The sequence below is a fragment of the Thrips palmi genome, unplaced genomic scaffold (assembly GCF_012932325.1).
Source record: "Thrips palmi isolate BJ-2018 unplaced genomic scaffold, TpBJ-2018v1 HiC_scaffold_10, whole genome shotgun sequence".
In the NCBI taxonomy this organism is placed as follows: Eukaryota; Metazoa; Arthropoda; class Insecta; order Thysanoptera; family Thripidae; genus Thrips; species Thrips palmi.
The window spans coordinates 1,710,989-1,771,002 of record NW_023144621.1 but is presented as its reverse complement, the minus strand read 5'-3'; the positions used below and the strand labels follow the sequence as shown (position 1 = coordinate 1,771,002).

Here is a 60,014-nt window from a genome sequence, read left to right as displayed (position 1 = left end):
CTACCGCAGGGGGCATCGTCCGGCACCGGTTTCTTCACTGCGACGTCTTCTTGGACACTGGAGGAATGCCCCCTAGAGTTTTGTTGCAGTTTGCTCAAACCGAAAGGCCCCGGACGGCCGGTGTTCGAAAGGGGGTGGGGCTTTCCGGGGGATGATTCACCCGGGGGTGGTCGGAACCTCGAAAAAACATGATTGCTTGGTACGGGGGACGCCCCAACGCTGTTTTGCGCGAAATTCGAACATGCTCGAAATCCACCCCCTCGAGGGGGTGGGGGTGAGTGCAGCGGGGGGTGGGTTGGTTCAAATTGAATTCCGCTTGTATCGTTGGAAAGAGGAGACTCATTTGACCTCGTAAACCAAAACTTTGGACTCTGCGATAAGGTAAAGTTGGTTTTTACGGCACGTTTTCATCGTTTTTTTCACCCTTGCGCACTTAGGGGTTGGTGCCGTCCGTTAGGGGAGGCGCGACGGGCCACGCGCTTCGCAGGCCTCGAGGGGAGTAGTTGGGGCACCAGTGTACAAAATTTCAGCTTCCCAGCTCGAAAGACTTGGAAAATATTACGATGACTAAAAGCGTTCCGCTAATTTTTGTCGGGAGTGTAGTAATTGATTGTGTTCGAAAACCAGCAATAAGAATGGTTTTTGACAACATGTCTTATGTCACACCTATGGCTAATGTGGGGGAGATTGATTAAATTGTTCAGACTGTTTCTAGTAATTGATTCTGTTCGAAAACCAGCAATAAAAATGGTTTTTGAGAACACGTCTTATGTCACACCTATGGCTAATGTGGGGGAGATTGATTAAATTGTTCATATGGTAATATGGTTGCTTTAGGACAATTTCTTCCATTATTATGAATAATATAATTTTTGTAGCAGGCTGCACATGGTTGATTGCAAAAAATAAAAAGGGAGAAAATATTTAAATAGTGTATATAATCCCCCCCCTAAATCCCATTTTGCAACACAAAAAACTCATACTATCTGAATTTCACCTCAATTTGTTGTCCAAATTTTAAGGTTACCTTAATATCTCAAAACCGAAAGGGGTCGAGACAAGCTGAAGATAAATTTGGTCAAATTGATAAAGACAAGATGCAGACTTGAAATAGACAACTTAACATAGACAAGCAAGAGACAAATTTGGACAAATTGATAAAGACAAGATATAGACTTGACAGAGACAAACTTATCCGAGACAAGCTAAAGACAAATTTGGACAAATTGATAAAGACAAGATACAGACTTGATTGAGACAACTTATCCGAGACAAGCTAAAGACAAATTTGGACAAATTGATAAAGACAAGATATAGACTTGACAGAGACAACTTATCCGAGACAAGCTAAAGACAAATTTGGACAAATTGATAAAGACAAGATATAGACTTGACAGAGACAACTTATCCGAGACAAGCTACAGACAAATTTAGACAAATTGATAAAGACAGGATAAAGACTTGACAGAGACAACTTCTCCGAGACAAGCTAAAGACCACTTGGGACATCGTTCTCGAGACAGTCTGGGGACACTTCAAAGACAAAATTTCCTTAGACAAAGTATGACAAATAAAGACAACGACTTTGGGACACTGTAGGACACTTCTAGGACCATATTCGGACATCATTTGTCTTAAGGACAGGCAAAGACACGGCCAGGACACTAAGACACGATAAAGACAACTTCAGGACAATTGGGGGCTTGTCTTTTGATGTCCCTCGGCTCGTCAGGGTAGAGCGTGCTTACAGGGATGCTCCAGTTAGAGCATACAATGTACGCTCTTCAATGTGTAGAGTAAACAGCGTCGACACAAAGAGGTGTTTGATACAAAGACACATTCTACACTGAGATTACAAACGCATTGCACGAATGGTGCGATATCTCAGTGCAATCGCGAAGAAAAGTACACTCACTGGGTTGTGTACTTGAAAATCACACTCTCCTGGAGTATGCTAACCCTACTGCACCTCAGGTCGTGGGTTCGACTCTGCCCTCTTGATTGGACTTTGAGTTTAATTTGATTTTTCATTTCTGGTCACAAGGAATTCCTTTAAACTGTAAAGTAAAGAGTGTGGCTGAAATATTTTTTGTGGGTGGGCAATAATGTCCAGGTGGCCAGCTACACGGACACATGATAACTAAGATGTGCATGACACTTGTTGTCATCTCATCCAAACATTGTCAAGGGAGAAGAAAACTTAGAAGAAAATAACATGCTACTTTCGTTCCAAATTATCGCAGAGGTGAAATGTTTTTGATAAACCAATATTGTTAACCGCCAAAAAAAAACAAAAAAAACCGCTCCCTGCATCCTTCCGCCCCGCTGGAGCAACTGTCACTGCTCGTCTGACTTCGAACGCACGAAGATTTCACGTACAAACTTTCACGAAAAAGAAATCGAAATTCGCCTTGCACTGAGAATCCAAACGCCATGAAAATAGCGTCAATGAGTCAATGCTTTTGCATTAAGTGCAATGCCTTCTTCCCATTCCCATGCATAAGCAGGGGAAGTTGCCAAAATTGTGGGTCCTTTTGGTTCCTAAAAAAGTAAAAAAAATATCTCGTTCTAAATTTTTTTAGCATTTTTCCTGTATTCTAGGGGTCATTCTAAACGCATTTCCGAAGGAGGCCAGTATTTTCTCGCACTTTGATTTTTCCCCTATACTTTACATGGGGGAATGGCACGGAAGTTACCGAAAATGTGCATGGCACGGAGTAGTATAGTGTATCCCACAGTATACGGGGGATACTCAAAGTATCCAGGATACAAATGTGGTGGGGGGGTAACTCCGCGAAAAAATCCCCCCCGGCCCCCCTCGCAGCGCAGCGCGGCCCGGCCGGGCCCGGCCCGGCGCGGTCCCGGCCCGGCCTAGCCCCGGCCCGGCCTGGCCCCGACCCGGCCCCGGCCTGGGCCCGACCCGCCTCGCACTGCGCCAGGCCACACCGCGAGCGGCCTAGGGAACTCTCCGGATAAAGATCACTCACCCTAGCTCATTTGGATGACGAGCGTTGGAAACAAGCTGCCGGGCGACCTCATCCAGCGGAAGAAGACGACGTTCAGCCCAAGTGACCGATACTCTGCCATCTCCACACTGACGAACGCACTCACGGCATCGCCACTCTGCAGCTCCGCGTGCCGCGTCACGACAACCTGCGGCTGGTCTGCCTCAACGCGCCGCGTCGTCACCGAGCCCTCAAAGGAACTGCGCGACACCTCACGCACCTCGAGCTCCACGGTCAGCGGCATCTCGAGCGCAACTGAGGGCCCGCTGGAAGGGCCCGCACCCGCCGCCGCCTTACGGCCGCGAGCGGCCTGCCGCTAACTGCCAAATAAAAGAGTGCGAACATTGACAGCCCATCGGGCCCCACTGACACCGCGACCTGCTGCGGCATGTTAACAACACCGGCACCGTCTTTTGCCGACAGCCACATCCGCCGACAGTTACTGCCGTCAGCCAAGCCTGTCGAGAGCACGCTTCATCGCGGGCTGTCAAATAAAACAGCGCGATCGCATGGACGGGCCTCTATTTCCTACTTAAGAATGGCGACATTTGGGCAGTGGTGGCGGGGTGTGCGGGTGCTGCGAAAAGCAATGCGAAGAGAAAGTAGAAAAGCAATGCCGCCGTGTTAACAACAGCGCCAAAGCCTCTTGCCGACCGCTGCAGTCGTGGAATTGCAAACGCCGTTCGCCAAACCTATCGAGAGCATGGCCCCATCGCAAGCCGTCAAATAAAACACCGCGATCGCCCTCTATTTCCTACTTAAGAATGTCGACATTTGGACAGCTGCAGTCGTGGAATTGCAAACGCCGCTCGTCAAACCTATCGAGAGCATGGCCCCATCGCGAGCTGTCAAATAAAACAGCGCGATCGCATGGACGGGCCTCTATTTCCTACTTAAGAAAGCCGACATTTGGGCAGTGGTGGCGGGGTGTGCGGGTGTTGCGAAAAGCAATGCAAAAAGAAAGTAGAAAAGCAATGCCGCCGTGTTAACAACACCGCCAAAGCCTCTTGCCGATCGCTGCAGTCGCGGAATTGCCAATACCGTTCGCCAAACCTATCGAGAGCATGGCACCATCGCGAGCCGTCAAATAAAACACCGCGATCGCATGGACGGCCCTCTATTTCCTACTTAAGAATGTCGAAATTTGGACAGTTGCAGTCGTGGAATTGCAAATGCCGTTCGTCAAACCTATCGAAAGCATACCTCATCGCGAAATGTCAAATAAAACATCCCACTGACGTGACACGTGAAATCGGCACGACGGAGGTGGGGGTTCTCTATTCTCTATTTTCTACTTAAGACTGGCGAGGCAAAGTCGCAGTCGGGTCCACCGCCTCGAGCAGTGCGAACCTCAGCAGCCTCACCGCCGGCCAGTCTTGCCCCGCGCCGCGTAGTGTAGCCCAATGCGAGCCAGTGTGACCAAGTGTGACTTCGACGTTCCCCAGTGTGACTAGCGCCGCCCAGTGTGACGAATAGTGACGAGTGAAATGGTGTGCGCGACAGAAACAACTCTCGGAATCAGTGCGCGAGCACAGAAAGGAGACCTTCGGATCGCGCTCCGCCCGGTCTGGTTCTCGGCGGGCAGCCTCGCTATTTGAGCTCAGGCGGCCTCGGCTAGGCCCGCCGCACCACCCACGCTCACATCATCTGCAAATTAAAGCGCCTCGTGGTAAGCCATTGATTCCCATTTTGCAAGGTATGGATATAAAACAGGTTGGACAATGTCACCAATGGCAATAAGTTCTCAGCATGGCTCGATATGAGCTTGTTACAGATAGTAGGCTCAGAACACTTCTTGACCAAAAACTAGATTTTCTTAACTCTTATGAAAGACTGAAGGCAGGCCGAGACGAATTGCATAAGTTATACCACTGGGCAAAGTCCGCCCCACCCGCCACACCCCCAGCCCACCCGCAGGTACGCAGTGGTGGGGAATTCCCCGCGGCTGAACCCCCCGCAGCCACGCCTAGAGTGTGGAAGCGCCCTCGAAGGGCGCCTCAACCTCCACCACAGCCCCCACCCCTTCCACCCCCCTGGCAGCCAGCCCCTCTCCGCATCAAGCGCGCGCGTAAAAAACCCACTTGGTCAATGTACTATTCGGACTCGCTAGCTAGTGTGGACGATAGTGAGAAGCCGCCACCACCCAAAACTGAGTATGAGGGTCACGGTGTTGGTGATACATCATTGCCCCCTAAACACCCCGGCTGGTTTGCCGACCCCATCTGGCGTGCATATCGTGGAAAAGACATACTGGACCGGCCCCTAGCCCCCGCGGGCTATAAAAGGCGGAATCCTTCAAGCCCGGCGCGACGATGGCAAACCCTCTAGGCCTTCTCCACCCAAGCCTGCTTTTAGCCGTGGGGAGTTCTCAGGCTGGCAAAAGCACGTGGTGCGTGCGTCTAGCCCGCTCAGCGCGTGAACTGTACGGCCACAACTTTTCAAAAATTATCTGGTGCTACAATGCCGGTGAGGCCTCAGCCCCCCGCGCAGAGCTGGCCGACGTTCCGGGCATTCAGTTTCACGCGGGAGTGCCCGACGATTTTGACCGCTTTCCCAAGGACTCGCTAATTTTTATCGACGACTGCTCGGAAGAATGTTCTGAAAGTGAGGCCGTTTTGAAGCTTGCTACGCGCGGCGTTCATCACGATCGAAAATCGGTGGTCCTCTGCTTACATAACCTATATTACAAAGGCAAGAACTTTCGAACGCTCTCTCTCAATTCCAATTATTTTGCCCTTTTTCGCGCGCTTCGCGACCGCACCCAAATTGGCGTGTTCCTGCGGCAGTTCAGCCCGACAAACTGGCGGCAGTATCAGGAGGTATATAACAGGGAGGTGGCCGACAAACCCTACCGCTATCTTTTTGTGGATTGCCACCCCGCCTCCAGCGTGCCAGACGCCTTCCGCATTCGGACGCAAATTTTCCCAGACGATCCAGCCGTGACAGTCTTTTGTTCCGACGCACAGATTCAGCATGCCCTGTCCGACGAAACGACGTCTTAAGCGACACATCCCGTTACTGCGCGCTCTCCAGGCGGGACCTCCCCCCTTACGAAGGGCTATTATAAAAACGGCAGATGCTAGCTTTATGAAGACACTGTCCGAGTGCAGCTTAAACGTGCTGCACGGAAACCAGCCGATTTCGCCGCGCTGTAAAGCCAATTTGCGCAGGTACAAGGCCGAGCTGCACGGTTAGCGCGACTCCTTGAAAAACAAGGACGGTTTTTGAAAAACAAGGAAATATGGAACACTTCAAGGAAGTTCCTTGGAAGTGTGCTCCCATTCCAAGGAGGCTCTCTTGTTTTCCAAGGGCAGTCCCTTGTTTTCTTGGACTCCAGACAAATTCCAAGGGCCCGCCTTGTTTTTGGGGCTCACTTCCAAGGGGACGCCTTGGTTGGTCTTTGCCGATTCAAGGAACCGCCTTGTTTGTCCGCAGAAGCTTGAGTTACGTCGTCGAGCACGTCATGAGGTCCCCGATGACGTCCCCCTGGGGTTCACCATGACGACCCCCATGTTTCACTGTGCCGTTGAGGCGGCCGGGTCTCACAGTGGCCAACGCCGAAGTCCGTTTTCTTCTACGTCCAGTACTTTCGGAGATACGAGGACGTACCACGAGGCCGCCGTCCAGGCGGAGGAGGAAGTGGTGATTTTTTCGAGGCCAAAGTAGCTCTGGCCACGAGCCTACTTGGTGTCCGGGACTTTTGACTTCGGAATCGGGTTAGGGGGTGCCGGCCCACCTCGAAACCAAATTTGGTCAAGTTCCGGTCAGCCGTTTGTCCAGGATGGCGTCAAACATCATCCAATCAGCAAAAGAAGTCCAAAAATCCAGCTGTTTGACGCCATCCTGGACAAACGGCTGGCCGGAACTTGACCAAATTTGGTTTCGAGGTGGGCCGGCACCCCCCTAACCCGATTCCGAAGTCAAAAGTCCCGGACACCAAGTAGGCTCGTGGCCAGAGCTACTTTGGCCTCGAAAAAATCACCACTTCCTCCTCCGCCTGGACGGCGGCCTCGTGGTACGTCCTCGTATCTCCGAAAGTACTGGACGTAGAAGAAAACGGACTTCGGCGTTGGCCACTGTGAGACCCGGCCGCCTCAACAGCACAGCGAAACATGGGGGTCGTCATGGTGAACCCCAGGGGGACGTCATCGGGGACCTCATGACGTGCTCGACGACGTAACTCAAGCTTCTGCGGACAAACAAGGCGGTTCCTTGAATCGGCAAAGACCAACCAAGGCGTCCCCTTGGAAGTGAGCCCCAAAAACAAGGCGGGCCCTTGGAATTTGTCTGGAGTCCAAGAAAACAAGGGACTGCCCTTGGAAAACAAGAGAGCCTCCTTGGAATGGGAGCACACTTCCAAGGAACTTCCTTGAAGTGTTCCATATTTCCTTGTTTTTCAAAAACCGTCCTTGTTTTTCAAGGAGTCGCGCTAACCGTGTGCGGCTTTTGGCGGCGCCCCACAGCCGGGTGCCCATTGCTCGAAAAAAGCGCATTCTTTCGCAGCGTGGCGGATTTTTGGGCGTGTTGCTCGGCTCTCTTCTGAGTGGACTCCTGTCTAAACTCGTAGCAACATGAAGCGCTATCACATTATGAGTGACGCCCAGTTAGAGCGCCTTTTGGAAAAACAACCCGAGCAGGTGGGAGGGGCGATAGATATCGATGCGGAGCTGCGTCTGCCGCGAGTCCACCAGCTCACAAAGGACATGGCAAACGTCCTAAAGTCCAATGATGCGGACTTGCTCGCCAAGTTTAGGGCCATGCAGGACGAGCTACATGCCCTCTACGAGTGGTTTAAGCAGCGTGAGGATAAAAAGGAGGGGGACAAGGTGGCAGAGACGCAGGCCGCTCCTCAGGTGCGACTTCGACCCCCACACTCACCGCCGCCGCCGCCCCCGAAAGTAATTAGAGATCGGGCCCAGACTAACGCCGCCAAAAAAGTTAAAGAAAAGTACCGCCGCGTTCAAAAGCGCCCGCCGGTAGTGGTGGACGAACCGCTAGATTACACACCCCGCCGGGCGCGCTCCAAGGGCGCGCCGCTCCGATGGCGAAACATAGACGAGGCTCGAGTGAGGATCCCGCGGCTAAAACGACTTTAGGCGATCTGTACTACGATTTCGACCAGCCAGCGAGCTTTGCCTCGATAGAGAAGCTTCGCCGGGCTGCCCCAGCCGGTCTAAAGACCGACGTATTACCATGGCTACGCACGCAGCCCCTGTACACGAGCACCGTCCCCCGCCGGCGAAAGTTCCCAATGAACCCGTATTTGCCCACGAGACGAAACCAGACTTGGGAGATTGACTTAATGATTATGGACAATGTCAGGACATGGAACGCCCCATATAGGTACATTATGGTAGTTGTCGACATTTTTGATAAGTACTGTTGGGCCGAGGCCATGAAACAAAAAACAATGGTGGCCGCCGCAGAGGCATTTACTGCCATTCTCGATCGGGCTTACCCCCGAGTGTGCAGCGTGCTTCGTAGTGACTCCGATGGGGCCTTTCTTGGTGGGGCTTTTCGTACTTTGCTAAAGTCAAGGGGAATAGTCTTGCAGCCGGCGGGCGGCTTAGTAAAAGCTAGCCAGGTTGAGAGGCTGATAAGATCTTTAAAATCAAAATTGTTTAAAATCTTTTATTTTAGGGGGGTGTTTAAATATACCGATATCTTGCAGCGTGTGGTCGACACGTATAACCGCACGCGGCACTCTGCCACCCACTTCGCACCCGCCGAAGTTACGGAAAATGACGTCTTTGACATTTGGTTCCGAAACTATTTGGACCATGCGCGGCGGCCGCCACGCCAGCCTCGCTTTAGGGTGGGCGACTATGTGCGTCTGCTTATAGACCGGGGCAGTGGTTTGACGGATCGGGGCTACTATCAGGGATACACCAGTGAAATATTCCGAATTTATCGGGTGCAGACAAAGCATTCTACCGGCTATTTACCACAACCGCTGTACCACCTCAAAGATCTGTCAGGCGAACATATAAAAACCGGCTGTTACGAGCACGAGCTGTCTCTTGTGTCATTCAATCCAAGCCCGTCCGGGCAGAAGGTTGAAAAGGTGGTGTCGTATCGCGAGGTACCTCGTAGTAAAGAGTTGGAGTACGAAGTGAAATATCGAGGCTCCACGAAAACGGAGTTTGTGTCCGAGGCTAGTTTGCGTAATTTGATGTAACATGGCCTACGAAAAAAATTCCTTTTTTCTGTTTTTAAGTAGTGACAGCTCGGAGGACATTTTTCCCGACAATGTAAAGTCTAGCTTCTCTACGCGACTTGCCAAACCCATTTCGCTCGATCCTCAAAGACGATGGGGCGTCGGCTTGGCCGAATTACTCATTGCTCCAGGCATACCAACAATGGGGCGGTCTGCAAGCGGGTCTGGCGCCAGCCGCCCTGGAGCCGCCCCTGGTAGCAGCCAGCCTGCCCAGTCTGGGACTGTCCAGTCTGGGACTCCCCGCCCGGGGACTGGCCATCGGGGAAAGGGGTCTGGGACTGGCCAGTCTGGGACGGGCCAGTCTGGGACGGGCCAGTCTGGGACGGGCCCCAGTCGGGGACGGGCCGTCTGGGACTCCCCATCTGGGACTGCCCAGTCGGGGACTGCCCCTGGGACTCCCCAGTCGGGGACTCCCCAGTCTGGGGGCCCATTCGGGGACTGCCCAGTCTGGGACTGCCCAGTCTGGGACCGCCCAGTCTGGGACTGTCCAGTCTGGGACCGCCCAGTCTGGGACTGCCCAGTCTGGGACTGCCCAGTCTGGGACTGCCCAGTCTGGGACTGCCCAGTCTGGGACTACCCAGTCGGGGACTCCCCGTCGGGGATACCCGTCTGGGACTACCCAGTCTGGGACTACCCAGTCTGGGACTGTCCAGTCTGGGACTGGCCAGTCTGGGACTGTCCAGTCTGGGACTGGCCAGTCTGGGACTACCCAGTCTGGGACTACCCAGTCTGGGACTACCCAGTCTGGGACTACCCAGTCTGGGACTACCCAGTCTGGGACTGCCCAGTCTGGGACTGCGCAGTCTACGACTGGCCAGTCTGGGACTGGCCAGTCTGGGGCTGGCTCTGGCAGCAGCCAGCCTGGGGCTGCTCCTGCCGCCGGCCAGGCCGGCTTCAGCCAGTCTAGATCCGCCTCTGGCAGCAGCCAGCCTGGAAGTTTGCCACCCCCGGCTAACGCCCCTTTGGTCTTTGAATGGTCTAGGACTTTGCCTACAGCCAACAGTGTGCGTGTCACGGTCGACGACTCTGATGTCCTTGTCCTAGTGCCGCGCATGGATTACACCATAGACACATTTTATGAGTCCAATATTGGCGCTCAGGTCAGGCACGGGCGTTTTCTTCTTCGAAGGGGCTTTTTGGCCGCCATAAACAAAGAGCTGTACCGCAAAAGTTTAGGAAAACCAACCCCTGGGCCGGCGTCAACACTAGCTTTTGTGTTTAAAAACAAGACCTATGCGGTGGTGGGCAAAGTATTCTCCACAGTCGAAGACTTTTTGCTTAATTTGGGCCAACATATAGGCGATCTCGCGATTTACAAGGAGTTTCTTATCGAACTGGCCGGTAAGCTGCGGAGAGAGGAGACCGATGATAATGCAAATCCAACGCGCGCTAGGCGGCAGGCCCCGTCTCTTGGTGGGCCCATCTTTTGCTATCTCGACATCGTGCAGCCTGTGCGTGTGGGGGATTCGTTTTCAAAATTGATTCGCATAGTTCCGGGTGGGGAGGACCACTACACCTTTACAGACAAGTACTACATGCCCGTTCAGACATGTTCCTTCGCCAACATTTCTGTCATGTTGGCAAATAGATTAGGAGAACGGTATCCATTCACAAACGGCTCCAGTCCCACCATTTTGGCACTGCACTTTGTCGACATGGACCAGGAACGTATATAAGGCAGCAGTTTGTCTACACAAGCTGGAAGCATGGATGAGTTTACAAAGCACTACCTCCAGCAGGCTGGTGGGGCTGCGGGAGGGCTTGGAGGTGGCGATTTATCAATAGGACCAGTATACCGCGCGGGCTTCGTCAAGGGGCAGCGGGGGCGCGGTCTTGTTGGGGACTTTTTTAGAGGGGTTTGGTCGTTTGTATCCCCCCTGTTTACGTCGGGGGCTAGCGCGTTGGGTAAGCAGGCCTTGAACACGGGTGCGAGTATACTCAGTGAGGCCGCTGCGGCAGGGCCGGGCTCTGACATGCGGGACATTGCAAAGAAGCGACTCGTCGAGGCGCGCGATAGTCTGGCAGCGAAGATGAAGGGTGGGGGCAGGCGGGGGGTAAAAAGACGAAAAACGCAAAGCGAGAAGAAAGTTGGTAAACGCCGCAAGCAAACGCGGACACCTAGGTCGAAATTGGACATATTTAGCACCCTTTCCCCCACGCCTAGGCGCGGTTTGTATAAAAGGAAGTAGCGCATAGGCTCGGCGCATTCAACGCTGCATAATGGCGACCACTGCCCAGTTCCAGCCCGTGGCCAAGAGCGAGTTCGACTTTTTTAGACCGCGAAACGTGCAGGTCTCCCAGGTCGGCTGTGAGACTATCCCTCTCAAGCCCATCAACAGCGTTAATGCGTTTTCGAAGCGTTTAGAATTCTTTCATCCAGGAAAAAATACAGATTTTTACCGTAACTTAGCAAACACCTTTCTGTATTTGAAGTTTAAGGTTGCCAAGCCAGATGGTACTGCTATAGACACCGCTAAAAAGACGGCCGTCGTCAATTACATAGGGCAGACTATTATCAGCAGTCTGCAGCTTGCCCTTAACGGCATCGTCGTGACCAGAAACACAGATTTTTATCCATATCGAGCCTACATTGAGGCCCTTCTTACTGGCAATGATTCGGATGCCTCTTGCCATCTTGCCGCGGGTGGATTTCAGCTAGACACGGGAACGGGGGATGAAATCGCAAAATTTGACGATTCAGCTAACAAGGGATGCAAGGCTCGCTATAACTGGGTAAAGAACGGCGACGCGGTCGAGGTCATATCGCGGCTGCATACGGACATTGGAAAAAGCCATCTTTATCTTCCTAACGGTCTAGATTTGACCATTAACCTTGACTTGGCGTCCGATGCCTTTATTTTGGTGGGTGCGGATGGTGTTACCGCGTCAGACGTAGCATTTCATTTACTGGACTCGACACTGTACACGGAAATCGTGCACGCGAACCCGGCCGTCCAGACCGCAATAGAAAGAGTGTTTTTGGACCGAAACGCGATCATTCCCATCCAGAGCACGGAAGTGCATGCCATCAATGTGCCTGCCGGTCAGAAACACATTTCGGTGGACAACCTCTTCACGGGGAAGCTGCCGTCGGTTTTGCTCGTTGGCATTGTTGAAAACTCTGTGCAGGGGAGGCACTCTGACCAAAAACAGTTTCGTTTTCAAGCACTTTGATTTGACAAATTTGAATGTGTATGTAAATGGCTCACAGCATGCCTTGGGACCGTTCGACTTTACAAAGAAGAATTGCGCCCTCGGATATCATTCTTTGCTGAAGGCCTCAGGCCTTTTGTCTCACGGCGAGTCCCCGATGATTACCCAGGAACGATACCAAAACGGTTATGCTTTGTGGGGCTTTGACCTTTCGCCCGAGGGGAGCGCCGCTAGCCATGGTACACACTCCTCCGTCCAGCGTGTGGGCAGCATCCGTCTAGAGGCTTTGTTTTCCACCGCACCCACCGTCACGACCACTTTCCTCATTTACAGCATTCGCGAGGGCTCGTCCATCGAAATTGATAAAATGAGGAATGTTTATTTGTCCCTCTAACAGATTGAACTGTTGGTGAGACGGCTTCGTGGTTGGTCAAACTGCGCCGTTTGATCTGGTGTAGGGTGAATGATCCAAGGCTGGGGTTAGATAAATAGGGCTCCCTACCTCGCGTCCGAAAGATGCCTAAAAACGTCCGTCGTCGGAGCGGGGTGGGTTTGAGCACTGGGGACATTGCCAGGGCCCTTCTGGGGCGCTGTGAGACGAGGGAACATTTTAAAGGGGTGTATTCATTAGACACTCTTCCCCACACCCCTTTTGAATACCGCCCGGCTTTAGTGGTGTGCAACACTGCCTACCAGCATAGCGCGGGCGAACATTGGGTGGCTCTGTATTTAGACACAGCGTGGTGGGCTTAGTTATTTCGATTCATACGGGCTGCCACCCAGTGGAATACACCTTATGACTTTTATTTATAAAAATAGCATTAATGGCTCGTGGGATAGTAACCACACACAACTCCAATCGCTGGATAGCGCTGTGTGTGGGAAATATGTGTGTTTGTATTTGTATTATCGGGTGTTGGGATACAGTGAAACAGAGTTTGTACAAATGTTTATAAAATGTAAAAATAAAAAACCTGACGCTACTGCTAATCTGTTATTTAAAAAAATATTTGGCAGTGTGGGAGCTCGTGGGGGATGTGTTGGTGCCGCTGGGGCTCAGTGGTCTTATAAATATACCATCTAGTGGCGGTTTCAACACATTTCCTCCCTAGTGGAAGTGGCGGCGGCAATGGACTCCACTCCTCCCTTTGGGGGGTGTGCAAATAAGTCTATATGGAGCGATGTGCTTCGAGACTTTCTCGAGCTCCCGAACGAGGCACGCAGCGGGGTGTTTGCCGAGTGGTACGCCTTCTGTGAGTCCATTGCTGGCGAAACACCTAAAAACGTGTCGGAATTGTCGGATTGCTGGCGGCGGTTTACAACTCACGCCCCACTCGGCAGCCACTGTGATAGCTTTGGCGCGGTCATGTTGACCATCGCCCTGACATCGGCGGCTTTTTTTGTAATTGCCGGTGTGGGTGGGCAGAGGCTACGCAATGCTCTACGAGAGCGAACAAATTCTGGATCGGTCTGATGCCCACCCAACACCTCGCGACCAAGGCCTGGATTCGCCTGGATTGTTGTGTGAATTGTGAGGAGTGACTTCATTTTGTGTGTACATTGTTTTGTTCCTTGTTTATCATTTGTTGCATTGTTTATTTATTATGCATTATTACACTGAATGTGTTATATTTCCGATGTATACTGCACTTCTGTCTGTACCCCATGCTTCAAATAAAGAAAAAACAAAAAAACCCAAAAAATATTGTGGCATCCTCACAGCAGGTGTTGAGTTGGAAACCTCTTGTTGTGAGGATGACACGGTAGATTTTCGGTTGGCATCTGTCTGCCCACGATGAAAATGAGACATCCCACCTTTTGCCAAGAAGCACACGACTTCCACAACTCCCCGTGGAGCGGCCCTCCAGGAGGGTAAGACTAACATGGCATCATTGGTGGTGGCTGGATGTGAAACGCGCACATATTGGCCCTATTGCTAGAAGGGAATTCTAAGGTATTTTTTAAGCTTTTTGAGCTTTTTTCTGTATTTTTCTAGGCTTTGGGGCTCATTTGATGTCCGAATCATGCGCGGCTTGGTTTCTGACCTTTGGGGTCCCAAGGAGTAGATTTCCACCGTCAAATATTTTTTTCCCAATTTTGACCGTTCTGACCCACTGTGCATCGCTAGTAGGGAATTCGGCGGGGCTGGGCCAGGCCGGGCCGCCCGCGGACAAACTTATGGATTTCCCTGTCGCATTGCTTTCCCACTATCGCAGCAGCTCCTGGGTCAGTGGGGCCAGTGGGACTGGCGATGATCGCATTGTTTTAGGCAGTTCAGGACAGGCCGCTCGCGGGCGGGTGGGTGTAAGGCGGTAGCGCGGCTTGGCGTGGCGCGAGGTGGGCCGAGCCAGGGCCGGGGCCCAGTCGGGGGCCGGGGGCCGGGGGGGCCCCGGGGCCGGGGGCCGGGGGCCGGGGCCCGGGGCCGGGCCCGGGCCCGGGGCCGGCCCCCCGGGCCGCGCTGCGCTGCGAGGGGGGCCGGGGGCGATTTTTTTGCGGAGTTACCCCCCCACCACATTTGTATCCTGGATACTTTGAGTATCCCCCCTATACTGTGGGATACACTATACTACTCACGGAAGTTACATCATCAAAAAAACCGTGAAAACGGACCCAAACCCCTTCACCAAATCGAACGGGGGTCTCGCCTTAAAATTTAAAAAACGTTTAAAAACGCAAAATGGCCAGGGGGACCGAAATCGATAGGCCGAGTAGCAAGCTCGCAATTGATGACACGGAAGGTTACACATAAACCTGACACATGCCGGATTTTTACCTTTGGTGGTCAAGCTAGCCGGAATGGAGCCCCCCAGCGAAAATCCGCCTACCGCGCTGGAAAGAGGAAAACCGTGCTGCTGATTTGGACGTTGAGCCGAATTTTTCCCGCTACAGGTTCGGCGCTGAGGCGCGAAACAAAAGTTGACGATGTTGGAAAACCGTACACGGTGGACATTTTTTCATCCAAAAAAGCAGGATGAGAGTCACTGGAATAAATTGCTATCCAAGAATGTCATAAAGGGTTGCCAACAGAACAAAAGGCTGTTCGCGGATTTGCTCTCCGACAAATAGTTCAGGAGATTTTCGCCTTGAAACACGGACTTTTGGCCCATGGACAGCACGGAAGTTCTTTTTCCCCAGTTTTAGCCTTTTTTGACAGGGAAATGCTTGAACTGCATGCTCGGTTAGTGTGTGGGATAGTAGGGAGATGAAGTTGAGAGAAGCTCCAGACAAAAAAAACCACTTGGTCGGCGACATCCTAGGAGCGGGCGCTTGTGGTGTTTTATCGGTTCATTGTATGTATACGAACTGCCGAAAAGACACTTGGACGAAATCCGACACCCCCTGTGGCTTTGGTACGGGTCTAAACACCCCAAAAACAGCTGTTTTCGAGGGTTTGGGACTAGATGGGTTCTCGAAAACCGAGATCCAAAAAAGTACCCAATGGGTCTCAGATACTAAAAAAAAATGCGCTCTTTCGAATGCCGTGTCGAACGAGGCTCTACGACGTCGGGTTTGGATGCTCGGGCTCTCAAAGTTGCTCAATTTCACTTTTTTTACTAAAGATTTGGGCATATCAGGGCCGTTTGAAGTAACCATCGGCGATTTCGCTCCTCTTTGTCTAAAATGGTGCCTACCCATAGGTAAACCCCCACAAAATTTCAGCCATGTCAGGCAATTATTAGAGGAACTGTGAAAAATTTAAGTTTTGGGTCATTTTACCACGGGGTTGGGTTTTTTTTTGGGGTCCAGAAAAAAAAATTTTTTTAGCTATCTACTTTTGATCAGCACCTCTTGAAACGCCTTTTTAACATGGTGCCTCAAACTTTTTTCGAGGACAAACTTGTCTTTTTCAAAGCTGTAATTGACATAACTGGAGAAAAGACAAGTTTGTCCTCGAAAAAAGTTTTGAGGCACCATGTTAAAAGGCGTTTCAAGAGGTTAAAAAAATAAAGCTGACACATGCATTTTTTTTTGGCCCCAACCCCTAGCCGGGAAAAGGGACCCCAGCTTAAATCCGCTACCGCCTGGAAAATTGCCTGCGGGCTAAAATTTTGGGGGGTTTTCCCCCTATGGGTTCGGCCCCTTTGACGCGAAAACTAAATTGCCGATGGTTACTCAAACGGTGAACCCAATTCTTCATAAAAAGCGGGAAAGGTGGAGAAACTTTGAAAAAAGCATCCAAAATGTCGAAAGAGCCGTTCCGAACGGCATCAAAAGGCTTTTGGTTCGGCCCGGGATTTGGATCTCCGAGAACCTTTAGTCCAAACCCTCGAAACACGGCTTTTTTGGGTTTTTGGAAAAACCCACGGAGGTTCATTTTGCCAAAGTTTTTTCGGCAGTTCTTACAGGAAATGCCGAAAAAACCAAAATGCTCCCGTTAGGTGTGCCGACAAGTGGTTTTGTCTGGATTTTTGAGTCATAGGAATCAAACCGCAGGTGTCGATACGTCGAAAAATAAGGAAACTGTGGCCCAAAGACACAAAAGGACCCATAATTTTGGCAACCTCCCATAGGGCCTTTTCGGGACGCATTGCACGTAGGTGCAATATGGCTATGGCATTGCACGTGGTGCTATATCTCAGTGCATTGCACCATACGTGCCATATTCATAGCGTTTGGAATCTCAGTGTGCCCTCATGGGCGAGGACTTGTATTTTGATGTTCAAAGCGTCCCTGACGCAGATGTTGATATTGTTTCCCATTAGGATGGGCTGTCAATCGTGATTTATCGATGTTGCAAACGCAATAACCCGCAAAAATAACTTCATGGCAGGCGCGGCTCGAGGGGGGGGGGGGGGTTCGAGGGTCGCCCGCAGGGCGTCGAAATCGCGCTTCGGCTTGGCTCAGCGAGGGTTTTGACATCAGGAGCGACCAGCGAACCCCCCGTCAGGTTTAGTCTGGAGCCGCGCCTGACTTCATGGCATTACAAACGCTACGCGACCTGGGCCTAGTCTGTTAACTTAAGGCTTGGCCCTCGCGCATCGACGTCGAAAATTCGAAATTTTGGCTTTTACTCAGTTTTGGTAGAAACGTACCAAAAATGCGCCGGTTGTCCGACCGAATGATGCGCTGGGACGTTCTAGAGTGGCCAATCGTCCACGACTCCGATTAGCGGAGCCAAGCCCGGGCTGATTGAGGGGGTATTGATTTGGGTGATAAAATGATTCTCACCCAAGTTTGGGCGAGGCATTCGGGAAAATATTGGCTGGCTATACGGGCAGCTGATATTCCCTTCATCACCTAAAATTGGGTGAGGAAGTATACCTCGCCCAAAATTGGGTATTGGTCAAGACTTTATTCTGAGAGAAGTGTTTCCTCACCGACGTAATGGACGTGGAGGGGTCGCAGCCAGTACCTGATCCGCAGCAAGCGTTGGTCGGGCTCCACCGGCACGGTCGCCACGTGTTCCGGCTTGCCCCACGGCCACACGGCCATCTCACCGCGCTCTCACCGTAAACGCCACTTGACCCTCCGGTAGATACTTGGCTCCGCTTGGTGATGACTGGTGCAGGGGAGGATACGTCCCAACCGTAGCTGCACAAAAGATAGTCGATCAGCGGGAGCGGCAGTTTGGGCTTCAAATTGGGGAGGGGATGGATAAGAGTGCCTTGCGTTACTGTAACGATACTTAAACATGTGATTTTCTCAAAGTAAGTACTATTTTTGGAAGGTGCGAACTCAAATGTAGGCGAAGCACGCACCTCAAGGAGTAACCACGAGGCACACACTTCTTCGATGCATGGCCGTCATTGGTGCTCGCAATCAACAAACAAGTGTGTGCCTGAGGCATTCAGGAAAGAAGCGTGCCCTTGTGGTTGCGTCTTGACTGCCGGCGGACTGAAGGCCGTTCTTCGCTGACACACGAGTTTGCAGAGTGGTTTGAGGAAACCCGAAACTGCACTCGGATTCACTATTATATATTGTCCAATGTATTGGACAAGCTGTATGTTAATTGAAATCCATGCCCTATTTTAAGATCAGTCACCTTGCCTACTGCGACCCATGGGGCTGTTGCGGAGGGAGGTCTCGTACTGCAGCGCGCCGCTCGGAGCACCGCCTATCACTGTGAGCCTGCTGCAGAAGGAGGGGCTGCACATTAAAATGAGGATGCGCTCGCCTCGCTTCGTGTGGTCCAGCACAGCCGTGACTCGCTCCCCAGGGGCCAAGCTCCCCAAGTTGGTGAAGCCTGTGACAACAACATCAGATTAGACCCTCACTGTGAGAGAAAAGTGCGGAAAAAGTACGGAACATGTCTGGTCAAAAATTTGCCTGCAGCGTCCTTACTTGCCATCTACGGAACTTCCGTACTTTTTTTTTCCGTACCCATTTACATAGGTTCATATGGAGCAAGTACGGAACGTTCCGTTCCGTACTTTTCTCCGTGCCTCCGTATTATATTTTTCTGTACCATTTCCGTACAAAAGTACGGAATTTTTTCCTGGGCACCTTGGACGGCGTTCCCCTCCCCCTCCCCCCCCGGTCCATCATCGGTTTAACCTAACCTTCCCATGTATTTAAGATAGGACCGTCATCAGAGGCCGTACCCCCTCCCCCCTAAAAAGTGATGACGCCTTGGCCCGGCCACCATATGACATACTGACGCTTTTCTACGGCGCTTCACAGATGCCAGGCAAGAACCACGTTCACGTTCGGAGACTTGGCGTTCGCTCCGGAACGAGAACGCCGTTCTCGCTTGAAAGTTGCGCTTTAAAGTCAAATGTGTAGCCGAAAGTCGATAAGTCGATTAGTAAGTAATCTGGTCGCAAATAATGTGCCCCCCCCCTTGCCGCCGAATCTGCGGTGAAAAAACGTAACTCATTTGGAGAGAACGATGTTCTTGTGTCGGAGCGAACGGCTTCGTGTTAATTACACTTGGCTAGGCTACTTCCGGGCAATCTTTACCGTCCGCCTCTGTCCCTTGGTTGACGGCAGATTAGATTCTCCTGCTCTGCCGGCCGAGCGCCTGATAGCCAGGCAACTCATCCACCAGCCCTGCCGGCATGCTGGCGTTTACGCGGGGCCAGCTCTAGCTTACACTCTCTCAAAAACTTCTTTCTTTGCATTGGGGAGTACTACTCTGCAACTTGAAAAGAAAATGCTTTCCAACGTTACTAGCCAATGCTTCGCAACGGTACAAACTTTTTTCTTCGCAACTTACGAACTATTTCTTTGCAATGCGAAGAAGAAAGTTCGCAAGGGAGTTTGTAATACAATGCTGGAGAATGTTTTGTGCTGCAAAGACTCGTCACGATAAGCCCCAAAGAGGGTTACGAGGCCCACGTCACATTCCTTAGAAAGGAGTTCTTACCGTCGCAAAATGCCGGACTTTCGTCTGAGCCGTCAGCACAGTCCCTGGACCCGTCACACACGTATATTGTAGAGCCTCTGCCATCCTTGCAATCGAAGGCACCTGCAACACAGAGCATTGCCACATTGCAGTTCGTTGCGCCTCAGCGAGTGTGGAAGGAATTGGACTAGCGGTGTGTCAGGACAACACTTTCATTCCAGGAACGTGACATCACGATGAAACCCAACGTGACAAATCGTTTGAGCATTGTGTCACATTCGTTAGAGTGTGAATTGTCCAAAAAACAGCTTGTTCACATTCAAACGAACGTGACACAATGCTCAAACGAACGTGACATTTTGTCACGTTCGTTTCAACGTGATGTCACGTTCCTGGAATGAGAGTGAACCTAACAGACCAGATTCACAGGGTTCGCGATGGGATTGTCGCCTTCCCCTGGAGGCGGCAGCGGCCTGAAAAGTAGGCATTCAATCTCCTCTTCCCTGATGGGTAGGCTACTTTAGCGGCATATAACCCCGTCGCCCTTGCCTCCCTCGAACCCGTCTCTGGATCCGGCCTCAAATGAACTGGACAGTAGTTCACTGACAATGAAAGAGTTTCGATCGATTCAAAATTTTCGGCGATGCATACTACTTTATCACCCCTTACTTCGGAAAGAATCATTTTACCAGAGTTGAGAAACTTTTTCACCCACATTTTAGCGAAAAATGGTGTATCATCTGCTAGTAAGTCAGCCAGATGTTACCATCTTGACCAAATTGTTACCAAACTGTTACCAAATTGACTGATAAAGAATACCTGACCCAAAATTAAGTCCTTACCGTGACTCCTCAATGTACGCATACGCAGACTCACCGGCGTGGGAGGCCCCCAGAAGCAGAGCAGGCAGCACCAGCACAGATGAGATCTTGACAAACTCCATATTGGCTCTGACTGACATTCTCTTCCCGCGCTACGGATCTTGGTGGCAAGGCGTGGCGTGGCAGCCGCGCGGCGGTATCGTGATAACCTGCGACCTGCTGACTGACTCTGCGAGTCGTTTCCGTCGCTCTGTGTTTCTCGCACTCATGGGGTGCTTCTTGCTGGTGCGAGAGGACGGAGCGACGAAAACGACTCTCGAAATCAATCTACAGCAGTGCAGACTATAACATAACAAGGCGCTACGCCTGCGTAGACCATCGGGGGAAACCAAACTCAATAACTAAAACAAACCCGGCGGGGCAAGGATGAGAGCATTACTACACACTAAATGTAATGAACAATTTTGTACGAGACATTACAGTTTTTTGAGGACGCGAACTTTTCGTACAATTTTTGAGCGGAAAACTGCACAAAATTCCCCATTTGGTGCAAAATCTTGCACAAATTTATACGAGAAGATCGTGTGCCCCAAAAACTGGGATGTCTCGTGCAAAATTTGTACAAAAACATTGAGTGTGTACAACGGGAAGGTGATCATCGCAGTGTTATCATTTAAATAAAGGAAGACAACTAATCACTCTTTGTCCTGGTAGGCATCGACTCTCATAACAGGAACGTGGCATCGCGTTGAAACGAATGTGAAAAAATGTCACGTTTCTTTGAGTTTATCACATTCGTTTGAATGTGAAAAAGCTTATTTATGTACGATTCATATCCCAACAAATGTGACACAATGCTCAAAGAAAGGTGACATTTCATCACATTCGTTTCAACGTGATGTCTCGTTCCTCCAATTAGTGAGAATGATCTTGTGCGACATCACGCTCCCTTGAACCCTCTAGGAGTAGGCAGCTGGCCATCCAAACCAGCATAGTAAATAGCTCCGCGCGGAAATTATGATGACAGTCTCAGTCTCGCTGCCAGCGACTGCAAAGCAGTTGCTTGTTCGAAACGGCGAAGAACTCGGGAAGATTCATAGAGACATTGACTACGGGTCGTCGATATGCACGCTTTCACGATTTTGGCTTCAGGGCAACATAAAGTTTCGTCTAGGGTAGGCTATTTGCGCTGATTCCAGAAATGATCTTTATTTTTCGATTGCACCTAAGTTTGGTGCTCTCAAATGGTGATCGAGTGTTCGGATGCGGGGTTTGGCGGCGGGATGGTCTTCCTGGTCCACAGGGGGGGGCAGTCTGACACACAGGGAGGAATGCAATCTCACTCAGTAGTCCTCAGACCTCTATTTGTATGATTTTACATCAAAAATCATAGGAAAAAACAACTCATTTTTCACTATTTTGGCACCGTTCTCACCTGTTTATTTGACCATTGGGGCTTGCATTGGGGAGGCATTATTGAACTTAAATTCAAATGAAGGAGAGGAAGTACGCATTTGGATACTCTACAAATTAAAGAGCGTACATTGTACGCTTTCCCTGCAAGCACGCTCTAGCTAGCGCATGCATGCCAAGCATGCACTTACGACTGCATACATGACATGTTCACGCTAAATGAAGCATGCAATGTACGCTTTTCGATTTGTAGAGTAATTGGGCCCGATAATGACTACCAGCGCCCAAATATATTGCTGACGAACAACTTGAGCCATTAGCAAACAGGTTCGGTTTTCAAATAACAGCAAGATAGGTAGTTACTGCTAAATTACATCAATTTAGGGGAGAAGATGGTATTTATTGGCTTAGTGCAAAAACATCATCTTCAGTATGATGGTTCGAGGTCCTCCACGTCATCGTCATCCGAGTATTGGGGTGGCACTCGCGGGACAGCGGGAGAGGAAGCCGGCAGATTGGCGGAAGACGACTTGACGTCCGACTCCACCGAGGACTCCACGGTAGAGCTGGAAAGTAAATGAGCAAAGAACTTGAAGTCAAACGACGGAAAATACACATGTTCACTCACAAAGGACATTTGGTGGTGTTCTGTTCTGGCTCGACCGGGAGCAGGCATATCAAGCACAAAGAGAAAGGTTGTGAAGAACGGTGGTTTGCGAACCTGTGCCCTGTACCTATCCGCAGTACACGTGACTCTTTAGTCAATCCTCCTTCACGAAGGGCCAATGGTTATACTAGTTTCCGAAACTGTTCGGAGTAAACCTAGAGTTTGCTTCTATGGTAAACTCCATCACAGTTCAGAAAATTTCTATTATTTTTTTTCACTTTTTTAAAGAGATTTTGGTCAGTGTTCAATTATTGTAGGGGTATCAGGACGGTTCACCCAATTCCTTTCACCCGAAACAGTAATGCCCACAAGTGTCTTGTCCACTAGTTACACATCCATCCCATTTAGCCCATCATCAGTATAGCCCGCCAGCGTTTGGCCCTTTGTACTTCCTCTTTCCTCCCGTTGCACCCTCAGATCCTTACGGTCCTTACGTCCGTACTACGAAAAAATTCACCGTGCCTTTCGATGAATCATACGTGATGCGATGGCCTTTACTTATTGCATGGGCGTGGCAACTATGTGATAAAACGTGTTGATGACATCCTTGTAAAGAAAATTTGCCTTGGAATTGTCATCAACTGACAACCAGAATTTGCACAGTGTGCATACCTGAATACCTTACATCGGCAACTGTGCAAATCACGTACGTGCACGTTGGACCGTACCTCACGATGACAAATCATCGTAATACGCATCAAGAAGGTATGCAGAAAAAGCAGAACAGTGAGAGGCCCATGGCTGGACTGGAACTGGGAAAGGTGCAGACAACTAATATTCATTGAAGAGACATCGAAAAAATTTGGATCGCAACTAACAGTGCCTTAGACAGGGCCTGTGAGAATAGCGTCACTCTAGTGGGTTTCGGGGTAAAAGGGTCAAATGATGGTCGGGTCTCCTTATTCTGGAATAAAGGGAGTGGGTCTAAAATTGAAGGATGAAATTGAAGTGTGCATTTCTGGAGGAAGAGAGACTTTGGGTGAATCGTGGATCCGTGTGAGACTGCCAGAAGGAAGTCAAAGTCCCCTTCACCAAGCAAGTTCGATGACAAGCCAGGCACCAGTGTGCCCTCTTATTCTAACTCTAGGTGTAAGACTGCCAGAAGCAAGGTCCCCCTTCACCAAGCAAGTTTGACAATCCAGGCACCAGTCGCCCCTGGTATTCTAACTGGAGGAGTGAGACTGCCAGGAGGAAGTCTAGATCACTTTCACCAAGCAAGTTTGATGATGACAAGCCAGGCACCAGCCAATCGAGATCCGCTAACTGGAAGAGTGAGAGTTCCAGGAAGAAATCCAGGTCGCCTACATCAAGCAAGTTTGATGATGAGAAGCCTTGCAATAGTCGAGCTAGGTCCTCTAACTCGAGGTGTGAGACTGCTAGAAGGAGATCCAGGTCACCTTCTCCTTTCTTCAATGATTACGAATCTGAGTCCCGCTCTCGGTCACCTCTCTCATTCCTGACTCAACGAAGTTCTCCTGCTACTGCCACATTACGCTCCAAAAAGAAGGCTGAGAAAGAAAGATCCCTTGCACCAGACTTCGCCCCTTGCAGCCAGAAGAAGACTGACCCTGATTTTGTACCCACAGGCAAGGCCACTCCTCAGCCACCACCTAAGAAGAGGGGAAGGCCACCAAAGAGTAAGAATGGAACTTCTAAGCTGGAAGGAGTTAAGTGCCCCATATGTCATGAAAATGTTCCTGGTAAACTGTGGCTGGTGACAAAGTGCGGCCCCATGTCTTCAGACTTGGGTTTCGACTCCGGGGCAGTCTGCCCGAGAACTCAAAATGTGCCCAGTCTATGGGCAGGACTTCAACATGACTGAGGTCAACCCCATTTATTTTGGCTTCTAGTTTTTGCTCTTGAATCTAAGATTTTTTATTCTTTTTTCCACTTTGATGTTGGTATTTGACTAGTCACAAGAAAGTACAGTGGATCCTGCTTATAACATTACCCGCATATTTTGCTGCTAAACTTTCCAGAGTCAAAAATCGCGTTGAACCTTTTACTGCTCATAATATTTCCATTTTTTAATCGTGCAAGTTGATCTGACGTCACAAACCTTGTATCTGTTTCGGCCAATCTGGCAGCCAGCACATGGGTGGCCACAAGGAGCAGCGCACACAGCACAGCTTTACAGTTGACCATCTTGAACGAGCAGCTTCGCTGTGAGAGTTGCTTGGAAGACCAGCTCGTGGGTCACAGTAATGAGCACAGCTGCCTCTCGGAGTTTTAAAGACAGGCGCTGATAACGGAATTGGTAGCAAGTCACGTGCGTTTTGTTTTCTGCTTTCTCATTCCAGGAGGAACGTGAGTGATATCTAGTTGACACGAACGTGACCAAATATCGCGTTCCTTTGGGCATTGCGTCACATTCGTTTAAATGTGAATAAGCTAACTGTGCGATAGCAACGCCCGCTTGAACAAGGGTTCTTATCAGAGGAAAACAAAACAGGTAGAAAAGTATCATTTTTCACAAATTTTCCATGGAATTAGTTTTTCTTGTCCGATAATGATTATAAAGTAGTATTTTTCGACCGATATAAACCCTCGAGGTTCGTTTTGAGGGCAATTTTATGCTCTTCTGCACTTTGCCGATTGCAAAAAAGTTGAAAACTTTGGCTCAAATCGTGCACGCAGTGACACCATGTATAATTTTGCAGACCTCTTTTTACGTGCTTCATGCCTCACTTGATGCAAAAACAAAATATTTTTTTGACATTGTTGTAAAAAGTTTGATTTTTCACATGGTCACCGCCGTTTGTCTCTAGCATTCATGCAAGCCGTTTTCAGTGTGGTCCTAACAGAAAAATCGAAAAAAAAAACAAAAATTGGAAAAGGGTGCACAAAGTACTACTGCCCCCTTACAAACACAATTTCACCAAAACAGCAAAGAAAGTTGAGAGAAATCTTAAGATCGTCACCCTACTCTACGAACTGAAATGTGTACTCAGTATGCATCTAGATATGCATCTACAGATGCATGTAAGGGAGGGTGGGGCACCTAGTGACACTTTTTTTGGATCTTGGCACCCACTCCGATACTGTGCGAGAAATGAATCTGCTTTCACCTCAGAAGGTTGCTTTGATCCTTCCTTGATCGCAAAAACATGTTGTGGCGTTTCGACAACACCTGTTTCTATTATTTACATAGCTTCCCGCAGACCTCTGCACTTGTCACTTGGTGCCCCAGCCCGGGGCACCTAGTGACAGGTCATATAACTCACATACCAGCATAGAGCGACGCTCCAGATAATTGGAAATTATCTGTTTTGGACTCTTTAAGCTTTTTAAATTTTAAACCATTCTGAACGGCAACATTTTTCCTCAAGAAACTGCATTTTACTACATTGCCAATCAAATTCAATGTTCTACGAAATTGTCGTACAAATTAGTCTCATTTATGTTTCGTTGTGTGACAATCGGTGACAATTTACTTCGCGGTTGCCAAATCGATGTTTTGAAACGTTTAAATCGTTGAAATACGGTAAATAGAGTGTGTCTGTCACTACCTGCCCCGGGGGCTCATTTCCGTTCATATTGTGATATTAAAGAAATGAAATCATATGTTTGAGCTGGTTCAGCGAAAACAAGTTACTAGAGGTCCTTATTATTGATTAAAAGTGCCAGAACGATCGGCAGTGCCGTGTACTGGAAGAATGGCGAGAAAACATTTTGTAAAAATGTCGTAAAATCTGTGATTTTGGGTAATTATTTTTTTGCTTTTATTCTAGGGGCTAAAATATTTTGTTCAAAGTCTCACGTTCACTTGAACATGATTCCACAGCACAAGACCTTTAGATAAGCCACCTCAAGGTGTCTGAAAGTGCCATAGGGTGGCCAGTGCACCCCTGTGTCACTAGGTGCCCCACCCTCCCTTACAGATGCGCACTTCCCAGTAAACAGCTACAGATAAATTCTTGGCCGAGTGAGGGAGAGTGGGGCGATTTGTAACAGATTTCAATATTCCCATACAAAATAAAGAACATTCTGCATATCGGTTCCAAACTTGTGCCAGTTGAGCAGTCTGGCCCTTTGTCTAGACTGTACAGTGTACAGCTCCATTGGGTCAATCTGGAATCCGCAATCTTGGAAATCTAAGACGCTTTCCAAACCCTTGCATGCTGTTACGAATCGCCCCAGCATGGGGTGATTTTTAACAGCCATGGGGCTTTTCATAACATCCTACACATTAAATGAAACATCGTCGGGAATGTTATCTCCTCCAGCAGTTGTTCTTAGGATGTCCTGCAGACGCCTTAAAAGCTACATTACAAGCTGCCGTTGACCGCCTCAGCATAAATTGACCGGCTATGTCAACGCTAACCTCACTTTTTTCAATTTTGGAGGAAAGAATAGAATAACTCGCTTTAAAATGCATTTCGAGCTGTGTAAAGTATTGGAATTAGGCAGCAGTGATTCAGATGAATTCAAGCACTTAATCGAAAACTACCCTTTAAATTCTGTTATACGGGTCTGTCACGAATCACCCCAAATGCCTGTTACGCAAGAAATCCGTCCCAACTATCACTGGACAAAGTAAAAGCAACTTATGCCACGTGGTTACATTGTAAAGGGGCCATACTCAGATTTTCCTGTGCTCCCTCCACTTAAATTTATGAACGCATTTGTTACGAATCGTCCCACTCTCCCTAATACAGTATACACCTCGGTATACACGTAAGGGAGAGTAGTGATCCATGACCACTTCTCTATTGAACCTCTCTCTACCCTGAGGTTCGAAAAGTTGATTTTCCAGCATGAGGGAACCCTGGGCCTCCAAGAACCTATTCTACCCATTGGAACTTGTCTGCAATGCACAGAGGGGTCACAGTGCACTTCAGAAAATAAAATGTAAAATGGTCATTGTACCCCATCTCCCATCTATGGCGTACCATGACCACCCCGTGGGGCACCATAATGGCCATACTAATTTTTTTGCCCGAGAAGTGTAATTTTTTCTGAAATAGTTTCTTACGCTAATCTCTACAATCAGGCAAGTCACCCCAGCCTTAAAAACATTCCAAAAACGATTAAAGCTTCATCCGTTCTAAGAGGCTTTAAAATGAGCGGTTTAGAACGGCCTCCAAGGCTTTCACACTTAACATCCAATTAGCTCTGACATGAGTTTATCATTTGGTGAAGAGTTACTCCCGATCACGAGAGAAATTCGACTGTGAGGTATTATGCATTTTCAGAGGTAACTTTGAGGGCCATCACTGAATTATGAAGAACCTTCATCACGTAACGGAGAAAATTCAGAAGGAGACTTTAAAAGTGTAGGACGTGCTCGGCCCTCCCTGCTCTGCGCTCCAGGTGGCCTGTGTTGCGTCAGAACAAGGGTATTTAAAGATCCCTGCTGCGCGAGGTCCAGCCACTTGAGTCATGGCGGTGACCGTGGCGGCACTAGCAGCGGTGGCGTGCTTCTGCATGGGCGCCAGCGCGTCGACGCCAGTCGACATCAGGGACGTGCCTTATCATGTACGTATACTTTCGTTCATTCCCACTGCACTGGTAAAATAAAGGCATAAAAATTGCGCCCTTAAAGGCAGAAATACTCTTTTACCCCCATTAAGGGCGTAAATCGTGTTATGCCCTTGGGAAGGGCGTGAATGCTATAGGAATTTTTAAGCAAAATTTTAATGCCCTTTAATATTAATATTATTGGAATCTCAGTGTATGTTTCGTTCACGTGCATCCCATTTCCAGGTGCGAGTACGGTCCCTCCTGCCAAATGGCACGCACATCCTCTGCGGTGGCTCGATTTTGTCAGACAGAATAGTACTCACGGCCGCGCACTGCACTGACGGGTAAGATTCTAGCCCGACCTTGGGAACTTAATTTACCGTAAAAGGTGGACAACGTGCGTGGTGTGCACCGTATCTTAGCGGGCTCTTACCACTGGGGCTGCCGTGTTCCACGGGGGCTGAGAATCCTTTCTTACTTTCATATCAGTACGTCGTCAGACTCCTCTTTTTGTCCACCTACCTGGGAGTAGCTGCGGACAAAACGCCTGAGGCTTCACTTGTTCTTGTGGAAACTGCGTTTCTCGGAAAAAGAGCAGTGTTGCTTATAGCATGAGAAACTGAGTTCAAATTTGTATCTCGAGGGTTTCGAGTCGGGGTTTTGTTTTTGACCGCGAGTTTTGTCCTAGGAAGGACGTGTCCAGTCTGACGGTTCGCGCCGGCAGTGCCGACCGCGCGAGGGGCGGCCAGGAGCTTCCTGTGGCCCGCGTCTTCCAGGACCCCCGGTGGACCGAGGCCACCAAGGATTTCGACGTGAGCGTCCTGCAGCTTGAGGGCCGCATCACATTCGGAGACACAGCCAGACCCATCGCGCTGGTGGCCCCCTTGACTGAACAGCCCACGGGTTCGCGGGGGCTGGTGGCCGGCTGGGGCAGAAGCAGCGTAAGTTTGTTGCAGAGTGAGACAAACCGAGGGGGCAACCACTCTAGAAATCTTGTGTCCCCTTAGCGCTAGAAATCTCTGGGAAATCCGAAATCTTGCCCCCCAAAAGGCCAAAAACAAGCTGATTTTGAGCGGAATATCGGTTAAAATCTTGAGAAATCCGACGAAATCTTTGGCGCGAAGAAATCTAGTGTCCCCAAACATCCAATGTGGTTGCCCCCTCGGAGACAACCCCAACACGTGTAGAGGCCTGGGACACTTTGGTCCACATGTAGGAGTGGGGACCACGCTTCCAAGTGTGGGACAGCGATGTCTCGCATTTGGAAGTGTAGGACTCGGTCTGTCCCTCACCTCGAATCTTTGGCCTGTAGCCGCTGATCCACGGAGCCAGCACGAGCAGGAAGTGTTGGGCAGACAAATGCCCCACGCCTACAAGTGCACTCTGAATGTCTTACGAAGAAATTTCCCTTAATACGAAGGAAATGGCGCAAGCATATTACGAAGGTGGTTTTTCTTCGTATTACGAAGGTTTTTCTTTGTATCTTACGATGAAAAGGCTAAAAAGATTCGTATTACGAAGGGATATTGCTTCGTATTATGCTTGCGCCGAATTTACTGTAACATACAAATAACATAGGTCAAATTTCATTGGAAGACATTTAGAGTGTTGTATTTGCAGTGTATGTATCGTCGTCAATGTCTGCTGTGTTAATATTATTTTATTTCCAGGGAGACGGCATTCCCAGTGAGACCTTGGGTTCAGCTCTACTGCAATACATCGACCGGCTGCCGTGCAGACGTGCCTTCGTGAAGGGCAGAATAACTCCTCGCATGGTGTGTTACGGCGGCGTTGTTGGCCCAGCTTGCGATGTAAGTACGAATCTCATGGCCTTCTTTAATACTAAAAAGAAAACTCCGAGGGATTTACGAAGGAGGGAACAAAGGGTTTCCGACGGATCTTTTGTAAATTTCGTGGGCAAGCCGTTTTGAATGCCAAAATTTTTTAAGCTTTGGGGCGGAAATTTTTAAGCTTGACAAATTTTGGCAGCTGGGTTTGGGATTTCCAAACCAAGCTTTGCCAATTTTTGGCATTCAAAACGGCTTGCCAAATTTGTGGCAAGCAAACTTACCGCCGGCTTTGCAGTTTATTAAAGGTAAAAGGGGTAAAAGCCTGCTTGGGCTTTCAATTGGATGTTCCCCTTTGCCATAAAAAATGATTTAAATTACCTTTGAGCCCAAAAATGTGGGAAGGTTTTAGGCAAGGCCCCAAGTGGGGTTTTTCCCCCCAAAAAAAAATTTGGGCTTCCCAACCAATGGGGAAAAATTTCGGATCGGGGCCCCCCCCGGGTTTAACGGCTCAGCAGGCCCAAAAAAGCGTTTTACCAAAAAAGGAAAAACCAAAAAGCCGGGCGGAAGGTTTTTTTTCTTTTCGAAAAGGAAGAAAACCATTTTTTTGGGGACCGGTCCAATCCCTGGTTCAGGGCCAAACGGGCCCCCGGGCCCTTTTTGGGGGGCCCAAACCCCCCGGCAAAGGGGGGCGAATTAATTTTTCAAATAAACGGGTTTAGCTTAAATTTATTTGGTGGCAAAAGGAATTTTCCCAAGGGGGAAAATTTTTTTTCGGGGTCACCTCTTAAAGGTGGGATCTGGCAAAATTTTGAGGGTTTTGGGATGCCCTTTATTGACCCTTTTAGCCCCCCTAAACCTTTTGCCAATTCCCAAAAATCCCGGTCGGCCAAAACCCGGTTTTAAAACCTTTTTCAAATCGTTCTAATTTTTTCGAAGAAAATTTAACCCCTTGTTTAAAAACTTCCCCAAAGGGGGGAAAGCCCGAATTTTGGGGAAAATTTTTCCCGGGTTGTTTAGACGCCCCAAAAACTTCGTAATTTCCGAACTTTTTCATTTAATACCAAAAGAATTTACAATTTTTGTTTTCAGGGGTTTTAACAAATGTTTAAATTTTTGAGTGAGCCAAAAACGTAACAACCGTTTTAAGAGCAGCATTTTAGCCGGCCCGGCCCCGGGCCCGCGCCCCAACCCCCCCAAAATTTCGGGAGGTTGGGGCCCCCCCTTTGGTTTAAGGGGGAGCGGCTAAGGCCACCGGAAACCTTCCCGGGGCCCGGGGGGTTTGCCTCAAGGCCCCGTCCGTGGGGGGCCAACCCTTTTGGGGCAGGGCCCAGCCCGGCCGCGGCCCGGGAAATCCGGAAAGGGGGGCTTTTTAAAGGCCAAAAAAACCGGATGAAAGGCTTTTTTCCCCTGAAACCCTGCCGCCCCAAAAACGAAATGGAAGGACCTGACATGTGAACCCCTCAATGGGGATTTCGGCCAACCAAACGAACTTAATTTTAAAAATTTTAAACCGTTGTTTCCAAATACCTTTAATTTAATGGCCAAAAAAAAGGGAAAAAATATTTCCCCTTTGCCGAGGGGCCAAAAACTTTACAAAAAATTTTTCCCCCGGGAACAAATTAGTTTTTTCCCCCGTTTTTCCGGGGAATTTAAACCGGTTTTTTTCCCCTTTAAATTTAGGGTTTTTCCCCGTTTTTTTCAAATTTAAAATTTTTAAAAAAATTAACACCCGGGGTTCAAAAAAGTTTGGGGGGCCCCGGCCTTTGGTGAATTTTGAAATTTCATTTAACAACCCGGATCACCCACTTAAGAATTTGGAAAGTTCGGGTTTTAGGCCGGGGGGCGCCCCTCGTTTGGGGCCTTCCCCAAAACTGGCCTCCGGCCCTCAATAAGGGCCTTTTAAGACGTCCAGGAACCGTCCGGGGCGGCCCCCACCAGGGGTCCCCCAGGGGCCCACCTTCCCGAGCGGGAAGGGGGCGGCGCACGGGGGTTTCCCTTGGGTGGGGGGTTTGCCGGCACGGCCGCGTCCGTGAGGGCGAACTTGTCGTGCAGCCCCGCCGCGCGCCAGCGGCCCAGGAACGTCCGGAAGACGCTCTCCAGAGGCCAGTCCGGCATGACGGCGTAGGGCGTGACGGCCTCGCCGCCCGGCAGCGCGAACATGCGCACGGAGGACCTGCACAGTGTGCACATCAATGCATTTCGGATCCAATCCAAATCGAATCTCACACTCTTCAAGACAAGATTTTTCAGTAAGGCCGCTTGTCGACAGTACTGAATTGTATCGCCAAAAAAAGGAACACAAGTATCGCCCGAGGGGGTAAACACTTGCGTAATACCCTGTACACAAAAGTCGGGTATTACGCCGTAATACGCGTAATAGTAATACATTTTGGGACCAAAAGTATCAAAAAATTGCATTTTTTAAATGAAATCGAGGCGTAATACATGCGTAATACAAGTGTAATACCCCGTAATAGGGAGTAGTCTGTAAAAGCTTCAACGGAGTGTTTACCCCCTCGGTATCGCCTTTGCCGAGGGGCAAACAACTTCGACAAAATTTGTACACCGTTATTTCAAATTCACGTTATTTCACGTTATTTCATTGTTATTTCGTGGGTATTTCAACGTTATTTCGCGCTATTTCACGCTATTTCCCGTTATTTCACCGTTATTTCACGTTATTTCAAGGAAAATGTACACCGAAGTTCAAGTTGTTTGCCCCTCGGCCTTTGAAGTGAAGTTCCTTTAAAGTGGACGATTCAACACCCGGACTACGAATGAACCTGTCGGTGAGCGCCGGCGGGGCGCCCCTCGTGGAGCCCTGCACCGCGAACGTGGCGGCGTCACGCGCCTCGATGATGTGGCTCACGACGTCCAGGAGCGTCATGCCGCGCGGCCCCGTGTACTGCAGCCGGTCCGCCAGGCCCCACTCCCGCAGCGGGAAGCTGGCGGCGTACACGGGGTTGTCCATGAGGATGGCCAGGTCGCTGGCCGCCAGCTGCTGCAGCGAGTTGATGTCCCCGACCAGGTCGCGCTCGTTGGCCTCGCGAGTCAGGTCCCCCTGGTACGACACCGAGAGGACCACGCCGACGAGCAGCCAGCAGCCCAGCACGGGCCGCTGCAGTCGGTGCAGCCCGCCTGGGGAAGGAGGCCGGCACTCGTACCGGTTACTCTACAAACTGAACTGTCGACATAGTACACTCCACACGGAGTCAACCATGCATGTACACTGGTAAAACTAAAGCGCAACTCTATGCTTGAGTCAAGCATAAAGTTACGCTTGAAGACGTTACGCTTGAAATCAAGCATAGGCTAGAAATTCCCCCATGCATTTAGATAGGGGAAATCTTGGCGGATGAGCCTGTTGCGCTTGATTTCAAGCGTCAACTGATTACGCTTGAAAACAGTGGGTAATACTACGCTTTAGTTTTACCAGTGTACACTCCAGGCAATTGCCAAGTACACGCCAGGTGGCGTTTATACCTGCAAGTACACGGTTGCTCTGCTTTACGTACTATGTAACCATGTACAATATTGTTCACTATTAAGACTTACTCTGCAAACTCAAGTGTGTGCCAGGCGCACACTTCCTGGTGCATGCCTGGCAGGCACACACTTCCTGGTACATGCCTGGCAGGCACACACTTCCTGGTGCATGCCTCAGGCACACACTTGCCGTATGCATGCATACAAGCAAGTGTGTGCCTGAGGCATGCACCAGGAAGTGTGTGCCTGCCAGGCATGCAGGAAAGAAGTGTGTGCCTGCCAGGCATGCACCAGGAAGTGTGTGCCTGCCAGGCATGCACCAGGAAGTGTGTGCCTGCAGGCATGCACCAAGAAGTGCATGCCTGGCACACACTTGAGTTTGCAGAGTAATTGTCATCTGATTATTTTTTAAGTCAATTGCGTATTTACTTTGTCACTAGCAGATTTGACTTTAAGTCAATATGACGAACAAAATTTTACATGGATATTGAGGAAATAGTACTCTTTAGTGCTGTGTGAAATACTCTTTAACAAAGGACAAAAAGTCAATAGCAGCCTGAGAGTGCGCCAGTCACCGGCACATAAACTACCCGTAATTTTCCACCCCTACCTGGGAGGGGCCGGATGAACTTGTCCAAGGGATGGGCGCTCAGCGGGCCCCGGTTCCGAAGCAGGAACATGCCCGCGGCCACCGCAAGGATGGCCGCCGTCATGGTGCACCACGTCGTCAGGCTGAACTGGTCCTCCAACGCGGACAGAGGACCCCGGCGCGTCCGCCGCGGCGCGGGCACCACTGCGTACCCGTGGACCATGCTCCACGGGAAGGTCCGGAACTGCAGGGCGGGTTTGAGCGCGAAGATGGAGGCGAGGATGTCCATCCGGCACGTCAGTGCACCGGACCACCGGAAGTCGCTCTCGTTTTTCGTCAGCCGGCGGACCCGCAGCGGCACGGCGTGGTACTTGGCGAAGTCCCGCAGCTCTCGCTCGACGTTCACGGCCCACGATCGGAACAGGTTGGAAGCGATGTAAGGATTCACCCAGGCCTCGAAGACTCCCCCCGGGGGCGGTCGCCAGCGGCGGCACGGCGCGGGAAAGAGGCCTCCCTCCACTGGTACACAGTAAATGTCTTACGGTGAAAGGCTGCACCAACATATTATGGTGGAGATTTTCTCCATAATACCAACGAAATTCATCGAAATATCTATAAGGGAAGGTGGGGTACCATGTGACGGTTTTTGTTAAGTGCCCGTCAACCCAATACTACCAGTCACATTACATCCATAAGTAGTCACGTGAACAACATGATTCTTCACCTTAAAATTTCTGTTGAGATTTCTAATTTATCTGTTTTGGTTGCTGAGTTATCCCGAGTTGAATGGGCCAAGTCAAAGTGTCACTTCGTACCCCACGTAGTACACTATGTGACAGCCTTAGTGTACCATGTGACAGTGGCCTTTTGTCAGGGTTTAAATCCTATTCAGCGTACCTATACACAAAGAATGAATGAAGAAGTCTTCCAGCTTTTTATTTCCGTTGAGTTTATCAATTTATCATCTTTGGTTCCCGAGCAATGAAGGTTTTAGTTATTAGTGTACAAATGTCATGGGCTGAACACATTCAACTGAGTGAATCGTGGAATCCCATAGCGAATGACAGTAGTGTCACATGGTGCGCAGTCAGCAGTTTTAGGGGAAACAGCAATAACGCTCAAAGTTTATGCCGTAGAGAATCGAGCCAAAGCTTATTTAGCGCTTAAAACATCAAAGAAGAACATCTTGCAGAGCATATGTCCTTAAAATGTATTTTAAAGGTAAAAAGCGGACGCGGCGGGAAATAAAAAAAGTTTCCAATGACCTATTTTAAGACGGTTTCCAATTCTGATCGCTACCATTCCCGTCCTTTTCGAAGGAGAGTCACGACCTATTGCACGTCGATTCTCCTTCATGATACCTTCCTTTGAGTCTTCTTATTGCTGTTGGATAGCAAGCCGTTTGGGAGAAAAAGCCAAAGTCACATGGTGGCCGTGTCACATGGTACCCCACCTTCCCTTAAGGTACAGTGAATTCTCAATGGTATGTTACGAAGTCAGCTGCACCACCATAATATGGAACATTTTCACCATAATATGGAGAATCTTCACCGTAGAACATTTAGAGTGTAGCCAAGGAATGTGACGTCATATTCGTTGCAGTGTGAATTTTGTCACGTTCGTTTGGATGTCACATTCGTTCGGACGTGACTCGGCTGTTGAAGTAGGGTGTCACATTCGTTTGAACGTGGATCAACATTCAAACGAACGTGACAAAATTCACATTCGAATGAATATGACGTCACATTCGTTGCCTACCAGTGTCGCGCTGCCAGCCGCGCCCGCGGTCCCAGCGGTTGGCCTCCACAGTGTGCGGACGGCCGTTGCCGCAGCTGCTCGGGTTGCGGTACAGGACGGTGGTGCCGTTGGCGGCCGTGAGCGCGAGCGCCGCGTTGTACAGGCACAGGTCGCGCACTGGCTCCGTGGACGAGCTCAGGGGCCCCGGGGACAGGGCTGCCCACAGGATGGTGCGCGTCACGTAGGGCACGGATAGCTTCGGCAAGGACGCCGCCAGGGAGGCAGAGGTCGGTGCCACCACCTGAAACAGAGTGCCAGAGGGTTATCTTTATTTCACCTTGAGCCCCGGCCTACATGACACAGCCCAGGGCAGGGCAGCTGCTAAGTTTTGAGAACTGACTGACGAGGGGTCACCCACTCCGGTGTTGTTACTCTCGGTCCAGGAATCATTCGAAATTTTGCCTAAAATCCTGCAAAATGAATTGTCATGGTAATACTGTGATAGTGACACAAAACACTTAAAAAAAAAAAAACTTCCAAACTCCTCACTATTTTTGTGGGAATCCGGAATCGCTTGTCTATCCAAACCGCTAAAGGCCTAACGGAGGTTGGGTTCTTTTGGCCAGTACAGATGACACAGTTGTCACACCCAGGAGCTATGAAGAAAACGTCATTATTTGCCAATGATGAAAATGTCATCCACGACTTAGACACAAAAAGACAAGGAATTTGTACAGTGCATCCGGAGTTTCTCGTTCTGAACTGCTCCAAGCGAATATGCGACATTGGAAGTCACTCACCATGACGAGAGCGTCTTCTCGGGTCATGCGTGGCGACAACGCATGGTCGAAGTGCGTGAGCAGAGTGACCTCCGCCGTGGCAGGCAGTCGGCCAAGGAACGCAGCGAGCCAAGGGACGTCCCCGATGACGAACAGGCGGGGGCGTGCACTGTGGCCCAGCAGGGCCGGCACCAACGAACTCAGGGCCTCTGCGGCCGGATCCAGAAGGGGGGCCGGCAGCAGGGACGGCCTGGCGCCGCATGCTAGCAGCAAGGCGCCAAGCATCGTCTGCCACGCCCATGTCATAAGACACGCAGGGCACCCTGCCGAAAAACGATTGGTCTCCTCCACTGGTAGAACTTTTATTATGAGCTTTCGAGCGGCTATTATGAGCTTTCGGGCGGCTATTCACGAGAAACATCCTCTGTAACATCAAGTTGTTTGATTTTAATAGGTTAGGAGCGTATAATGCAAGATGATCGACAATAACTTACAGTGATTCAGACTTCATCGAACTGGAACACGATGCCTTAGAGATAGATAACAATAAAGATTGTACTCCCAAGAAAAAAAAAGAAGACGCCGTCATGAAGAAAGTAAAGAAGAGAAAGAAAAGGACACTGAAAATTTAAGTCGTCACTTGATGACAATGTCCAAGGCTAATTTTCCTTACAAGGATGTCATCAAATCAATTGATGACATTGTTGTCATGCCCATGCAATAAGTATAGGAGCTTTGATGAAAATGTCATCAATTTGTAATGAGATTGTCATCATTTGAAAGTGATGAAAATATCATCCACGTTTTTGTCAAAAAGTGACAACAAATTTTCACAGTGTACAGTGGCAGGAGCTGTCGCTGTTCAAAGGCTGGCTAAAGCCTGTGACAGGCAACCCTTTCAAAGCACAGTGTATTGCATGCGGTACTGTTCTTTGTTGTGGTAAAAGTGAGCTTGAGAAGCATGCGGGTGGCACGAGACACAAGAAAAAGGCCGCGGAGCTTAAGTCGATACCAAACATTATTGATGTGTTTGCAGCGCGATCCACTAGCACTCAAATGTGGGAGACGTCAAGAGGGCCGAGATAATGATTTCAGCTGCTTTCGCTGAACACAATATCGCGATTCATATCGTGGACCATCTACTGTAATATGCTGGTACAGTTGGTACCACCACAAGACACTAAGGGAGAGTGGGGTAATTCAGGACACGGGGTAACTCCGATCACTTTGATTTTCACTGGGTTTGAGTGAAGATAGCTCAAAAGCCCGGCTAACAGAGAGGAGGTAAAGCCGTTTGGCTGTGGTCGTTTCACGAAATTTGAGTACCATTAAAAATAGGCCTCTTTGGCGCCCTCTTATATTAAGCACTTCACTGGTACGGGCGGCCAAAGCAGGTGTCATCTAGACATAGACTGACGGTTATTATTGGATCCACCTGGATGGTTCTACCTCAAGCTCCCAAAATTCGGCGAACCCGCCTGTCCTGCTGACGCCTCACAAGTGGTGCTTGAGATAAAAGTGGGTTCAAACGCATTGCACCCATTCACGCCACAGCCGGCCACTGGCTTGCCGATCGACTCACCAGGTGACGGTTAGAGTCAGGCTGAAAGGGTGAAGCTCCCAGTGTGGGCGTCAGAACAGGTGCCGCGCAGACGCAGGGCCCAATGACTCGTGACGGCCGTCACAGACCATTGCGCTGATACGACATACGCTCCCCTCCACTCTCTTAAGGCGTTAGGGTGGCAAAAAAATAAGTGACCGATGATCAGTTTTCCGGAGCTCTCCAATTTTTATTGACAACTTGTCACATCTCATATTATTCGCTTGACACGTTTCGTGGATGTCGTCACTTTTCCACCGTGCCTTAACCTCTTGGAGTCATACGGTCATACCCGTCCGGTGCGCTACACTGTTAAAAAAGTGCGCACCGGACGGGTATGACCGTATGACTCCAAGAGGTTAACTGTATTCGGCTCCTGGAAGCCCTGTTCTGCCTGCGCACTGCGTCTAAGTGCAGCAACCTGTCGATGACACCGCCGTTTTGCAGACGATGAATGGTGTCATCCACACTGTGAGAAAAAAGTACGGAAAAAGTACGGACCATGTCTGGTCAATAATTTGCCTGGACCGTCTGTACTTGCCAACTACGGAACGTTCCGTACCTTTTTTCCGTACCCATTTACATGGGTTCATATGGAGCAAGTACGGAACGTTCCGTACTTTTCTCCGTACCTCCGTACTATATTTTTCTGTACCATTTCCGTACGAAAGTACGGAATTTTTTACAGTGCAGCCAGCACATCCCCTGTACAAAGTTAGAACAGAGCAGGAGAAGGCCCCATCATTTGAATGGTACATTGGATGGTAAGTTTCTGTTCCACAGAAGTTTTAAAACAAAGCCAATGCTTGAATTAATTTCTTGATAAATTGTTTTGCAGCTGCAGAATGCAAGGAAGTCTGGCAAACAGTGAGAAGAATGAAACGAAACTATGTGTTAACGAAACAAAAAAGAAGTGGTATGCCTGCAAAAAGGAAGCCGCGGGACTTCAAATATGCTAAGGAGACAGACTTTCTTGATGGGGTCATGATTGTAGATGAATCCCAAGAAGGGAACCTTGGTACATCTAGTTTTCGCTATTCTGAAAATCAAGATGAAGATTTAATGGACATGGGGTCTGTAAAGTTAAACCGTGCGCATGGATGCTTGCTTGCATGCATGCATGGGTTGCGGATCGCTATGGAATCCACTCAGAAGGCTATTGTTTCCATCTGGCATGGCCCAAGAAGAAGTTATTAGCCTTTAGAAGTGTGTCAGCATTAATATAAGTCCTTTTAAAGAGGTATTTTCAGCGCGACGCACTGACGCTTGCGTGCATGCATGCATGCACGCACTCCCGCGCTGTCGCTAGTTCTCTTCCAAACTGTCCTTTATCTTGTATGCCAATATGTTTGGAGCATCATTATGTGACAAAATGTCATTCTAACTCCAGTCGGATGACAACAGCACCTTTCTATATGGATTCCGTGGCGATCCGCAACCCATGCATGCATGCATGCAAGCATCCATGCGCATGGATTAACTTTACAGACCCATGGCTGACGAGCAAAATGTTGATGATTTAGATGATGTCTACTCGCAAGCCACTCAAAATGCAACTTCTGAGTCTAGTGACAGTGACACAGATTGTGAAAGTGATTTGGGACATGTACGAATGACAGCCATGGATTTTACCATGGCAGAAGAAAGTGAAAATGCCTTCAAACGAGAAGAGTTAGCTATGAACTTCATGCTTAAGGATCCCTTGCGGAAACCTCTTCAGTCAATTATGGTTAACTCTGCCTTTTCTTCACCAGTCAGTACAAAAAACAATTGCCCTTCAAAATTTGTGATTTTGTGGCCATTAAGTGAGAAAAATTGTTTTCCAGACTGTTGATATGAACCTGATTAAGCAACCAAAGTTCCAATCTGATTTCAAAGCAGAGATCCAATCTGAGCTGAAACCTCTGTTGAAACAAGGGAACAAACTGAAATTCAAACCCGGAGCAGAAAAAGAAAACGAAGTGCAGTTCAAGCAGGTACTGTTTTGGCAGTTTTTTTGTGACTGAATATATGCACCAGTTATATTTTTCTTCTTCTTATTATTTAGGCCATTAAGGGGGCTCATACATGTTAAACACACTTTGTAAAAAAATTTTTTTGATGTAGATGGATTAAGATTTTACAATTTCTGTGTTAAAACCCTTTCAGATAATTGAGTAAGCTTCATTTTGGCTTAAAGGAAAGTGACTTTGGACATTTTTTGGAGATTTAGTTGAAACGTTTAAAATTTTGGTTCTCGTAAGATTTTGTTCGCATACTTGCTCAGATCTGTGGGGAAAAAATCAGGGAGACTCATCCCTAGGAGTGTCATAGAATTGACTACAATGGGCTTTATATCTACAATGGTTTTCAAGAAAAAAAATAAAAACAATTTTTTTAACAATTTTATAAACAAATTTTTTAACAAAAAATTGTTTTTATTTTTTTTCTTGAAAACTATTGCAGATATAAAGCCCATTGTAGTCAATTCTATGACACTACTAGGGATGAGTCTCCCTGATTTTTTCCCCACAGATCTGAGCAAGTATGCGAACAAAATCTTACGAGAACCAAAATTTTAAACGTTTCGACTAAATCTCCAAAAAATGTCCAAAGTCACTTTCCTTTAAGCCAAAATGAAGCTTACTCAATTATCTGAAAGGGTTTTAACACAGAAATTGTAAAATCTTGATCTGTCTACATCAAAAGAAAATTTTTACAAAGTGCTTTAAACATGTATGAGCCCCCTTAAACTTCCCCCTGGACAGAAAATAAAAACTAAAACAAAATATCAATTAAAACTGGAAGCTAAAGAAGCTAAAGAGAAAGCCAGAGATCAGATGCGGCGTAGAATTGAGGAACAGGTGAAGGCTGCCAAGATGGAGGAAAACATACCAATACGACAGCAACGTCCGCTTCCAAAGGTTCCGGAGCAATCCATGGAGACTTTAGCCTCCAGGATTATACAAGAACTTACGCCCAGAGACGAGGAAGACTCTACCAGTCTTTTCCTCCTTTCCTTGGCTCCCAAGATCCGACGACTGCCATTACCAATTTCCAACAGTCTTTCTATTGAGATTCATCAAATGGTGGCCAAAGCAGAGGAGAGGTAATTACCCAGCCATGAGGAACACTGGTAAAACTAAAGCGTAGTATTACCCACTGCTTTCAAGCGTAATCAGGTTACGCTTGAAATCAAGCGTAATAGGCTCATCCGCCAAGATTCCCCCTATCTAAATGCATGGGGGAATTTCTAGTCTATGCTTGATTTCAAGCGTAACGTCTTCAAGCATGATGTTCAGGCTACCAATGTTCAGGCTGCAGCAGAAGATAGTGGTGGTGGACAAGCCAGCACTAGCGCTGTACAAAATATTTTGTAGAGCCAACTAGTGTTGTGGCATGCATAATCAATAGGACATAACGAGGCCTGCTGAGGTCAATTTAAACAAGATAAAAATAAAATCAACGATGGATTGAAAACTTATTTAATGCCAAGACAATTTAAACGTTGAATTCCAGAAAAGACATTTGATCATAATATTTGAAAGCTCTTGAGCCACATTTAAAAGAGTTGGCAAACGCTCTCTTCAGGCGGCACCAGTTTTGCCTTGCTTCCGATGCTGAAAGGGTAATATAGTCTCGTTATAAACGTTGGTCTTAATGTTGACAAGAAATTCGGAATCTCATACAGAAAAAATACTAACGAGAACAACCGACAACAAAGGCAACCTCCTCCCAGAGAAGGGGCTTGATTGCCTGGTTTGTGAACTGATGACAGTTCACGTCCCACAGACTTGGGCTCCTAGAAACCTCATTGATTAGCAGAAGCTCGATGTCCATGATGATCCTACAAAGAAATAAAGCATCCAAAAAGTACTCGACGCTTCAGACAAGAGATATGCCGACATCCTCAGTGTGAAATGTTGGGGGTGAGGGACAGTAGTTCTGTTTAAACACAACCAAACCAGTACTCATCTAGTAATGTAGTTGACAGCAAAGGCCTATGGACGTGTAGTGGTGCAGTGGTAAATGGTTGCTACTACAACTACTGGAGACTTTTGAGCAGTGCATAGTTGAGTGATTGTGTGTTGCAATGTAATACTGTAGTACACCAGTGCAGATCGGTCGACAACTACGAACCCTTGAAACGGACTAAGCTAGCAGACGACGGGTGGCGGGTGGTGGGAAGCATCGCACGGAGGGGGCTCTGGTGGTGCTACGGGACCTGTGGCAACTAGCAAAGGCGCGCTCCACTCGAAATTTCCCTTGCTCCTAAGTTTGTCTCTCTCGCACCTAGACGATTGATCAGATGGTTGGCCGATGAGGTTTCATTTAGACTATGAGGGATTTGAGCGCGGCGGAGTCACGAATGGGAGAGATTAGAGGGTTAAACGTGCCGCGATCAATCTCAAACACAGCCCGCAGGTTAGGTTAAGTAGTCAGGATACTGTCGTTACCCACATGAATCACGATATCAGAAATTTCAACCCTTGTAAACTAGGGGTACGCGCCGTTTAGTCTGGGCGCGTAGTGTGGCTGAGCGATGCGAATCGACATAGTTTGTGCACTTTGGACTTTGCTTGAGTAGACGAAATGTCCATCTTAAGGGCTCATATTCAGTGAACTTTAGACCAGGGGTTCAAATGGAAGTGATTTTCGTTATCAGAACACCAAAAACTGCAGGGATCAGTGTCAAACTCCATTTAAAAATTTTGGTCCAAAATTGGTCAAAATTCGGTTAAATGTGAGTCTGGGAAAAGTTTGAAGGTCATTTTTGAGTTCAGCACACCAAAAACTGCAGGAAACAATATAAAACTCGACATGAAATTTTTGGTCCAAAATGACCTAATATGGGATGAAAATATAGGTCTGGTGATAAAATGGGAGTGATTTTCGTTATCAGCACACAAAAAACTGCTGGGATCAATGTCAAACTCGATTTAAAAATTTTGGTCCAAAATTGGTCAAAATTCGGTTCAATGTGAGTCTGGGAAAATTTTGGAAGTCATTTTTGAGTTCAGCACACCAAAAACTGCAGGAAACAACATAAAACATGACTTGAAATTTTTGGTCCAAAATGACCTAATATGGGATGAAAATATAGGTCTGGTGTTAAAATGGGAGTGATTTTCGTTATCAGCACTCAAAAAACTGCAAGAATCACTGTACAATTAATTTTAAAAAATTTAACCAAAAATCGGTTAAATTTTGGGTCAGGGGACAATTTAGAGGTCAATATTGAGGTCAGCGCACTGAAAAATACAGGGAAACACATAAATCTCATCTTGGAAAGTTTGGCCCCAAATTGCGTAGCTCTAGATGAAAATGTAGGATTGGCGTCGAAATAAATGTAGTTTTTGTGACCGGTACACTGAAAACTACACACAATATTTTAGACTCAATTTCTGTATATTGTTTCTATTTGTCTTCATGAAGCACCCTCTGTCGTCACCAATTCCCTGATGGCACACCAAAGCGAATCCCTCAGTCGAGTAAAATTCAATTGCCAGCATTCAATCGCTTTATTGGCTACTCGTATGCTTGGGTCACTATTCGATAACTATTGTTTCTTAACTTATGAACTCTCAATTTTATAAGTAATATTTATGAAACATTTTGTCATTCTTTCATTGTGAACCAGTGAATAAAACAATATTGAATGGAATATGTTATCACAGTTAATATTGAGAGAGTCAGTTTTGGGTAGGCTGATCTGAACCAGTTAGCGGGGACCAATTATTGTCAAATCCAGTGTTTCGTCACATAGAGTCCAATGCCAAGGCTACCCAAGGCTTAATGAACCGACATAATTTATCTTACTCATGTAATCAATACTAAGAAGTACCAGTTATATTAACTTTGGTGAAGTGAAAGGAATCGTCTCATTAAATCCCATCACTTATCATATATATAGTTGGTTGTCTATGCACTAATTGACTAGGGTGTTTCACTTTTGCAAAAAGTTTCGAAATCTCATGACCGCCGGGTGAAAATTGATTCTTTATCAAAAAAAAAAGTTTACGTGTTTCGGGGTTTTCCAAATTTCGCAAAATTAGAGGTCGCTCAACGCCTTTGAAAAATTTAGGCTGTATTTACTTAAGTCCAAAATGCTGAAATCGCCAATTATTGACCGATTTGGACCATTCTGGGCTTATTTGAAAGGTTTTGAGCTGTACTTTAAGAATCTGCGGCCAGAAATTGGATTGGAGTCGTTTGTTGGGCTACAGAGCCACGTTTGTGTTTTTCAAGGCCCTAATTGCAACTTTGCGCGACTGTATCTTCGGCAGTTATAAACCGATTTTCCCCCGCGATATCTCAAAATGACCGGCAGAGTCTCTTCTTTCCAACGGTGTGCTTGGATTGTCATTTGAAGCATTTGCCTAGTTTCTATGAGGCTCGAAGTAAAGATATGCGACAAATTTTCATGTTTACCGTACACTTCTTGGACGAAAAGTGTACTGACGAGAGCCGATCTTCGCTTTCACCCCTATTTTCAGTCGCGCATGATGCTTTTACCACCTCAAAGCCGGCTGGTGCTGCTACAATGGCTCCAGGGACATATAAATAGCGTTCGATGTTGAAATCTCATGTTAAGATCAGTGCTTCTACACCTTCTATGGTTTAACGTCTCCCCGCGACATTCCAAAACAGACTTCAAATTCACATCTTTCCGAAACTGTGGTTAATCTTTAGTTTAAGTCTATTTTGTATCAAAAGGTGGTCAACGCCTTTGTGGGTAGGGGTCTATTTGACCGGTTTCTACCGATTAGAGCTAGATAGCAAGCAACACTCTTTATGGTTATAAAGATACATTTTCAGGGGATTTCACTGTGCACCACTGTCTGTGGACCAATGCATTTTGCTGAGCTAAAAGTCAACCTGCCCATAATGATTTTCGCCAACACTTCACTGTAAAGATAAATATTCGGAATATACGAAGAAGCCTCTGGTGAAGATTTTAGCCAGAGCACTTTCGTGAATTCACGAATACTTGGTAATTTAGAAATGTTCTTTGTAAATCGACGAACATTCATCGTGAATTATTCAGATTATTCGATTGAATTTTGTTGATTTTCCTGTCTCACTGACCCGAAGTCCTATAGACCCGAAAAGTCGTGTAAGAGGGGTGGAGCACGGAGTCTGGACGATGGAGAGGCTGTGGCGAGTTCTCCAAATCCAAATTCAAGCATTCATTTAGAACAATCTGTAAGAAATAAATTGGGAATAAACGAAGCTGCCTCGGGCAAAACTGTAGTCAAAGGTTTCTTTGTAAATTCGCAAATATTATTCGTAAAAACTGAATCTTCGTGTATATACGAATAATCTGAATAATTCACGATGAATGTTCGTGGATTTACGAAGAACATTTCTAAATTACCAAGTATTCGTGAATTCACGAAAGTGCTCTGGCTCAAATCTTCACCAGAGGCTTCTTCGTATATTCCGAATACTTATCTTTACAGTGAAGTGTTGGTGAAAATCATTATGGGCAGGTTGACTTTTAGCTCAGCAAAATGCATTGGTCCACAGACAGTGGTGCACAGTGAAATCCCCTGAAAATGTATCTTTATAACCATAAAGAGTGTTGCTTGCTATCTAGCTCTAATCGGTAGAAACCGGTCAAATAGACCCCTACCCACAAAGGCGTTGACCACCTTTTGATACAAAATAGACTTAAACTAAAGATTAACCACAGTTTCGGAAAGATGTGAATTTGAAGTCTGTTTTGGAATGTCGCGGGGAGACGTTAAACCATAGAAGGTGTAGAAGCACTGACCTTAACATGAGATTTCAACATCGAACGCTATTTATATGTCCCTGGAGCCATTGTAGCAGCACCAGCCGGCTTTGAGGTGGTAAAAGCATCATGCGCGACTGAAAATAGGGGTGAAAGCGAAGACCGGCTCTCGTCAGTACACTTTTCGTCCAAGAAGTGTACGGTAAACATGAAAATTTGTCGCATATCTTTACTTCGAGCCTCATAGAAACTAGGCAAATGCTTCAAATGACAATCCAAGCACACCGTTGGAAAGAAGAGACTCTGCCGGTCATTTTGAGATATCGCGGGGGAAAATCGGTTTATAACTGCCGAAGATACAGTCGCGCAAAGTTGCAATTAGGGCCTTGAAAAACACAAACGTGGCTCTGTAGCCCAACAAACGACTCCAATCCAATTTCTGGCCGCAGATTCTTAAAGTACAGCTCAAAACCTTTCAAATAAGCCCAGAATGGTCCAAATCGGTCAATAATTGGCGATTTCAGCATTTTGGACTTAAGTAAATACAGCCTAAATTTTTCAAAGGCGTTGAGCGACCTCTAATTTTGCGAAATTTGGAAAACCCCGAAACACGTAAACTTTTTTTTTTGATAAAGAATCAATTTTCACCCGGCGGTCATGAGATTTCGAAACTTTTTGCAAAAGTGAAACACCCTACTAATTGACTCACCGCTCAAAACCTGAGTCCTCTCTTTGAACCCAATATCAATTCAAACTCTATTAGGATTAAATATACACAACCATACATTGATTCTATTAAGGGCGTAGGAGCGGGTGGCTACTCTGAGAATGGTAGCATCCGAGAGCGTTTTCGGGTGCATCCGCAGTCGTCTGAGGCCGGGCCCCCGATGCCCCGTAGACCTGGTTCGCAGACAATGCACCCTCGGCCGGCTGTTTATGGCCGGTCTGCCGGAGTGCGGGTGAATGACACCCCCGGCACGGGGCTCGGCCTGGGCCGCACGGAGCAGATCGCAAGCTTTTCGTGAGCTCGGGGCCAGTCTTCAACTCCTAAGTCCAAGTTTCAGGTCAAAATCAAAAGTTTTGACCAAATTTGACAAAATATTTTTTGCGAAGTACTGATTATTTCTATGTAGCTAAAAAAGCTGTTCTCGTTGCTCTGTTAAAAGTGGCCGCAGAAACTTAATTTTTAGATGGAAAGATCAAAAATTTCATCCCGAGTACAATGGTGAACATCCCATGAGTGTCAAACGACGCGTTAGAAAAATTTTAGCTTTCAGGTAGCGAAGGGACCGCCTCCCTTTTGTGTGGAGAGGCCTGCTTCACAATGGGCTGCGCCGAGGCGACGATGATGACAGGCTGATTTATTACCCCCAGGCCCAAAATACAAATTTTCAAACGAGCCTTTTCGCATGTTTGGAACATGCGGCAATGGATTCTTCGTTGAAATCTGGGTTTAATGGTGTTTGAATTTTTGTTCTACGATAATTTCTACCAAAATCGCGACGAAAATCGGCCAAAACTGGTCGGGGCCCGGTGCCGCCTGCTCGCGCCTGCCTTGCAGACGGATCCTCGACGGCTCCCCTATTGTCCGCCCGGCGCGTCACCCCGGACCCCGACTACCTGCCCCGAGCTCCGCTGTGCGACAGAAACAACACATCGGCCGAAGCAGCCTGTCTCTCTCTACTGGTGCAGGACCTTCAAATCTGAGTGATTTTCTGGACCACACGACGCGAGTACCACACCTTCTAGCGGAATGGAAAAAACTTGCCCGTGCTGACAAAGGCATGGCCTAGGGGATGTGATGGTCCATTTTTTCGCCATTTCATTAGATTCCGCTCGGTAGCTTCCTGAAAATCACTCATTTTCAAGGCGTTCCAGTTACGTTACTAGAAGTTTGAGCGCAAATTGGAATAGACCATCCCCTGCATACAGTCCCTGCCAACAAGTGTTTAAAGTTTCAAGACGCTGCGACCTTTGATTTCCCCGTCGTGTGGTCTGGAAAATGTCAAAAACAGCCAAAATTTCGAACTTTGGGGCGTCGCGACGCCGAAACTATGCGTCGCCGGGCAAAACGGTTTGACATGGTGCCTTACCACATCGATCACTATCAATTAATGAAAAAAAAAATTTGCGCTCCTACGCCCTTAATAAACACATGTTAGTGCTTTTGCACTCTTGTCAGCTTGCAGCATTGCAAAAGAATGCATTTCTCGAGTCCAAACTAAAGTATGCCTGACAATTTCAACACAAGTTATTTATGCATTTCCCTGATTTCCTCTAGTTTGAAAATTTTAAAAAGAGGATGACACTAAAATGAAATAAGAAGATGCACACAATACAAAAGGTCAAAATAAAAACATTCTTTTTACAATGCTTTGTCAAAGTGCACTGACCTGAAGATGATTCCCCTCTGACAGTGGAGGGGGGAGAGGGGAACGAAACACGTAAATCATTCTCAAATCCATTCTCCACATTTCGCTGTGTTGGTGTTCCAAAAGGGTTTTAAACATTCTAGAATGTTGAAAAACTAAGGCCGATCTCATTTCCAAACCCTTCTGCTCTTTAATTCGTTTTATTTGCTTATTTGCTTATGTCCCATATTTGAGAGCCGCGGACTCGCAGGTATGAGAAATTAGTAAGCGGTGCAGCGCTGCCAACCTAACCACGCTAATGACCTGATTCAAAAATATGTTTTGAATATTTCAAACGATACTAAACAACGATTTGAAACAAACTCGTGTTGGGGGGTGCTAAGGCGACGTTAAATACGAAATCTTGAAACTATAGCCACTGTAGTTGCTGAGAATCGTTGGTGAGTACAAACAGACTCACAGACAGACAGACGCTCGACCAGTCACTTTTCAGCGCGCCCAAACACGGCAAGGGCTTCGCTATCGCTCAGCCAAAAAGATTGAGTCCGAAAACCGGCCGTAGCGGACAGTCCGTAATGTGGATGGCGGACAGTCCGGAAAGCGGCAGCGGACAGTTCCAGAATCGGGTCGAAATATTGAAAATCCGCGCGATTTCGGACTGTCCGTTACAATCGTGCGGTAGTATTTCGGACTGTCCGAACAGGATCCAGGGTGATTCCGTGCGTAGAGGGTCATTTTGGATGTACCAAATGTTCTTTTTTAAAGTTCAACTTTAGGGGCTAAATTTGGTGTAGATGGCATACATAGTACCCCACAGTACCCCTCTGAGCGTGGCAGCGCTACAACTTGACTTTTAATTTCACCCCCTATGAAAATACGGCGGAATTTACAGAAATAATGACGGAATTTACGGATTACGGAATTTACAAAGCGAAGTGTTTCGTCTCCTGACCCGCTGGGTTACAAGATAGGTAAAAACTGTTGACGGTGTCATTTTGAGCATCCAAAATAGCATTTTTCAGCGAAGGTTGTGGGAACTTTCTCCCTCAGATGGAGGAGCTACGGCCCGAAACGGAATTTACATCTATTTTTACACCCTTACCGTTTTGAACAATTCTGACGGCCTGGAAGCGTCGTTTGACCCCCCCAGGTCCCGCGGGCACGGGCTTCTGGAAGGGTTTTTTATGTTCTTTCGATCCCAAGTGGTCGCGAGGTTCTAAAACGAAAAGGAACCCCAGTAGACCGTCAGTTGTGAAAGCAGCATGGGTCACATGGTCACACGGTGGACATTTTCCCATAGGCTGTTTCGGGTTCAACAAGTGATGATACAAAGGTCACCTTCCGTAATTTTGCGAAGAATAAGTCAGGGAAGAGAGTGAAATAGCCAGTTTTCTTTTGATGTGGCTGAGTCATATACTACAGCATGGCAATGTTGTCTTATAGGTGTTGGTGACTATGACGGAACTTACAAAACGACACTTTAGCAGCTTACGAAACCTAGAAAAACAAAAGTTAGATTGACTTATCCACATGAGGACATGGTCTTCGTTTAGTAAAACAAATTTAAATTTGCCCAAGCTACCAAATCAACCTCAGTTCAGGCGAAAGGGCCCCGGTGCCCTGAAATGACCCCCTACGCACGGAATCAACCGCCTACCCATAGGTCAACACCCCCACAAAATTTAGCCATCTCAGGAAATTTTTAGAGGAACTGTGATAAATTTAAAATTTTGGGTCCGAAAAATTTTTTTTTCAACTATCTCCATGTGATCAGCACCTCTTGAAACGTCTTTTTAACATGGTGCCTCAAAACATTTCCCCAAAAAAGAAAAAGTTGTCATTAGAACTTAGGGGAAAAGGATTTTTTCCCCCGAAAAAATGTTTTGAGGCACCATGTTAAAATTACGTTTAAAGAGGTGTGATCAAATAGAGATGCTGAAAAAATTATTTTTTGGCCCCAAAAACCCCCCAAGTTGTCCTGGTCACTACACTTTATTTTTCGAATCGTCTGCTGAACTGTGCAATCCAGGTATGAGAAACTTACTGTGCTGCACTATCAATTTCTCATACCGGGGATTGGCGCAGTGCAAGCAGACGATTTGAAAAGTAAAGTGTAGTGATCTGATCAGGACAACGTTGTCTCAAATGTTAAGTTTTTGTTTTCTGTAGTGTGGGCCATGATATGTGAGCCCCTATATCAGTCAGGGATTTTCCCCTGATAGGACTGACGGAATCAATTGGCTAATGTGTTGAATTCTTCATCAGGTTAGTAAAATGAAGTAAGGGGATACTCAGACTGAAAACATATTTATATGGTGGAAATGGCTGCGCAAGCATAATTTTACTCTTTAAACCCAAAATCTCAACTTTTGAAGTTAAAAACTCAAAATAAATCTCTGGCCCTGGAATGTCTGATTTGAATTGATGTTTGGGGGTTAATCCGAAGCTCAGAAGTGATCTTAGAAGTGAAAACATGCACTCTTGATTCATGCCGTTAGAGTTTCGATACCAAATTTAGCCCCAAAGTATAAAATGGGGACCGTCCTAGTTAGGAAGCTGGGCCGGAGTTGAAATTTTGTGGGCTTGTTCGATCAGGAAAAGTCACTTTTGAAACAAGTATCGTCAAAATCGAAGGACCAGTTTTTTTTATCCATCCATTTTTGTAAAATTTTCATTGTTTTTTCTTAATATTTCCCAAGTTTTTCAATTTTTTTCAAAATAATTTTTCTTAGGTAGAGTAGTCTTTTGTGAAGAAAATGAAACCTGGCTGGTCACTATCTGACCACAGATGCTCTGTGGACAAAAGTTGCGACATTCAAAGTTGACAAAAATTTCAAGTCGAAAAAATCTGAACGGTTTTGAGTTGGCCCAAAAAATTTTGCAGGGTGACTCAAGGGGTCATCCTGAGGGGATTGACACCTTTTTTGGGCCCAAATTCCATCGCCGTCGATTTCGGGGGGTGCGATGGTCTGGCGTGGAATTCCCCCCCCCCCTTCCCCCCTCCCTCCTCGTAAGGTGAAATCCTCTAGGTAAATAATTACGATAACCGTGTGATTTTCCCTGACTTCTGAAATGGTAGAAATGATAGAATTACCCAGGGTTTGTTTCTGATGCTAGCAGCAAAAACATAAGCAGCGAAAACTGCGAGCGAAGCGAGCTTCAAAACTTTTCTAATGCAATTTTGAATTTTCTCCCAAATGACGAAATTGAAACATGAAATTTATTTTTAGTAAGCTGGTTCACAGCGAATTTGAACATTGTTGCAAGTTTTTCAGGAAGTGACCTGGACCTGCTAGGAACTCATCAAGCTGATGATATGTAATTTATTTTGCCAAAAAGAGGAAGCTGTCTTTCAAATGACAGCATTATTTGTTTAACTGTTTGTAGGTTTCATCTGGCCTGCACATTTTTGAAAAAGGGATTTAAAAAAAAATAAGTTTCTTTAAATAGTAAATGGGAAATTGAACAATCCCAAAACCCAAAAACTTTCAAAAGTGGCCACAAGTTTTATCAGTAGTTCATGGTTCAAAAGGTACCAGCAAACAGCACGCCTTCAAACGTTCAAAGTTTGGTTGTCGCTGGAGTCCTAGAGTGGGACACTCTGGGTCTTGATTGGAGCCCATTGCAGCCCTGCGTAGGCAGCCAATGTGGCAGCCCTGTCGTCCGGGTCACGCTGCTGCCCCCTTCTGGGCGCCATCTGCTTCGTCGAGCAAAGCGTGGAGACTTTGTGGGAGGTTTTTTTATCACTTACACCATTTTTAAATCAAATATACCATTATATTACCAATATTACCTTGTATTACTTTATATTACCCTTTTATTACTTATATTACTATATACCACTATTACTCGTTTACCTGTATTACATGTATTACAAGTAATATATACTACTCCGTACACGGCCGGGGAGAGTTGACGACCCCTCGCGTAAAGCCCGAAAGCCATTTAACACTCTCCTCTGCTTCTCCTGCATCCCTGCAACGGGATCAGCTGCTGGGTGGTCCCAGCCTGCTCTGGCAGCTTGTCTTGTGCTCGAGTTATCAAAAGTTGGTTGTTACAGTTTTCTCTAATCCTGTTTCAGAGCTGCTGCCAGACAATTGACCGGGAATTCAGTTTTGAAAGACTCAGGGATTTACGACCAAGCAGAGTTTCAACTTTCAACCAGACACATGCTCCATCACTAATGGCAATTAATAGCAGTTATTTGAGGGTACCTGCAAACACACGATTTTGTCACTCGATGGTTCTGCAGCTCATAAGTAATGCATGCCAGGCAGAACATGTGGCTGCCCTCAGAATGACTTCTAACTTGCCGTGCCCAGATACTGCAAGCGTGGCCTGGAGGAAGGTAAATTTCAGGCCTCTGGTGAGTGTTTGGGTTTTTTTCCTGTGCACGGGGAAGTTGCCACTGAGCTTTGCAGTCTTATCAATTATTGAGTTTTTGCTTAGAACAAGCCGCAGCTGGAGTCAACAAAGGATCAAAACCCCTTTTGCAGCGGGGATGAGAGGGGCAGGATATGTATCGACGTCATTTGAAATGTCAACTGGCCCGACACCTCAAGTGGAGAGGATGAGATGGAAGTAATCAGACTTGTTGCTGGTGCGTCTTTTTTTTTGGCTGAGCGATAGCGAAGCCCGTTACTCCAGTGCGGTTGAAAAGTTTTGTCTGTCTGTCTGTGTGTGTGTCTGTGTGTGTGTACACTACTCCTGAACGGCTCGGCCGATTTGGGTGAGATTTTGCAGGCTTATTAGGTATGTTCTTGGCTCGGCACCGCGAAATTTTACTATCCTAGCTCAACTGGGTTTAGTTTTTTTAGCCGAAAAACACCAAAAAACGGCGAAAAATCGAGTTTTCTGCAGGTAGATCACCTCTGTCTTGAAGAAAGGGGGTTGGGGGGGAGAGCCCCCAGCCTCGACAAGTTAAAAAGTGACAACGGTCAAGATCGTGTTACCTGCAGATGAAGCAACTCTATCTAGAATTAAGGGGGGTCTGGGGGTAAGAAGTATCCGACGGTGGACAAGCCAATGCCTGCCGAAGGCAGGCTAGCGCCGCAGGCCCAAAGGGAGGTACGCCAGGCGCGAATTGGAGGAACAGGCCGCGAGACATCGCGAAGCCTGTTACGACAAGACGCGGTTGGCGTAAAAATACCTTGTATTGCTAACACGGGGTTTGTTACCCAGTTTGGGAGTCGCTTGAACAAGTGTGTTTCTGTTTCAGGCATACGTGTTGGGATTGAGATGAAAACCCTCGAGAAAACCCGTGAGAGAGGCAGGATGTGCAGTGTTACCATTCAAGGGAAAAATCTTGTTTTGACTGTCTGCTTCTTTGTGATGCTGCATTGAGTTGACTTGGTCGCAGTATTGAGTCCCTTTATTGCTCGCAGTCTGAATTTGCTTAGATTTGTGTTTCTGTTATCATTGGCTGAGCGATAGCGAAGCCTGTTACTCCAGTGCGGTTGAAAAGTTTTTCCTGTCTGTCTGTGTGTCTGTGTGTGTGTGTGTGTGTGTACATACTCCTCCTGAACGGCTCGGCCGATGGCTGAGATTTTTCAGGCTTATTAGGTATGTTTTGGCTCGGACACGCGAAATGTCACCATTCTAGCTCAACGGTTCAGTTTTTATAGCCGAAAAAAAACCTAAAAAAAACGGAAAAACGAGTTTTTTGCAGGCAGATCGCCTCTGACGTTAAGGAAAGGGGTTGGGGGCGGAGCCCCCCAGCCCGACAAGTTAAAAAGTTCCAAGGGTCAAGATCGTGTTATCTGTAGATGAAGCAATCTATCTATAAGAAGGGGGGTCTGGGGCTGAGCCCCCAGCATGCATCAAGTTTGAAGTAACCGACGATGGAAAGCCATTGCCTGCCGAAGGCAGGCTAGCGCCGCAGGCCAAGGTAGGTACGCCAGGCGCGGATTGGAGAAACGGGCGCGAGACATCGCGAAGCCTGTTACGACAAGACGCGGTCTGGCGTAAACCTACCCTTTTATATAATTTATATATATATATATATATATATAATATATATTATATATAATCAAGAACCTATAAAGCCCCAATCCGACTGACTCACTCACTCACTCATAGAAATGTTTGGGGTGAAGGAGTGGTAGTAGAGATTGCGGTTTTTTCCATTCGATTCCCAAATTTATGGGAAAATGGGGAAAAAACCCGAAAGTTGAAAATTCCTCACCGTTTCCGAGAAAAAATACTTTATCTACAAAAAAGGGGGAAAAAATTTTTTCACCGTTTCCGAGAAACCCACTCAATCTTCAAAAAGGGGACCGACCGACTAAAAATTTTTTTTTGCCCTATCGGTAGGTCTGGTCGAGACATTTCCGAATCTGTGCCGCAATCCCGGTCTCCGTCACTGGCAACATCCCCAAAAACGATTAAATAGGCCCAAATTCAACAAAATCCATCAATCTCAAAAAAGGGGGCCGCCGACTAAAATTTTTATTCGCCCCATCGGTAGGTCTGGTCGAGACATTTCCCAAAGTGTGCCGCAATCGGGTCCCGTCACCGGCAACATCCTCAAAAACGAGACTTTTTTGTCTCGCCAAAATGCCCCAAAAATTATTGAATGGGTAGGAAATGCATGGATTCATGGCAAAATAGATAAACTACTGCATTATTCACAAAATTCATAAGAAAACATTTCTGATCACCACTGATAGTTGTTTGACCCACGGGGGACTCTCAAGAGTAACGCTGTTTGTTTCGCTCATAAACCAAGAGGTGCGTCTTCACATAACAGGGCCGCTCACATTCAGTTTCATTGAAATCAGATTGTACTCACAATAATCACAGTAGCACTGTGGCTATGAAGAAATTTGCAGGCAGGTTGAGAGTTGATTCATCCAATAAAGATTGTGTACAAACATGTAGCTGTGAGTACTGTACAACTTGGTCCAGAGCACAGATGGTGTAGACTGTTGATGAACTAAACATTTTGACAATTATCCTTTTCCACACGCAGTTTGACAATAGCTCGAACGATAAAAAGACATCTTCGCGAACAGATAACCCAGTTGGCAACAGTCGTCATCGCTCCAAACTAAAAAAAACTTAATTTTATTGATGCAAAGTCGGGAGGAAAACATGATAACCAGCGGCCATTTCCTCAGGTTACTTTTGTTTACGAGATGTGAGGATGTGACTGCGAATACTGGTTTGGTCATGCGTATAATTTCCCAACCCGAATCTGAATCTAAATCGTCACGCCCATAACTGCCCATAACCTCTTCTGTCCAAAAACAAAAACATAGCCTCTAAAATGGCTGCCAGCCTCTGAGCGATTGTTTGACTTGCAACGATATAATTTAGTTTTTCCTAGTTTCGAGCAATGACGACTGTTGCCAACTGAGTTATCTGTTTGCGAAGATGTCTTTTAATCGTTCGAGCTATTGTCAAACTGCGTGTGAAAAAGGAGAACTGTCAAAATGTTAAGTTCATCAACAGTCTACACCATCTGTTCTCTGGGCTAAGTTGTACAGTACTCAAAGCTACATGTTTGTAGACAATCTTTATTGGATGAATCAACTCTCAACCTGCCTGCAAATTTCTTCATAGCCACAGTGCTACTGTGATTATTGTGAGTACAATCTGATTTCAATGAAACTGAATGTGAGCGGCCCTGTTATGTGAAGACGCACCTCTTGGTTTATGAGCGAAACAAACAGCGTTACTCTTGAGAGTCCCCAGTGGGTCAAACAACTATCAGTGGTGATCAGAAATGATTTCTCGTGAATTTTGTGAATAATGCAGTAGTTTATGTATTTTGCTATGAATCCATGCATTGCCTACCCTATTTAAATAATTTTGGGCCATATTTTGGCGAGACAAAAAAGTCTCGCCATAAATTGGCGAGACATTTGAATCTGACCATATTGTGGCGAGACATGAAAGTATCGCCAAAATGTGGCGAGACTTTTTGTCTCGCCACATTTTGGCGTAATGTCTTTCCATTCAGTTTGCAGTGTGGTCTTACGGAGAATACTGTGCGGTCCTACGGAAAATACTGTAAGAGCCTACGGAGAATATTGATAAGGGGGCTACGGAGGGTTACCACAAGCTGTTTACAGAATTTTCTGTAGCTTTTTGCCACAGTGTACATGGCTGAAGATACTGCTGTTGGAGATGTCGCTGAGATGGAACCGGCCATAAGGTTCAATTCTAATGAAAAACTGAAGACTCAAGCATCCCAGGTCATCTCCTTCAAGAAACCACCTGCCAAGAGGAAGAAGAAACACTGTTACTAGCCAGGGGAAGGCCTTCGGCCTCGATGCTGAGCTGGATTCTGCTGGAGATGGAAATGCATTTTCATCAGTAGTAAATTTGGATGTGTTTATTTTGAAAATGATCCTCTTTTCTTTTTGGGGGGTGATAGCCAGGAAGTATGCTTTTGCCCGAAGGATTGCGATTCGGCAATGGTTGGTTTCTCCTTGAATCGACGGAAGGCTATTTAATAATCTAAAACTAAATGTTCCAACCAATCCTAACCTAACCTAACGGGCTCGTGACAGATCTTACTCTACTCGTGACAGATCTTACTCTACTCGTGACAGATCTTACCCTACTCTCGACAGATCTTATTCTCAAACTAAATGGTCCAACCAATCCTAACCTAACGGGCTCGTGACAGATCTTTTTCTACTCGTGACAGATCTGTCCCTACTCTCGACCGATCTTATTCTCAAACTAAATGGTCCAACCAATCCTAACCTAACCTAACGGGCTCGTGACAGATCTTCCTCTATTCGCGAAAGATCATACCCTACTCGCGACAGATCTTATTCTCAAACTAAATGGCCTATGAAGCTTGGCGTACGACTATGGAGCTTGGACTATTGAGCTTGGACTATAGAATATGGACTATGGAGATTAGACTATGGACTGGGACTATGGAGCTTGGACTATGGAGCTTGGACTATGGAGCTTGGACTATGGAGCTTGGACTATGGAGCTTTGGACTATGGAGCTTGGACTATAGAGTTTGGACTATGGAGCTTGGACTATAGAGCTTGGACTATGGAGCTTGGACTATGTATACGCATATGAATATAGTAAAAATAAACAGAGGAAGATACCTCTTGTAAACTAAAGGTATCGGGAGGGGGGGGGGGGTCGGACAAATGAGCTATTCAAAATCCCAAACAGGGTGCTTCGCTTCGCTCAGCAAAAAATTATGTTGTAATTTAACAGTAAATATGTTGCTAATTTTCTTAGCGATCAAAGTTGTTTTCAAATGACTTTTGTTGTTTACGAACGAGTTGCGTCGTTCGTCCACAAGATGTTTGTAAACCGATAGACAGCCATATTTGCATCAATTTTTATTGCCGATTAGGTCACAGACCTAGTAGAGTCCCGGTTACCCCGCAGTAACCACTTCTTAGATTGTCCGGGTTGTTTGTACGCAGCAAAATATTGTTTTGAAACAGCATAAGTCATTAAAATAATTAGCAACGAATTCGTCGTTTCAAAACAAGCAAACTTGTTCACAAACAACAGCGTTGTCGAGGTTGGTAACTGTGTTGTTGTTTTAAAACAACTATTTTTAACAGTGAAGCGGAGGGAGTGAGTCCAACAAAACGACAAGCTGTTGTAAAAGACTCTCAGTACTGAATGGTTCTACTAGTTCTGTGACATTCACTCCACCTCCATCTTATGTGTCAGATCCTCGTGACATCATCCTGGAGAGTCGCAATGAGAAAATCTCTTTGATTAACTTGAAGTCGTTAGAGCATCAATTGCCTCAAAAAGAGGTGGAGGATTATAAGAAGCTGGATCCCTCGTTTCAGGTTGGCTGGCTCTATTCCTCCATCATCAACGCTTATCTGGATGCCTTGAAAGAAAAGTATCCGTCAGTCCTTTCTGTCCCTTAGCTTTAAGAAGCTCCAGGGGATTTTCTAACTCTAATTTTCTCAAGAAAAAATTTGAGGATACGCAAAAAGACCTGTTACTTTTACCTATTAACTTGTCTGGCAGTCACTGGTGTATTATTGCAGTTCTCCTTGTCTTACAACCAGCTCAATTGTGGTATTATGACCCACTGCAGAACAAGCTAAACAAAGCAACAGAAAATATGCTTTTCCATCTATGTTTAGACTTAAGGTTACTGTTTCCATCAAAGTCAAACTGGGATTCAGTAGTCTACGTGCAGTCATTGAAACAGTTAGATTCTATCAACTGTGGGGCTTATATTTGTTGGCTGAGCGATAGCGAAGCCCGTTACTCCAGTGCGGTTGAAAAGTTTTGTCTGTCTGTCTGTCTGTGTGTGTGTGTGTACACTACTCCTCCTGAACGGCCTGGCCGATCGGGCCGATCTGGCTGAGATTTTGCAGGCTTATTAGGTATGTTCTTGGCTCGGCACACGCGAAATTTCACTATCCTAGCGCAACTGGTTCAGTTTTTATAGCCGAAAAACACCTAAAAAAACAGCGAAAAATCGAGTTTTCTGCAGGTACATCACTTATGCCTATGGGAAGGGAGGCTGGGGGGCAGCCCCCCAGCCTCGACAAGTTAAAATGTGACAACGGTCAAGATCGTGTTATCTGTAGATGAAGCAACTCTATCTAGAATGAAAGGGGGTCTGGGGGGCGGAGCCCCCCAGCATGCAACACAGGCGTGGATTGGAGGAACAGGCCGCGAGACATCGCGAAGCCTGTTACGACAAGACGCGGTCTGGCGTAAACCTACCTTGTTATTTTGCTCAACAAATGTCCTTGAAAGTTCGGCCCTACCGCATTCACAGTGATATCAATGCTTTCCGCAAAGACATATATTCTTCGATTGTTGGCAATTGCTTGAAGCGAGAGAAGTTTGACTCTGAACAATGCCTAGTGTGCAATGAAAATTGCAAAATACCAGGACCTCAAGGATGATGATGAAGTCTGGATTACATGCTCAAAATGCGAGCAATGGTTTCATGAATCATGTGTCTCTGGTGTGTATAATGATTTTGTCTGTCCAACTTCTTAATAACTATTGTACTTTAATTTTTTCTATTGTGTCACTTGATAAAAAGGAAGGAATCTAGCAGTATTCTCTATGATTTGCCTGCCAAGTCATTTATTTACTTGGTTTTTCTGTCATCATAGTTGTTTGTTGTTCAAACTAGAGTGATTGCATTGTTCCTAACTATTTTGTTTTCTCTACTTTTTGAATAATTTTGCTGTTCTTTCAAAGTTTAATGGCAATGATTCTTTATTTCTGTTCTCATTTATAAAAAAAATGTGATGCTGCGAGAAGTGCCATTGTAACTATAGCCAAAGAGCTTTGCATGAGTGGAATAAGACTTGATGTACGGTTGTATGTTAAACATAAGCTGTAGTTTGTGAAATTGGTAATTTATTAAAAAATCAAGAACCTATAAAGCCCCAATCCGACTGACTCACTGACTCACTGACTCACTGACTCACTCACTCACTCATAGAAATGTTTGGGGTGAAGGAGTGGTCGTAGAGACTTGCGGTTTTTTTCCATTCGATTCCAAATTTTATGGGGAAAAATTTGGGGAAAAAACCCGAAAGTTGAAAATTCCTCACCGTTTCCGAGAAAACCTACTTTATCTACAAAAAAGGGAACAAATTTCTCACCGTTTCCGAGCAAACCTACTCAATCTTCAAAAAAGGGGACCGACCGACTAAAAATTTTTATTCGCCCTATCGGTAGGTCTGGTCGAGACATTTCCGAATCTGTGCCGCAATCCGGTCTCCGTCACAGGCAACATCCTCAAAAAACGATTAAATAGGCCTAAATTCAACAAAATCCACTCAATCTTCAAAAAGGGGACCGACCGACTAAAAATTTTTATTCGCCCCATCGGTAGGTCTGGTCGAGACATTTCCGAAACTGTGCCGCAATCGGGTCCCCCTCACCGGCAACATCCTCAAAAACGTTAAATAGGCCCAATTCAACAAAAACCACT

General features: G+C 47.1%; 2 protein-coding genes across 2 annotated transcripts; one reads left to right on the top strand and one right to left on the bottom strand.

The window, feature by feature from the left end:
* Positions 1 to 17,809: 17,809 nt before the first annotated feature.
* On the bottom strand, positions 17,810 to 21,352 carry LOC117654330 (low-density lipoprotein receptor-like). Its single transcript, XM_034400905.1, has 4 exons — positions 20,537 to 21,352; positions 19,682 to 19,783; positions 18,359 to 18,559; positions 17,810 to 17,907 (listed from the first exon to the last, which is right to left on the bottom strand). The coding sequence occupies exons 1-4, from the start codon at positions 20,619 to 20,621 to the stop codon at positions 17,810 to 17,812; spliced, it is 486 nt and encodes a 161-aa protein (XP_034256796.1). The 5' UTR covers positions 20,622 to 21,352.
* A 6,533-nt stretch (positions 21,353 to 27,885) lies between these two features.
* On the top strand, positions 27,886 to 29,955 carry LOC117654329 (trypsin-1-like). Its single transcript, XM_034400902.1, has 4 exons — positions 27,886 to 28,039; positions 28,268 to 28,368; positions 28,713 to 28,965; positions 29,695 to 29,955. Exons 1-4 carry the CDS (start codon positions 27,944 to 27,946, stop codon positions 29,953 to 29,955), a joined length of 711 nt encoding a protein of 236 aa, XP_034256793.1. The 5' UTR covers positions 27,886 to 27,943.
* The last annotated feature ends 30,059 nt before the right edge of the window (positions 29,956 to 60,014 follow it).

Bases quoted from the DNA above. Each gene is read 5' to 3' on its own strand.
- LOC117654330 (XM_034400905.1), bottom strand. From the start codon at position 20,621: ATGTCAGTCAGAGCCAATATGGAGTTTGTCAAGATCTCATCTGTGCTG. The intron at 18,560-19,681 runs GTAAGAACTCCT...TTGTTGTCACAG, and splicing joins AAGTCCGGCATTTTGCGACG to GCTTCACCAACTTGGGGAGC. The intron at 17,908-18,358 runs GTGACTGATCTT...TCTTTTGTGCAG, and splicing joins CATGGGTCGCAGTAGGCAAG to CTACGGTTGGGACGTATCCT.
- LOC117654329 (XM_034400902.1), top strand. From the start codon at position 27,944: ATGGCGGTGACCGTGGCGGCACTAGCAGCGGTGGCGTGCTTCTGCATG. The intron at 28,040-28,267 runs GTACGTATACTT...TCCCATTTCCAG, and splicing joins TCAGGGACGTGCCTTATCAT to GTGCGAGTACGGTCCCTCCT. The intron at 28,966-29,694 runs GTAAGTTTGTTG...TTTTATTTCCAG, and splicing joins CCGGCTGGGGCAGAAGCAGC to GGAGACGGCATTCCCAGTGA.